This window comes from Lissotriton helveticus (genome assembly GCF_964261635.1).
Source record: "Lissotriton helveticus chromosome 3_1 unlocalized genomic scaffold, aLisHel1.1 SUPER_3_unloc_1, whole genome shotgun sequence".
Lineage (NCBI taxonomy): Eukaryota > Metazoa > Chordata > Amphibia > Caudata > Salamandridae > Lissotriton > Lissotriton helveticus.
This window is the reverse complement of record NW_027611740.1, coordinates 793,429-865,517: the sequence shown is the minus strand read 5'-3', so window position 1 is coordinate 865,517 and position 72,089 is coordinate 793,429.

Here is a 72,089-nt window from a genome sequence, read left to right as displayed (position 1 = left end):
CTTTCTGAAGCATGACGTAATGGGGGGGTGTTATCTCTTTTGTCAAAAATCAGCTGTTTTTGCTTGAACATTAAATGCCTCCAAATGGTATTTAATTCACTTCCCGGGCCCCTGGAAGCATGAAAATCACTTTAAACATGCTAATTTTAGCTCTAAAACTAATAATCCACCTACAAATGTGAATTGACATTCAAAAATAAAACATTTGAAAACGGACCATTTTTCACCTTTCTGGAGCATGACGTAATGGGGGGTGTTATCTCTTTTGTCAAAAATCAGCCGTTTTTGCTTGAACATTAAATGCCTCCAAATGGTATGTAATTCACTTCCCGGGGTGAAGAAACACTTTTTGAGACCTCAGAGTGAGCAAATTGGCCATTTTCATGCACTTTTAACCATTCCACAAATCTTGTGTTTAGAGCCCCTGGAAGCATGAAAATCACTTTAAACATGCTAATTTTAGCTCTAAAACTAATAATCCACCTACAAATGTGAACTGACGTTCAAAAATAAAACATTTGAAAACGGACCATTTTTCACCTTTCTGAAGAATTACGTAATGGGGGGGTGTTATCTCTTTTGTCAAAAATCAGCTGTTTTTGCTTGAACATTAAATGCCTCCAAATGGTATTTAATTCACTTCCCGGGGTGAAGAAACACTTTTTGAGACCTAAGAGTGAGCAAATTGGACATTTTCATGCACTTTTAACCATTCCACAAACTTTGTGTTTAGGGCCACAGGAAGCATGTAAATCACTTTAAACATGCTAATTTTAGCTCTAAAACTTATAATCCACCTACAAATGTGAACTGACATTCAAAAATAAAACATTTGAAAACGGACAATTTTTCACCTTTCTGAAGCATGACGTAATGGGGGGATGTTATCTCTTTTGTCAAAAATCAGTCGTTTTTGCTTGTACATTAAATGCCTCCAAATGGTATTTAATTCACTTCCCGGGCCCCTGGAAGCATGAAAATCACTTTAAACATGCTAATTTTAGCTCTAAAACTAATAATCCACCTACAAATGTGAACTGACCTTCAAAAATAAAACATTTGAAAACGGACCATTTTTCACCTTTCTGAAGCATGACGTAATGGGGGGGTGTTATCTCTTTTGTCAAAAATCAGCCGTTTTTGCTTGAACATTAAATGCCTCCAAATGGTATTTAATTCACTTCCCGGGGTGAAGAAACACTTTTTGAGACCTCAGAGTGAGCAAAATGGCCATTTTCATGCACTTTTAACCATTCCACAAATCTTGTGTTTAGAGCCCCTGGAAGCATGAAAATCACTTTAAACATGCTAATTTTAGCTCTAAAACTAATAATCCACCTACAAATGTGAACTGACGTTCAAAAATAAAACATTTGAAAACAGACCATTTTTCACCTTTCTGAAGAATGACGTAATGGGGGGGGTGTTATCTCTTTTGTCAAAAATCAGCCGTTTTTGCTTGTACATTAAATGCCTCCAAATGGTATTTAATTCACTTCCCGGGCCCCTGGAAGCATGAAAATCACTTTAAACATGCTAATTTTAGCTCTAAAACTAATAATCCACCTACAAATGTGAACTGACGTTCAAAAATAAAACATTTGAGAATTGACCATTTTTCACCTTTCTGAAGAATTACGTAATGGGGGGGGTGTTATCTCTTTTGTCAAAAATCAGCTGTTTTTGCTTGAACATTAAATGCCTCCAAATGGTATTTAATTTACTTCCCGGGGTGAAGAAACACTTTTTGAGACCTCAGAGTGAGCAAATTGGCCATTTTCATGCACTTTTAACCATTCCACAAACCTTGTGTTTAGGGCCACAGAAAGCATGAAAATCACTTTAAACATGCTAATTTTAGCTCTAAAACTAATAATCCACCTACAAATGTGAACTGACATTCAAAAATAAAACATTTGAAAACGGACCATTTTTTACCTTTCTGAAGAATGACGTAATGGGGGGTGTTATCTCTTTTGTCAAAAATCAGCTGTTTTTGCTTGAACATTAAATGCCTCCAAATGGTATTTAATTCACTTCCCGGGCCCCTGGAAGCATGAAAATCACTTTAAACATGCTAATTTTAGCTCTAAAACTAATAATCCACCTACAAATGTGAACTGACGTTCAAAAATAAAACATTTGAAAACGAACCATTTTTCACCTTTCTGAAGAATGGCGTAAGGGGGGGTGTTATCTCTTTTGTCAAAAATCTGCCGTTTTTGCTTGAACATTAAATGCCTCCAAATGGTATTTAATTCACTTCCCGGGGTGAAGAAACACTTTTTGAGACCTCAGAGTGAGCAAATTGGCCATTTTCATGCACTTTTAACCATTCCACAAACCTTGTGTTTAGGGCCACAGGAAGCATGAAAATCACTTTAAACATGCTAATTTTAGCTCTAAAACTAATAATCCACCTACAAATGTGAACTGACGTTCAAAAATAAAACATTTGAAAACGGACCATTTTTTACCTTTCTGAAGAATGACGTAATGGGGGGTGTTATCTCTTTTGTCAAAAATCAGCCGTTTTTGCTTGAACATTAAATGCCTCCAAATGGTATCTAATTCACTTAACGGGCCCCTGGAAGCATGAAAATCACTTTAAACATGCTAATTTTAGCTCTAAAACTAATAATCCACCTACAAATGTGAACTGACATTCAAAAATAAAACATTTGAAAACGGACCATTTTTCACCTTTCTGAAGAATTACGTAATGGGGGGTGTTAACTCTTTTGTCAAAAATCAGCTGTTTTTGCTTGAACATTAAATGCCTCCAAATGGTATTTAATTTACTTCCCGGGGTGAAGAAACACTTTTTGAGACCTCAGAGTGAGCAAATTGGCCATTTTCATGCACTTTTAACCATTCCACAAACCTTGTGTTTAGGGCCACAGAAAGCATGAAAATCACTTTAAACATGCTAATTTTAGCTCTAAAACTAATAATCCACCTACAAATGTGAACTGACATTCAAAAATAAAACATTTGAAAACGGACAATTTTTCACCTTTCTGAAGCATGACGTAATGGGGGGGTGTTATCTCTTTTGTCAAAAATCTGCAGTTTTTGCTTGAACATTAAATGCCTCCAAATGGTATTTAATTCACTTCCCGGGCCCCTGGAAGCATGAAAATCACTTTAAACATGCTAATTTTAGCTCTAAAATTAATAATCCACCTACAAATGTGAACTGACGTTCAAAAATAAAACATTTGAAAACGGACCATTTTTCACCTTTCTGAAGAATGACGTAATGGGGGGTGTTATCTCTTTTGTCAAAAATCAGCTGTTTTTGATTGAACATTAAATGCCTACAAATGGTATTTAATTCACTTCCCGGGGTGAAGAAACTCTTTTTGAGACCTCAGAGTGAGCAAATTGGCCATTTTCATGCACTTTTAACCATTCCACAAATCTTGTGTTTAGAGCCCCTGGAAGCATGAAAATCACTTTAAACATGCTAATTTTAGCTCTAAAACTGATAATCCACCTACAAATGTGAACTGACGTTCAAAAATAAAACATTTGAAAACGGACCATTTTTCACCTTTCTGAAGAATGGCGTAAGGGGGGGTGTTATCTCTTTTGTCAAAAATCAGCCGTTTTTGCTTGAACATTAAATGCCTCCAAATGGTATTTAATTCACTTCCCGGGGTGAAGAAACACTTTTTGAGACCTCAGAGTGAGCAAATTGGCCATTTTCATGCACTTTTAACCATTCCACAAATCTTGTGTTTTGAGCCCCTGGAAGCATGAAAATCACTTTAAACATTCTAATTTTAGCTCTAAAACTAATAATCCACCTACAAATGTGAACTGACGTTCAAAAATAAAACATTTGAAAACGGACCATTTTTCACCTTTCTGAAGAATTACGTAATGGGGGGGTGTTATCTCTTTTGTCAAAAATCAGCTGTTTTTGCTTGAACATTAAATGCCTCCAAATGGTATTTAATTTACTTCCCGGGGTGAAGAAACACTTTTTGAGACCTCAGAGTGAGCAAATTGGCCATTTTCATGCACTTTTAACCATTCCACAAACCTTGTGTTTAGGGCCACAGGAAGCATGAAAATCACTTTAAACATGCTAATTTTAGCTCTAAAACTAATAATCCACCTACAAATGTGAACTGACGTTCAAAAATAAAAAATTTGAAAACGGACCATTTTTCACCTTTCTGAAGCATGACGTAATGGGGGGGGTGTTATCTCTTTTGTCAAAAATCAGCCGTTTTTGCTTGAACATTAAATGCCTCCAAATGGTATTTAATTCACTTACTGGGCCCCTGGAAGCATGAAAATCACTTTAAACATGCTAATTTTAGCTCTAAAACTAACAATCCACCTACAAATGTGAACTGATGTTCAAAAATAAAACATTTGAAAACGGACCATTTTTCACCTTTCTGAAGAATGACGTAATGGGGGGGGTGTTATCTCTTTTGTCAAAAATCTGCCGTTTTTGCTTGAACATTAAATGCCTCCAAATGGTATTTAATTCACTTCCCGGGGTGAAGAAACACTTTTTGAGACCTCAGAGTGAGCAAATTGGCCATTTTCATGCACTTTTAACCATTCCACAAATCTTGTGTTTTGAGCCCCTGGAAGCATGAAAATCACTTTAAACATGCTAATTTTAGCTCTAAAACTAATAATCCACCTACAAATGTGAACTGACGTTCAAAAATAAAACATTTGAAAACGGACCATTTTTCACCTTTCTGAAGAATTACGTAATGGGGGGGTGTTAACTCTTTTGTCAAAAATCAGCTGTTTTTGCTTGAACATTAAATGCCTCCAAATGGTATTTAATTTACTTCCCGGGGTGAAGAAACACTTTTTGAGACCTCAGAGTGAGCAAATTGGCCATTTTCATGCACTTTTAACCATTCCACAAACCTTGTGTTTAGGGCCACAGAAAGCATGAAAATCACTTTAAACATGCTAATTTTAGCTCTAAAACTAATAATCCACCTACAAATGTGAACTGACATTCAAAAATAAAACATTTGAAAACGGACCATTTTTCACCTTTCTGAAGAATGACGTAATGGGGGGTGTTATCTCTTTTGTCAAAAATCAGCCATTTTTGCTTGAACATTAAATGCCTCCAAATGGTATTTAATTCACTTCCCGGGCCCCTGGAAGCATGAAAATCACTTTAAACATGCTAATTTTAGCTCTAAAACTAATAATCCACCTACAAATGTGAACTGACGTTCAAAAATAAAACATTTGAAAACGGACCATTTTTCACCTTTCTGAAGCATGACGTAATGGGTGGGTGTTATCTCTTTTGTCAAAAATCAGCCATTTTTGATTGAACATTAAATGCCTCCAAATGGTATATAATTCACTTCCCGGGGTGAAGAAACACTTTTTGAGACCTCAGAGTGAGCAAATTGGCCATTTTCATGCACTTTTAACCATTCCACAAATCTTGTGTTTAGAGCCCCTGGAAGCATGAAAATCACTTTAAACATGCTAATTTTTTTAGCTCTAAAACGGATGATCCACCTACAAATGTGAACTGACATTCAAAAATAAAACATTTGAAAACGGACAATTTTTCACCTTTCTGAAGCATGACGTAATGGGGGGGTGTTATCTCTTTTGTCAAAAATCAGCTGTTTTTGCTTGAACATTAAATGCCTCCAAATGGTATTTAATTCACTTCCCGGGCCCCTGGAAGCATGAAAATCACTTTAAACATGCTAATTTTAGCTCTAAAACTAATAATCCACCTACAAATGTGAACTGACATTCAAAAATAAAACATTTGAAAACGGACAATTTTTCACCTTTCTGAAGCATGACGTAATGGGGGGGTGTTATCTCTTTTGTCAAAAATCTGCAGTTTTTGCTTGAACATTAAATGCCTCCAAATGGTATTTAATTCACTTCCCGGGCCCCTGGAAGCATGAAAATCACTTTAAACATGCTAATTTTAGCTCTAAAATTAATAATCCACCTACAAATGTGAACTGACGTTAAAAAATAAAACATTTGAAAACGGACCATTTTTCACCTTTCTGAAGAATGACGTAATGGGGGGTGTTATCTCTTTTGTCAAAAATCAGCTGTTTTTGATTGAACATTAAATGCCTACAAATGGTATTTAATTCACTTCCCGGGGTGAAGAAACTCTTTTTGAGACCTCAGAGTGAGCAAATTGGCCATTTTCATGCACTTTTAACCATTCCACAAATCTTGTGTTTAGAGCCCCTGGAAGCATGAAAATCACTTTAAACATGCTAATTTTAGCTCTAAAACTAATAATCCACCTACAAATGTGAACTGACGTTCAAAAATAAAACATTTGAAAACGGACCATTTTTCACCTTTCTGAAGAATGGCGTAAGGGGGGGTGTTATCTCTTTTGTCAAAAATCAGCCGTTTTTGCTTGAACATTAAATGCCTCCAAATGGTATTTAATTCACTTCCCGGGGTGAAGAAACACTTTTTGAGACCTCAGAGTGAGCAAATTGGCCATTTTCATGCACTTTTAACCATTCCACAAATCTTGTGTTTTGAGCCCCTGGAAGCATGAAAATCACTTTAAACATTCTAATTTTAGCTCTAAAACTAATAATCCACCTACAAATGTGAACTGACGTTCAAAAATAAAACATTTGAAAACGGACCATTTTTCACCTTTCTGAAGAATTACGTAATGGGGGGGTGTTATCTCTTTTGTCAAAAATCAGCTGTTTTTGCTTGAACATTAAATGCCTCCAAATGGTATTTAATTTACTTCCCGGGGTGAAGAAACACTTTTTGAGACCTCAGAGTGAGCAAATTGGCCATTTTCATGCACTTTTAACCATTCCACAAACCTTGTGTTTAGGGCCACAGGAAGCATGAAAATCACTTTAAACATGCTAATTTTAGCTCTAAAACTAATAATCCACCTACAAATGTGAACTGACGTTCAAAAATAAAACATTTGAAAACGGACCATTTTTCACCTTTCTGAAGCATGACGTAATGGGGGGGGTGTTATCTCTTTTGTCAAAAATCAGCCGTTTTTGCTTGAACATTAAATGCCTCCAAATGGTATTTAATTCACTTACTGGGCCCCTGGAAGCATGAAAATCACTTTAAACATGCTAATTTTAGCTCTAAAACTAACAATCCACCTACAAATGTGAACTGATGTTCAAAAATAAAACATTTGAAAACGGACCATTTTTCACCTTTCTGAAGAATGACGTAATGGGGGGGGTGTTATCTCTTTTGTCAAAAATCTGCCGTTTTTGCTTGAACATTAAATGCCTCCAAATGGTATTTAATTCACTTCCCGGGGTGAAGAAACACTTTTTGAGACCTCAGAGTGAGCAAATTGGCCATTTTCATGCACTTTTAACCATTCCACAAATCTTGTGTTTTGAGCCCCTGGAAGCATGAAAATCACTTTAAACATGCTAATTTTAGCTCTAAAACTAATAATCCACCTACAAATGTGAACTGACGTTCAAAAATAAAACATTTGAAAACGGACCATTTTTCACCTTTCTGAAGAATTACGTAATGGGGGGGTGTTAACTCTTTTGTCAAAAATCAGCTGTTTTTGCTTGAACATTAAATGCCTCCAAATGGTATTTAATTTACTTCCCGGGGTGAAGAAACACTTTTTGAGACCTCAGAGTGAGCAAATTGGCCATTTTCATGCACTTTTAACCATTCCACAAACCTTGTGTTTAGGGCCACAGAAAGCATGAAAATCACTTTAAACATGCTAATTTTAGCTCTAAAACTAATAATCCACCTACAAATGTGAACTGACATTCAAAAATAAAACATTTGAAAACGGACCATTTTTCACCTTTCTGAAGAATGACGTAATGGGGGGTGTTATCTCTTTTGTCAAAAATCAGCCATTTTTGCTTGAACATTAAATGCCTCCAAATGGTATTTAATTCACTTCCCGGGCCCCTGGAAGCATGAAAATCACTTTAAACATGCTAATTTTAGCTCTAAAACTAATAATCCACCTACAAATGTGAACTGACGTTCAAAAATAAAACATTTGAAAACGGACCATTTTTCACCTTTCTGAAGCATGACGTAATGGGTGGGTGTTATCTCTTTTGTCAAAAATCAGCCATTTTTGATTGAACATTAAATGCCTCCAAATGGTATATAATTCACTTCCCGGGGTGAAGAAACACTTTTTGAGACCTCAGAGTGAGCAAATTGGCCATTTTCATGCACTTTTAACCATTCCACAAATCTTGTGTTTAGAGCCCCTGGAAGCATGAAAATCACTTTAAATATGCTAATTTTAGCTCTAAAACTAATAATCCACCTACAAATGTGAACTGACATTCAAAAATAAAACATTTGAAAACAGACAATTTTTCACCTTTCTGAAGAATTACGTAATGGGGGGGTGTTATCTCTTTTGTCAAAAATCGGCTGTTTTTGATTGAACATTAAATGCCTCCAAATGGTATTTAATACACTTCCCGGGGTGAAGAAACACTTTTTGAGACCTCAGAGTGAGCAAATTGGCCATTTTCATGCACTTTTAACCATTCCACAAATCTTGTGTTTAGAGCCCCTGGAAGCATGAAAATCACTTTAAACATGCTAATTTTTTTAGCTCTAAAACGGATGATCCACCTACAAATGTGAACTGACATTCAAAAATAAAACATTTGAAAACGGACAATTTTTCACCTTTCTGAAGCATGACGTAATGGGGGGGTGTTATCTCTTTTGTCAAAAATCAGCTGTTTTTGCTTGAACATTAAATGCCTCCAAATGGTATTTAATTCACTTCCCGGGCCCCTGGAAGCATGAAAATCACTTTAAACATGCTAATTTTAGCTCTAAAACTAATAATCCACCTACAAATGTGAATTGACATTCAAAAATAAAACATTTGAAAACGGACCATTTTTCACCTTTCTGGAGCATGACGTAATGGGGGGTGTTATCTCTTTTGTCAAAAATCAGCCGTTTTTGCTTGAACATTAAATGCCTCCAAATGGTATGTAATTCACTTCCCGGGGTGAAGAAACACTTTTTGAGACCTCAGAGTGAGCAAATTGGCCATTTTCATGCACTTTTAACCATTCCACAAATCTTGTGTTTAGAGCCCCTGGAAGCATGAAAATCACTTTAAACATGCTAATTTTAGCTCTAAAACTAATAATCCACCTACAAATGTGAACTGACGTTCAAAAATAAAACATTTGAAAACGGACCATTTTTCACCTTTCTGAAGAATTACGTAATGGGGGGGTGTTATCTCTTTTGTCAAAAATCAGCTGTTTTTGCTTGAACATTAAATGCCTCCAAATGGTATTTAATTCACTTCCCGGGGTGAAGAAACACTTTTTGAGACCTAAGAGTGAGCAAATTGGACATTTTCATGCACTTTTAACCATTCCACAAACTTTGTGTTTAGGGCCACAGGAAGCATGTAAATCACTTTAAACATGCTAATTTTAGCTCTAAAACTTATAATCCACCTACAAATGTGAACTGACATTCAAAAATAAAACATTTGAAAACGGACAATTTTTCACCTTTCTGAAGCATGACGTAATGGGGGGATGTTATCTCTTTTGTCAAAAATCAGCCGTTTTTGCTTGTACATTAAATGCCTCCAAATGGTATTTAATTCACTTCCCGGGCCCCTGGAAGCATGAAAATCACTTTAAACATGCTAATTTTAGCTCTAAAACTAATAATCCACCTACAAATGTGAACTGACCTTCAAAAATAAAACATTTGAAAACGGACCATTTTTCACCTTTCTGAAGCATGACGTAATGGGGGGGTGTTATCTCTTTTGTCAAAAATCAGCCGTTTTTGCTTGAACATTAAATGCCTCCAAATGGTATTTAATTCACTTCCCGGGGTGAAGAAACACTTTTTGAGACCTCAGAGTGAGCAAAATGGCCATTTTCATGCACTTTTAACCATTCCACAAATCTTGTGTTTAGAGCCCCTGGAAGCATGAAAATCACTTTAAACATGCTAATTTTAGCTCTAAAACTAATAATCCACCTACAAATGTGAACTGACGTTCAAAAATAAAACATTTGAAAACAGACCATTTTTCACCTTTCTGAAGAATGACGTAATGGGGGGGGTGTTATCTCTTTTGTCAAAAATCAGCCGTTTTTGCTTGTACATTAAATGCCTCCAAATGGTATTTAATTCACTTCCCGGGCCCCTGGAAGCATGAAAATCACTTTAAACATGCTAATGTTAGCTCTAAAACTAATAATCCACCTACAAATGTGAACTGACGTTCAAAAATAAAACATTTGAGAATTGACCATTTTTCACCTTTCTGAAGAATTACGTAATGGGGGGGGGTGTTATCTCTTTTGTCAAAAATCAGCTGTTTTTGCTTGAACATTAAATGCCTCCAAATGGTATTTAATTTACTTCCCGGGGTGAAGAAACACTTTTTGAGACCTCAGAGTGAGCAAATTGGCCATTTTCATGCACTTTTAACCATTCCACAAACCTTGTGTTTAGGGCCACAGAAAGCATGAAAATCACTTTAAACATGCTAATTTTAGCTCTAAAACTAATAATCCACCTACAAATGTGAACTGACATTCAAAAATAAAACATTTGAAAACGGACCATTTTTTACCTTTCTGAAGAATGACGTAATGGGGGGTGTTATCTCTTTTGTCAAAAATCAGCTGTTTTTGCTTGAACATTAAATGCCTCCAAATGGTATTTAATTCACTTCCCGGGCCCCTGGAAGCATGAAAATCACTTTAAACATGCTAATTTTAGCTCTAAAACTAATAATCCACCTACAAATGTGAACTGACGTTCAAAAATAAAACATTTGAAAACGAACCATTTTTCACCTTTCTGAAGAATGGCGTAAGGGGGGGTGTTATCTCTTTTGTCAAAAATCTGCCGTTTTTGCTTGAACATTAAATGCCTCCAAATGGTATTTAATTCACTTCCCGGGGTGAAGAAACACTTTTTGAGACCTCAGAGTGAGCAAATTGGCCATTTTCATGCACTTTTAACCATTCCACAAATCTTGTGTTTTGAGCCCCTGGAAGCATGAAAATCACTTTAAACATGCTAATTTTAGCTCTAAAACTAATAATCCACCTACAAATGTGAACTGACGTTCAAAAATAAAACATTTGAAAACGGACCATTTTTCACCTTTCTGAAGAATTACGTAATGGGGGGGTGTTAACTCTTTTGTCAAAAATCAGCTGTTTTTGCTTGAACATTAAATGCCTCCAAATGGTATTTAATTTACTTCCCGGGGTGAAGAAACACTTTTTGAGACCTCAGAGTGAGCAAATTGGCCATTTTCATGCACTTTTAACCATTCCACAAACCTTGTGTTTAGGGCCACAGAAAGCATGAAAATCACTTTAAACATGCTAATTTTAGCTCTAAAACTAATAATCCACCTACAAATGTGAACTGACATTCAAAAATAAAACATTTGAAAACGGACCATTTTTCACCTTTCTGAAGAATGACGTAATGGGGGGTGTTATCTCTTTTGTCAAAAATCAGCCATTTTTGCTTGAACATTAAATGCCTCCAAATGGTATTTAATTCACTTCCCGGGCCCCTGGAAGCATGAAAATCACTTTAAACATGCTAATTTTAGCTCTAAAACTAATAATCCACCTACAAATGTGAACTGACGTTCAAAAATAAAACATTTGAAAACGGACCATTTTTCACCTTTCTGAAGCATGACGTAATGGGTGGGTGTTATCTCTTTTGTCAAAAATCAGCCATTTTTGATTGAACATTAAATGCCTCCAAATGGTATATAATTCACTTCCCGGGGTGAAGAAACACTTTTTGAGACCTCAGAGTGAGCAAATTGGCCAGTTTCATGCACTTTTAACCATTCCACAAATCTTGTGTTTAGAGCCCCTGGAAGCATGAAAATCACTTTAAATATGCTAATTTTAGCTCTAAAACTAATAATCCACCTACAAATGTGAACTGACATTCAAAAATAAAACATTTGAAAACAGACAATTTTTCACCTTTCTGAAGAATTACGTAATGGGGGGGTGTTATCTCTTTTGTCAAAAATCGGCTGTTTTTGATTGAACATTAAATGCCTCCAAATGGTATTTAATACACTTCCCGGGGTGAAGAAACACTTTTTGAGACCTCAGAGTGAGCAAATTGGCCATTTTCATGCACTTTTAACCATTCCACAAATCTTGTGTTTAGAGCCCCTGGAAGCATGAAAATCACTTTAAACATGCTAATTTTTTTAGCTCTAAAACGGATGATCCACCTACAAATGTGAACTGACATTCAAAAATAAAACATTTGAAAACGGACAATTTTTCACCTTTCTGAAGCATGACGTAATGGGGGGTGTTATCTCTTTTGTCAAAAATCAGCTGTTTTTGCTTGAACATTAAATGCCTCCAAATGGTATTTAATTCACTTCCCGGGCCCCTGGAAGCATGAAAATCACTTTAAACATGCTAATTTTAGCTCTAAAACTAATAATCCACCTACAAATGTGAATTGACATTCAAAAATAAAACATTTGAAAACGGACCATTTTTCACCTTTCTGGAGCATGACGTAATGGGGGGGTGTTATCTCTTTTGTCAAAAATCAGCCGTTTTTGCTTGAACATTAAATGCCTCCAAATGGTATGTAATTCACTTCCCGGGGTGAAGAAACACTTTTTGAGACCTCAGAGTGAGCAAATTGGCCATTTTCATGCACTTTTAACCATTCCACAAATCTTGTGTTTAGAGCCCCTGGAAGCATGAAAATCACTTTAAACATGCTAATTTTAGCTCTAAAACTAATAATCCACCTACAAATGTGAACTGACGTTCAAAAATAAAACATTTGAAAACGGACCATTTTTCACCTTTCTGAAGAATTACGTAATGGGGGGGTGTTATCTCTTTTGTCAAAAATCAGCTGTTTTTGCTTGAACATTAAATGCCTCCAAATGGTATTTAATTCACTTCCCGGGGTGAAGAAACACTTTTTGAGACCTAAGAGTGAGCAAATTGGACATTTTCATGCACTTTTAACCATTCCACAAACTTTGTGTTTAGGGCCACAGGAAGCATGTAAATCACTTTAAACATGCTAATTTTAGCTCTAAAACTTATAATCCACCTACAAATGTGAACTGACATTCAAAAATAAAACATTTGAAAACGGACAATTTTTCACCTTTCTGAAGCATGACGTAATGGGGGGATGTTATCTCTTTTGTCAAAAATCAGCCGTTTTTGCTTGTACATTAAATGCCTCCAAATGGTATTTAATTCACTTCCCGGGCCCCTGGAAGCATGAAAATCACTTTAAACATGCTAATTTTAGCTCTAAAACTAATAATCCACCTACAAATGTGAACTGACCTTCAAAAATAAAACATTTGAAAACGGACCATTTTTCACCTTTCTGAAGCATGACGTAATGGGGGGGTGTTATCTCTTTTGTCAAAAATCAGCCGTTTTTGCTTGAACATTAAATGCCTCCAAATGGTATTTAATTCACTTCCCGGGGTGAAGAAACACTTTTTGAGACCTCAGAGTGAGCAAAATGGCCATTTTCATGCACTTTTAACCATTCCACAAATCTTGTGTTTAGAGCCCCTGGAAGCATGAAAATCACTTTAAACATGCTAATTTTAGCTCTAAAACTAATAATCCACCTACAAATGTGAACTGACGTTCAAAAATAAAACATTTGAAAACAGACCATTTTTCACCTTTCTGAAGAATGACGTAATGGGGGGGGTGTTATCTCTTTTGTCAAAAATCAGCCGTTTTTGCTTGTACATTAAATGCCTCCAAATGGTATTTAATTCACTTCCCGGGCCCCTGGAAGCATGAAAATCACTTTAAACATGCTAATTTTAGCTCTAAAACTAATAATCCACCTACAAATGTGAACTGACGTTCAAAAATAAAACATTTGAGAATTGACCATTTTTCACCTTTCTGAAGAATTACGTAATGGGGGGGGGTGTTATCTCTTTTGTCAAAAATCAGCTGTTTTTGCTTGAACATTAAATGCCTCCAAATGGTATTTAATTTACTTCCCGGGGTGAAGAAACACTTTTTGAGACCTCAGAGTGAGCAAATTGGCCATTTTCATGCACTTTTAACCATTCCACAAACCTTGTGTTTAGGGCCACAGAAAGCATGAAAATCACTTTAAACATGCTAATTTTAGCTCTAAAACTAATAATCCACCTACAAATGTGAACTGACATTCAAAAATAAAACATTTGAAAACGGACCATTTTTTACCTTTCTGAAGAATGACGTAATGGGGGGTGTTATCTCTTTTGTCAAAAATCAGCTGTTTTTGCTTGAACATTAAATGCCTCCAAATGGTATTTAATTCACTTCCCGGGCCCCTGGAAGCATGAAAATCACTTTAAACATGCTAATTTTAGCTCTAAAACTAATAATCCACCTACAAATGTGAACTGACGTTCAAAAATAAAACATTTGAAAACGAACCATTTTTCACCTTTCTGAAGAATGGCGTAAGGGGGGGTGTTATCTCTTTTGTCAAAAATCAGCCGTTTTTCCTTGAACATTAAATGCCTCCAAATGGTATTTAATTCACTTCCCTGGGTGAAGAAACACTTTTTGAGACCTCAGAGTGAGCAAATTGGCCATTTTCATGCACTTTTAACCATTCCACAAACCTTGTGTTTAGGGCCACAGGAAGCATGAAAATCACTTTAAACATGCTAATTTTAGCTCTAAAACTAATAATCCACCTACAAATGTGAACTGACATTCAAAAATAAAACATTTGAAAACGGACAATTTTTCACCTTTCTGAAGCATGACGTAATGGGGGGGGTGTTATCTCTTTTGTCAAAAATCAGCCGTTTTTGCTTGAACATTAAATGCCTCCAAATGGTATTTAATTCACTTACCGAGCCCCTGGAAGCATGAAAATCACTTTAAACATGCTAATTTTAGCTCTAAAACTAAAAATCCACCTACCAATGTGAACTGACGTTCAAAAATAAAACATTTGAAAACGGACCATTTTTTACCTTTCTGAAGAATGACGTAATGGGGGGTGTTATCTCTTTTGTAAAAAATCAGCTGTTTTTGCTTGAACATTAAATGCCCCCAAATGGTATTTAATTCACTTCCCGGGGTGAAGAAACACTTTTTGAGACCTCAGAGTGAGCAAATTGGCCATTTTCATGCACTTTTAACCATTCCACAAATCTTGTGTTTTGAGCCCCTGGAAGCATGAAAATCACTTTAAACATGCTAATTTTAGCTCTAAAACTAATAATCCACCTACAAATGTGAACTGACGTTCAAAAATAAAACATTTGAGAATTGACCATTTTTCACCTTTCTGAAGAATTACGTAATGGGGGGGGTGTTATCTCTTTTGTCAAAAATCAGCTGTTTTTGCTTGAACATTAAATGCCTCCAAATGGTATTTAATTTACTTCCCGGGGTGAAGAAACACTTTTTGAGACCTCAGAGTGAGCAAATTGGCCATTTTCATGCACTTTTAACCATTCCACAAACCTTGTGTTTAGGGCCACAGAAAGCATGAAAATCACTTTAAACATGCTAATTTTAGCTCTAAAACTAATAATCCACCTACAAATGTAAACTGACATTCAAAAATAAAACATTTGAAAACGGACCATTTTTCACCTTTCTGAAGAATGACGTAATGGGGGTGTGTTATCTCTTTTGTCAAAAATCAGCCGTTTTTGCTTGAACATTAAATGCCTCCAAATGGTATTTAATTCACTTCCCGGGCCCCTGGAAGCATGAAAATCACTTTAAACATGCTAATTTTAGCTCTAAAACTAATAATCCACCTACAAATGTGAACTGACGTTCAAAAATAAAACATTTGAAAACGGACCATTTTTTACCTTTCTGAAGAATGACGTAATGGGGGGTGTTATCTCTTTTGTAAAAAATCAGCTGTTTTTGCTTGAACATTAAATGCCTCCAAATGGTATTTAATTCACTTCCCGGGCCCCTGGAAGCATGAAAATCACTTTAAACATGCTAATTTTAGCTCTAAAACTAATAATCCACCTACAAATGTGAATTGACATTCAAAAATAAAACATTTGAAAACGGACCATTTTCACCTTTCTGAAGCATGACGTAATGGGGGGGTGTTATCTCTTTTGTCAAAAATCAGCCGTTTTTGCTTGAACATTAAATGCCTCCAAATGGTATTTAATTCACTTCCCGGGGTGAAGAAACACTTTTTGAGACCTCAGAGTGAGCAAATTGGCCATTTTCATGCACTTTTAACCATTCCACAAATCTTGTGTTTAGAGCCCCTAGAAGCATGAAAATCACTCTAAATATGCTAATTTTAGCTCTAAAACTAATAATCCACCTACAAATGTGAACTGACATTCAAAAATAAAACATTTGAAAACAGACAATTTTTCACCTTTCTGAAGAATTACGTAATGGGGGGCTGTTATCTCTTTTGTCAAAAATCAGCTGTTTTTGCTTGAACATTAAATGCCTCCAAATGGTATTTAATTCACTTCCCGGGGTGAAGAAACACTTTTTGAGACCTCAGAGTGAGCAAATTGGCCATTTTCATGCACTTTTAACCATTCCACAAACCTTGTGTTTAGGGCCACAGGAAGCATGAAAATCTCTTTAAACATGCTAATTTTAGCTCTAAAACTAATAATCCACCTACAAATGTGAACTGACATTCAAAAATAAAACATTTGAAAACGGACAATTTTTCACCTTTCTGAAGCATGACGTAATGGGAGGTGTTATCTCTATTGTCAAAAATCAGCTGTTTTTGATTGAACATTAAATGCCTCCAAATGGTATTTAATTCACTTCCCGGGGTGAAGAAACACTTTTTGAGACCTCAGAGTGAGCAAATTGACCATTTTCATGCACTTTTAACCATTCCACAAATCTTGTGTTTAGAGCCCCTGGAAGCATGAAAATCACTTTAAACATGCTAATTTTTTTAGCTCTAAAACTGATGATCCACCTACAAATGTGAACTGACATTCAAAAATAAAACATTTGAAAACGGACAATTTTTCACCTTTCTGAAGCATCACGTAGTGGGGGGGTGTTATCTCTTTTGTCAAAAATCCGCCGTTTTTGCTTGAACATTAAATGCCTCCAAATTGTATTTAATTCACTTCCCGGGGTGAAGAAACACTTTTTGAGACCTCAGATTGAGCAAATTGGCCATTTTCATGCACTTTTAACCATTCCACAAATCTTGTGTTTAGAGCCCCAGGAAGCATGAAAATCACTTTAAACATGCTAATTTTAGCTCTAAAACTAATAATCCACCTACAAATGTGAACTGACATTCAAAAATAAAACATTTGAAAACGGACAATTTTTCACCTTTCTGAAGAATTACGTAATGGGGGGGTGTTATCTCTTTTGTCAAAAATCAGCTGTTTTTGCTTGAACATTAAATGCCTCCAAATGGTATTTAATTCACTTCCCGGGGTGAAGAAACACTTTTTGAGACCTCAGAGTGAGCAAATTGGCCATTTTCATGCACTTTTAACTATTCCACAAACCTTGTGTTTAGAGCCCCTGGAAGCATGAAAATCACTTTAAACATGCTAATTTTAGCTCTAAAACTAATAATCCACCTACAAATGTGATCCGACATTCAAAAATAAAACATTTGAAAACGGACCATTTTTCACCTTTCTGAAGAATGACGTAATGGGGGGGGTGTTATCTCTTTTGTCAAAAATCAGCTGTTTTTGATTGAACATTAAATGCTTACAAATGGTATTTAATTCACTTCCCGGGGTGAAGAAACACTTTTTGAGACCTCAGAGTGAGCAAATTGGCCATTTTCATGCACTTTTAACCATTCCACAAATCTTGTGTTTAGAGCCCCTGGAAGCATGAAAATCACTTTAAACATGCTAATTTTAGCTCTAAAACTAATAATCCACCTACAAATGTGAACTGACGTTCAAAAATAAAACATTTGAAAACGGACCATTTTTCACCTTTCTGAAGCATCACGTAGTGGGGGGGTGTTATCTCTTTTGTCAAAAATCCGCCGTTTTTGCTTGAACATTAAATGCCTCCAAATTGTATTTAATTCACTTCCCGGGGTGAAGAAACACTTTTTGAGACCTCAGATTGAGCAAATTGGCCATTTTCATGCACTTTTAACCATTCCACAAATCTTGTGTTTAGAGCCCCAGGAAGCATGAAAATCACTTTAAACATGCTAATTTTAGCTCTAAAACTAATAATCCACCTACAAATGTGAACTGACATTCAAAAATAAAACATTTGAAAACGGACAATTTTTCACCTTTCTGAAGAATTACGTAATGGGGGGGTGTTATCTCTTTTGTCAAAAATCAGCTGTTTTTGCTTGAACATTAAATGCCTCCAAATGGTATTTAATTCACTTCCCGGGGTGAAGAAACACTTTTTGAGACCTCAGAGTGAGCAAATTGGCCATTTTCATGCACTTTTAACTATTCCACAAACCTTGTGTTTAGAGCCCCTGGAAGCATGAAAATCACTTTAAACATGCTAATTTTAGCTCTAAAACTAATAATCCACCTACAAATGTGATCCGACATTCAAAAATAAAACATTTGAAAACGGACCATTTTTCACCTTTCTGAAGAATGACGTAATGGGGGGGTGTTATCTCTTTTGTCAAAAATCAGCTGTTTTTGATTGAACATTAAATGCCTACAAATGGTATTTAATTCACTTCCTGGGGTGAAGAAACACTTTTTGAGACCTCAGAGTGAGCAAATTGGCCATTTTCATGCACTTTTAACCATTCCACAAATCTTGTGTTTAGAGCCCCTGGAAGCATGAAAATCACTTTAAACATGCTAATTTTAGCTCTAAAACTAATATTCCACCTACAAATGTGAACTGACGTTCAAAAATAAAACATTTGAAAACGGACCATTTTTCACCTTTCTGAAGAATGACGTAATGGGGGGGTGTTATCTCTTTTGTCAAAAATCAGCCGTTTTTGCTTGAACATTAAATGCCTCTAAATGGTATTTAATTCACTTCCCGGGGTGAAGAAACACTTTTTGAGACCTCAGAGTGAGCAAATTGGCCATTTTCATGCACTTTTAACCATTCCACAAATCTTGTGTTTAGAGCCCCTGGAAGCATGAAAATCACTTTAAATATGCAAATTTTAGCTCTAAAACTAATAATCCACCTACAAATGTGAACTGACATTCAAAAATAAAACATTTGAAAACAGACAATTTTTCACCTTTCTGAAGCATGACGTAATGGGAGGTGTTATCTCTTTTGTCAAAAATCTGCTGTTTTTGATTGAACATTAAATGCCTCCAAATGGTATTTAATTCACTTCCCGGGGTGAAGAAACACTTTTTGAGACCTCAGAGTGAGCAAATTGGCCATTTTCATGCACTTTTAACCATTCCACAAATCTTGTGTTTAGAGCCCCTGGAAGCATGAAAATCACTTTAAACATGCTAATTTTTTTAGCTCTAAAACTGATGATCCACCTACAAATGTGAACTGACATTCAAAAATAAAACATTTGAAAACAGACAATTTTTCACCTTTCTGAAGAATTACGTAATGGGGGGCTGTTATCTCTTTTGTCAAAAATCAGCTGTTTTTGCTTGAACATTAAATGCCTCCAAATGGTATTTAATTCACTTCCCGGGGTGAAGAAACACTTTTTGAGACCTCAGAGTGAGCAAATTGGCCATTTTCATGCACTTTTAACCATTCCACAAACCTTGTGTTTAGGGCCACAGGAAGCATGAAAATCTCTTTAAACATGCTAATTTTAGCTCTAAAACTAATAATCCACCTACAAATGTGAACTGACATTCAAAAATAAAACATTTGAAAACGGACAATTTTTCACCTTTCTGAAGCATGACGTAATGGGAGGTGTTATCTCTATTGTCAAAAATCAGCTGTTTTTGATTGAACATTAAATGCCTCCAAATGGTATTTAATTCACTTCCCGGGGTGAAGAAACACTTTTTGAGACCTCAGAGTGAGCAAATTGACCATTTTCATGCACTTTTAACCATTCCACAAATCTTGTGTTTAGAGCCCCTGGAAGCATGAAAATCACTTTAAACATGCTAATTTTTTTAGCTCTAAAACTGATGATCCACCTACAAATGTGAACTGACATTCAAAAATAAAACATTTGAAAACGGACAATTTTTCACCTTTCTGAAGCATCACGTAGTGGGGGGGTGTTATCTCTTTTGTCAAAAATCCGCCGTTTTTGCTTGAACATTAAATGCCTCCAAATTGTATTTAATTCACTTCCCGGGGTGAAGAAACACTTTTTGAGACCTCAGATTGAGCAAATTGGCCATTTTCATGCACTTTTAACCATTCCACAAATCTTGTGTTTAGAGCCCCAGGAAGCATGAAAATCACTTTAAACATGCTAATTTTAGCTCTAAAACTAATAATCCACCTACAAATGTGAACTGACATTCAAAAATAAAACATTTGAAAACGGACAATTTTTCACCTTTCTGAAGAATTACGTAATGGGGGGGGTGTTATCTCTTTTGTCAAAAATCAGCTGTTTTTGCTTGAACATTAAATGCCTCCAAATGGTATTTAATTCACTTCCCGGGGTGAAGAAACACTTTTTGAGACCTCAGAGTGAGCAAATTGGCCATTTTCATGCACTTTTAACTATTCCACAAACCTTGTGTTTAGAGCCCCTGGAAGCATGAAAATCACTTTAAACATGCTAATTTTAGCTCTAAAACTAATAATCCACCTACAAATGTGAACCGACATTCAAAAATAAAACATTTGAAAACGGACCATTTTTCACCTTTCTGAAGAATGACGTAATGGGGGGGTGTTATCTCTTTTGTCAAAAATCAGCTGTTTTTGATTGAACATTAAATGCCTACAAATGGTATTTAATTCACTTCCCGGGGTGAAGAAACACTTTTTGAGACCTCAGAGTGAGCAAATTGGCCATTTTCATGCACTTTTAACCATTCCACAAATCTTGTGTTTAGAGCCCCTGGAAGCATGAAAATCACTTTAAACATGCTAATTTTAGCTCTAAAACTAATAATCCACCTACAAATGTGAACTGACGTTCAAAAATAAAACATTTGAAAACGGACCATTTTTTACCTTTCTGAAGAATGACGTAATGGGGGGTGTTATCTCTTTTGTCAAAAATCAGCCGTTTTTGCTTGAACATTAAATGCCTCCAAATGGTATCTAATTCACTTAACGGGCCCCTGGAAGCATGAAAATCACTTTAAACATGCTAATTTTAGCTCTAAAACTAATAATCCACCTACAAATGTGAACTGACATTCAAAAATAAAACATTTGAAAACGGACCATTTTTCACCTTTCTGAAGAATTACGTAATGGGGGGTGTTAACTCTTTTGTCAAAAATCAGCTGTTTTTGCTTGAACATTAAATGCCTCCAAATGGTATTTAATTTACTTCCCGGGGTGAAGAAACACTTTTTGAGACCTCAGAGTGAGCAAATTGGCCATTTTCATGCACTTTTAACCATTCCACAAACCTTGTGTTTAGGGCCACAGAAAGCATGAAAATCACTTTAAACATGCTAATTTTAGCTCTAAAACTAATAATCCACCTACAAATGTGAACTGACATTCAAAAATAAAACATTTGAAAACGGACAATTTTTCACCTTTCTGAAGCATGACGTAATGGGGGGGTGTTATCTCTTTTGTCAAAAATCTGCAGTTTTTGCTTGAACATTAAATGCCTCCAAATGGTATTTAATTCACTTCCCGGGCCCCTGGAAGCATGAAAATCACTTTAAACATGCTAATTTTAGCTCTAAAATTAATAATCCACCTACAAATGTGAACTGACGTTCAAAAATAAAACATTTGAAAACGGACCATTTTTCACCTTTCTGAAGAATGACGTAATGGGGGGTGTTATCTCTTTTGTCAAAAATCAGCTGTTTTTGATTGAACATTAAATGCCTACAAATGGTATTTAATTCACTTCCCGGGGTGAAGAAACTCTTTTTGAGACCTCAGAGTGAGCAAATTGGCCATTTTCATGCACTTTTAACCATTCCACAAATCTTGTGTTTAGAGCCCCTGGAAGCATGAAAATCACTTTAAACATGCTAATTTTAGCTCTAAAACTAATAATCCACCTACAAATGTGAACTGACGTTCAAAAATAAAACATTTGAAAACGGACCATTTTTCACCTTTCTGAAGAATGGCGTAAGGGGGGGTGTTATCTCTTTTGTCAAAAATCAGCCGTTTTTGCTTGAACATTAAATGCCTCCAAATGGTATTTAATTCACTTCCCGGGGTGAAGAAACACTTTTTGAGACCTCAGAGTGAGCAAATTGGCCATTTTCATGCACTTTTAACCATTCCACAAATCTTGTGTTTTGAGCCCCTGGAAGCATGAAAATCACTTTAAACATTCTAATTTTAGCTCTAAAACTAATAATCCACCTACAAATGTGAACTGACGTTCAAAAATAAAACATTTGAAAACGGACCATTTTTCACCTTTCTGAAGAATTACGTAATGGGGGGGTGTTATCTCTTTTGTCAAAAATCAGCTGTTTTTGCTTGAACATTAAATGCCTCCAAATGGTATTTAATTTACTTCCCGGGGTGAAGAAACACTTTTTGAGACCTCAGAGTGAGCAAATTGGCCATTTTCATGCACTTTTAACCATTCCACAAACCTTGTGTTTAGGGCCACAGGAAGCATGAAAATCACTTTAAACATGCTAATTTTAGCTCTAAAACTAATAATCCACCTACAAATGTGAACTGACGTTCAAAAATAAAACATTTGAAAACGGACCATTTTTCACCTTTCTGAAGCATGACGTAATGGGGGGGGTGTTATCTCTTTTGTCAAAAATCAGCCGTTTTTGCTTGAACATTAAATGCCTCCAAATGGTATTTAATTCACTTACTGGGCCCCTGGAAGCATGAAAATCACTTTAAACATGCTAATTTTAGCTCTAAAACTAACAATCCACCTACAAATGTGAACTGATGTTCAAAAATAAAACATTTGAAAACGGACCATTTTTCACCTTTCTGAAGAATGACGTAATGGGGGGGGTGTTATCTCTTTTGTCAAAAATCTGCCGTTTTTGCTTGAACATTAAATGCCTCCAAATGGTATTTAATTCACTTCCCGGGGTGAAGAAACACTTTTTGAGACCTCAGAGTGAGCAAATTGGCCATTTTCATGCACTTTTAACCATTCCACAAATCTTGTGTTTTGAGCCCCTGGAAGCATGAAAATCACTTTAAACATGCTAATTTTAGCTCTAAAACTAATAATCCACCTACAAATGTGAACTGACGTTCAAAAATAAAACATTTGAAAACGGACCATTTTTCACCTTTCTGAAGAATTACGTAATGGGGGGGTGTTAACTCTTTTGTCAAAAATCAGCTGTTTTTGCTTGAACATTAAATGCCTCCAAATGGTATTTAATTTACTTCCCGGGGTGAAGAAACACTTTTTGAGACCTCAGAGTGAGCAAATTGGCCATTTTCATGCACTTTTAACCATTCCACAAACCTTGTGTTTAGGGCCACAGAAAGCATGAAAATCACTTTAAACATGCTAATTTTAGCTCTAAAACTAATAATCCACCTACAAATGTGAACTGACATTCAAAAATAAAACATTTGAAAACGGACCATTTTTCACCTTTCTGAAGAATGACGTAATGGGGGGTGTTATCTCTTTTGTCAAAAATCAGCCGTTTTTGCTTGAACATTAAATGCCTCCAAATGGTATTTAATTCACTTCCCGGGCCCCTGGAAGCATGAAAATCACTTTAAACATGCTAATTTTAGCTCTAAAACTAATAATCCACCTACAAATGTGAACTGACGTTCAAAAATAAAACATTTGAAAACGGACCATTTTTCACCTTTCTGAAGCATGACGTAATGGGTGGGTGTTATCTCTTTTGTCAAAAATCAGCCATTTTTGATTGAACATTAAATGCCTCCAAATGGTATATAATTCACTTCCCGGGGTGAAGAAACACTTTTTGAGACCTCAGAGTGAGCAAATTGGCCATTTTCATGCACTTTTAACCATTCCACAAATCTTGTGTTTAGAGCCCCTGGAAGCATGAAAATCACTTTAAATATGCTAATTTTAGCTCTAAAACTAATAATCCACCTACAAATGTGAACTGACATTCAAAAATAAAACATTTGAAAACAGACAATTTTTCACCTTTCTGAAGAATTACGTAATGGGGGGGTGTTATCTCTTTTGTCAAAAATCGGCTGTTTTTGATTGAACATTAAATGCCTCCAAATGGTATTTAATACACTTCCCGGGGTGAAGAAACACTTTTTGAGACCTCAGAGTGAGCAAATTGGCCATTTTCATGCACTTTTAACCATTCCACAAATCTTGTGTTTAGAGCCCCTGGAAGCATGAAAATCACTTTAAACATGCTAATTTTTTTAGCTCTAAAACGGATGATCCACCTACAAATGTGAACTGACATTCAAAAATAAAACATTTGAAAACGGACAATTTTTTACCTTTCTGAAGCATGACGTAATGGGGGGGTGTTATCTCTTTTGTCAAAAATCAGCTGTTTTTGCTTGAACATTAAATGCCTCCAAATGGTATTTAATTCACTTCCCGGGCCCCTGGAAGCATGAAAATCACTTTAAACATGCTAATTTTAGCTCTAAAACTAATAATCCACCTACAAATGTGAATTGACATTCAAAAATAAAACATTTGAAAACGGACCATTTTTCACCTTTCTGGAGCATGACGTAATGGGGGGGTGTTATCTCTTTTGTCAAAAATCAGCCGTTTTTGCTTGAACATTAAATGCCTGCAAATGGTATGTAATTCACTTCCCGGGGTGAAGAAACACTTTTTGAGACCTCAGAGTGAGCAAATTGGCCATTTTCATGCACTTTTAACCATTCCACAAATCTTGTGTTTAGAGCCCCTGGAAGCATGAAAATCACTTTAAACATGCTAATTTTAGCTCTAAAACTAATAATCCACCTACAAATGTGAACTGACGTTCAAAAATAAAACATTTGAAAACGGACCATTTTTCACCTTTCTGAAGAATTACGTAATGGGGGGGTGTTATCTCTTTTGTCAAAAATCAGCTGTTTTTGCTTGAACATTAAATGCCTCCAAATGGTATTTAATTCACTTCCCGGGGTGAAGAAACACTTTTTGAGACCTAAGAGTGAGCAAATTGGACATTTTCATGCACTTTTAACCATTCCACAAACTTTGTGTTTAGGGCCACAGGAAGCATGTAAATCACTTTAAACATGCTAATTTTAGCTCTAAAACTTATAATCCACCTACAAATGTGAACTGACATTCAAAAATAAAACATTTGAAAACGGACAATTTTTCACCTTTCTGAAGCATGACGTAATGGGGGGATGTTATCTCTTTTGTCAAAAATCAGCCGTTTTTGCTTGTACATTAAATGCCTCCAAATGGTATTTAATTCACTTCCCGGGCCCCTGGAAGCATGAAAATCACTTTAAACATGCTAATTTTAGCTCTAAAACTAATAATCCACCTACAAATGTGAACTGACCTTCAAAAATAAAACATTTGAAAACGGACCATTTTTCACCTTTCTGAAGCATGACGTAATGGGGGGGTGTTATCTCTTTTGTCAAAAATCAGCCGTTTTTGCTTGAACATTAAATGCCTCCAAATGGTATTTAATTCACTTCCCGGGGTGAAGAAACACTTTTTGAGACCTCAGAGTGAGCAAAATGGCCATTTTCATGCACTTTTAACCATTCCACAAATCTTGTGTTTAGAGCCCCTGGAAGCATGAAAATCACTTTAAACATGCTAATTTTAGCTCTAAAACTAATAATCCACCTACAAATGTGAACTGACGTTCAAAAATAAAACATTTGAAAACAGACCATTTTTCACCTTTCTGAAGAATGACGTAATGGGGGGGGTGTTATCTCTTTTGTCAAAAATCAGCTGTTTTTGATTGAACATTAAATGCCTACAAATGGTATTTAATTCACTTCCCGGGGTGAAGAAACACTTTTTGAGACCTCAGAGTGAGCAAATTGGCAATTTTCATGCACTTTTAACCATTCCACAAATCTTGTGTTAAGAGCCCCTGGAAGCATGAAAATCACTTTAAACATGCTAATTTTAGCTCTAAAACTAATAATCCACCTACAAATGTGAACTGACCTTCAAAAATAAAACATTTGAAAACAGACCATTTTTCACCTTTCTGAAGCATGACTTAATGGGGGGGTGTTATCTCTTTTGTCAAAAATCAGCCGTTTTTGCTTGAACATTAAATGCCTCCAAATGGTATTTAATTCACTTCCCGGGCCCCTGGAAGCATGAAAATCACTTTAAACATGCTAATTTTAGCTCTAAAACTAATAATCCACCTACAAATGTGAACTGACGTTCAAAAATAAAACATTTGAAAACGGACCATTTTTCACCTTTCTGAAGCATGACGTAATGGGTGGGTGTTATCTCTTTTGTCAAAAATCAGCCGTTTTTGCTTGAACATTAAATGCCTCCAAATGGTATATAATTCACTTCCCGGGGTGAAGAAACACTTTTTGAGACCTCAGAGTGAGCAAATTGGCCATTTTCATGCACTTTTAACCATTCCACAAATCTTGTGTTTAGAGCCCCTGGAAGCATGAAAATCACTTTAAATATGCTAATTTTAGCTCTAAAACTAATAATCCACCTACAAATGTGAACTGACATTCAAAAATAAAACATTTGAAAACAGACAATTTTTCACCTTTCTGAAGAATTACGTAATGGGGGGGTGTTATCTCTTTTGTCAAAAATCGGCTGTTTTTTATTGAACATTAAATGCCTCCAAATGGTATTTAATTCACTTCCCGGGGTGAAGAAACACTTTTTGAGACCTCAGAGTGAGCAAATTGGCCATTTTCATGCACTTTTAACCATTCCACAAATCTTGTGTTTAGAGCCCCTGGAAGCATGAAAATCACTTTAAACATGCTAATTTTTTTAGCTCTAAAACTGATGATCCACCTACAAATGTGAACTGACATTCAAAAATAAAACATTTGAAAACTGACAATTTTTCACCTTTCTGAAGCATGACGTAATGGGGGGTGTTATCTCTTTTGTCAAAAATCAGCTGTTTTTGCTTGAACATTAAATGCCTCCAAATGGTATTTAATTCACTTCCCGGGCCCCTGGAAGCATGAAAATCACTTTAAACATGCTAATTTTAGCTCTAAAACTAATAATCCACCTACAAATGTGAATTGACATTCAAAAATAAAACATTTGAAAACGGACCATTTTTCACCTTTCTGAAGCATGACGTAATGGGGGGATGTTATCTCTTTTGTCAAAAATCAGCCGTTTTTGCTTGAACATTAAATGCCTCCAAATGGTATGTAATTCACTTCCCGGGGTGAAGAAACACTTTTTGAGACCTCAGAGTGAGCAAATTGGCCATTTTCATGCACTTTTAACCATTCCACAAACTTTGTGTTTAGGGCCACAGGAAGCATGTAAATCACTTTAAACATGCTAATTTTAGCTCTAAAACTTATAATCCACCTACAAATGTGAACTGACATTCAAAAATAAAACATTTGAAAACGGACAATTTTTCACCTTTCTGAAGCATGACGTAATGGGGGGATGTTATCTCTTTTGTCAAAAATCAGCCGTTTTTGCTTGTACATTAAATGCCTCCAAATGGTATTTAATTCACTTCCCGGGCCCCTGGAAGCATGAAAATCACTTTAAACATGCTAATTTTAGCTCTAAAACTAATAATGCACCTACAAATATGAATTGAACTTCAAAAATAAAACGTTTGAAAACTGACCATTTTTCACCTTTCTGAAGCATGACGTAATGGGGGGGTGTTATCTCTTTTGTCAAAAATCAGCCGTTTTTGCTTGAACATGAAATGCCTCCAAATGGTATTTAATTCACTTCCCGGGGTGAAGAAACACTTTTTGAGACCTCAGAGTGAGCAAAATGGCCATTTTCATGCACTTTTAACCATTCCACAAATCTTGTGTTTAGAGCCCCTGGAAGCATGAAAATCACTTTAAACATGCTAATTTTAGCTCTAAAACTAATAATCCACCTACAAATGTGAACTGACGTTCAAAAATAAAACATTTGAAAACGGACCATTTTTCACCTTTCTGAAGAATGACGTAATGGGGGGGGTGTTATCTCTTTTGTCAAAAATCTGCTGTTTTTGATTGAACATTAAATGCCTACAAATGGTATTTAATTCACTTCCCGGGGTGAAGAAACACTTTTTGAGACCTCAGAGTGAGCAAATTGGCAATTTTCATGCACTTTTAACCATTCCACAAATCTTGTGTTAAGAGCACCTGGAAGCATGAAAATCACTTTAAACATGCTAATTTTAGCTCTAAAACTAATAATCCACCTACAAATGTGAACTGACGTTCAAAAATAAAACATTTGAAAACGGACCATTTTTCACCTTTCTGAAGAATGACGTAATGGTGGGGTGTTATCTCTTTTGTCAAAAATCAGCCATTTTTGCTTGAACATTAAATGCCTCCAAATGGTATTTAATTCACTTCCCGGGGTGAAGAAACACTTTTTGAGACCTCAGAGTGAGCAAATTGGCCATTTTCATGCACTTTTAACCATTCCACAAACTTTGTGTTTAGGGCCACAGGAAGCATGTAAATCACTTTAAACATGCTAATTTTAGCTCTAAAACTTATAATCCACCTACAAATGTGAACTGACATTCAAAAATAAAACATTTGAAAACGGACAATTTTTCACCTTTCTGAAGCATGACGTAATGGGGGGATGTTATCTCTTTTGTCAAAAATCAGCCGTTTTTGCTTGTACATTAAATGCCTCCAAATGGTATTTAATTCACTTCCCGGGCCCCTGGAAGCATGAAAATCACTTTAAACATGCTAATTTTAGCTCTGAAACTAATAATCCACCGACAAATGTGAACTGACCTTCAAAAATAAAACATTTGAAAATGGACCATTTTTCACCTTTCTGAAGCATGACGTAATGGGGGGTGTTATCTCTTTTGTCAAAAATCAGCCGTTTTTGCTTGAACATTAAATGCCTCCAAATGGTATTTAATTCACTTACCGGGGTGAAGAAACACTTTTTGAGACCTCAGAGTGAGCAAAATGGCCATTTTCATGCACTTTTAACCATTCCACAAATCTTGTGTTTAGAGCCCCTGGAAGCATGAAAATCACTTTAAACATGCTAATTTTAGCTCTAAAACTAATAATCCACCTACAAATGTGAACTGACATTCAAAAATAAAACATTTGAAAACAGACAATTTTTCACCTTTCTGAAGAAATACGTAATGGGGGGTGTTATCTCTTTTGTCAAAAATCAGCTGTTTTTGCTTGAACATTAAATGCCTCCAAATGGTATTTAATTCACTTCCCGGGGTGAAGAAACACTTTTTGAGACCTCAGAGTGAGCAAATTGGCCATTTTCATGCACTTTTAACCATTCCACAAACCTTGTGTTTAGGGCCACAGAAAGCATGAAAATCACTTTAAACATGCTAATTTTAGCTCTAAAACTAATAATCCACCTACAAATGTGAACTGACATTCAAAAATAAAACATTTGAAAACGGACCATTTTTTACCTTTCTGAAGAATGACGTAATGGGGGGTGTTATCTCTTTTGTCAAAAATCAGCTGTTTTTGCTTGAACATTAAATGCCTCCAAATGGTATTTAATTCACTTCCCGGGCCCCTGGAAGCATGAAAATCACTTTAAACATGCTAATTTTAGCTCTAAAACTAATAATCCACCTACAAATGTGAACTGACGTTCAAAAATAAAACATTTGAAAACGAACCATTTTTCACCTTTCTGAAGAATGGCGTAAGGGGGGGTGTTATCTCTTTTGTCAAAAATCAGCCGTTTTTCCTTGAACATTAAATGCCTCCAAATGGTATTTAATTCACTTCCCTGGGTGAAGAAACACTTTTTGAGACCTCAGAGTGAGCAAATTGGCCATTTTCATGCACTTTTAACCATTCCACAAACCTTGTGTTTAGGGCCACAGGAAGCATGAAAATCACTTTAAACATGCTAATTTTAGCTCTAAAACTAATAATCCACCTACAAATGTGAACTGACATTCAAAAATAAAACATTTGAAAACGGACAATTTTTCACCTTTCTGAAGAATGACGTAATGGGGGGGTGTTATCTCTTTTGTCAAAAATCAGCCGTTTTTGCTTGAACATTAAATGCCTCCAAATGGTATTTAATTCACTTACCGGGCCCCTGGAAGCATGAAAATCACTTTAAACATGCTAATTTTAGCTCTAAAACTAATAATCCACCTACAAATGTGAACTGACGTTCAAAAATAAAACATTTGAAAACGGACCATTTTTCACCTTTCTGAAGAATGACGTAATGGGGGGGTGTTATCTCTTTTGTCAAAAATCTGCCGTTTTTGCTTGAACATTAAATGCCTACAAATGGTATTTAATTCACTTCCCGGGGTGAAGAAACACTTTTTGAGACCTCAGAGTGAGCAAATTGGCAATTTTCATGCACTTTTAACCATTCCACAAATCTTGTGTTAAGAGCCCCTGGAAGCATGAAAATCACTTTAAACATTCTAATTTTAGCTCTAAAACGAATAATCCACCTACAAATGTGAACTGACGTTCAAAAATAAAACATTTGAAAACGGACCATTTTTCACCTTTCTGAAGAATGACGTAATGGGGGGGTGTTATCTCTTTTGTCAAAAATCAGCAATTTTTGCTTGAACATTAAATGCCTCCAAATGGTATTTAATTCACTTCCCGGGGTGAAGAAACACTTTTTGAGACCTCAGAGTGAGCAAATTGGCCATTTTCATGCACTTTTAACCATTCCACAAATCTTGTGTTTAGAGCACCTGGAAGCATGAAAATCACATTAAATATGCTAATTTTAGCTCTAAAACTAATAATCCACCTACAAATGTGAACTGACATTCAAAAATAAAACATTTGAAAACAGACAATTTTTCACCTTTCTGAAGCATGACGTAATGGGGGGATGTTATCTCTTTTGTCAAAAATCAGCCGTTTTTGCTTGTACATTAAATGCCTCCAAATGGTATTTAATTCACTTCCCGGGCCCCTGGAAGCATGAAAATCACTTTAAACATGCTAATTTTAGCTCTAAAACTAATAATCCACCTACAAATGTGAACTGACCTTCAAAAATAAAACATTTGAAAACGGACCATTTTTCACCTTTCTGAAGCATGACGTAATGGGGGGGTGTTATCTCTTTTGTCAAAAATCAGCCGTTTTTGCTTGAACATTAAATGCCTCCAAATGGTATTTAATTCACTTCCCGGGGTGAAGAAACACTTTTTGAGACCTCAGAGTGAGCAAAATGGCCATTTTCATGCACTTTTAACCATTCCACAAATCTTGTGTTTAGAGCCCCTGGAAGCATGAAAATCACTTTAAACATGCTAATTTTAGCTCTAAAACTAATAATCCACCTACAAATGTGAACTGACCTTCAAAAATAAAACATTTGAAAACGGACCATTTTTCACCTTTCTGAAGCATGACGTAATGGGGGGGTGTTATCTCTTTTGTCAAAAATCAGCCGTTTTTGCTTGAACATTAAATGCCTCCAAATGGTATTTAATTCACTTCCCGGGGTGAAGAAACACTTTTTGAGACCTCAGAGTGAGCAAAATGGCCATTTTCATGCACTTTTAACCATTCCACAAACCTTGTGTTTAGGGCCACAGAAAGCATGAAAATCACTTTAAACATGCTAATTTTAGCTCTAAAACTAATAATCCACCTACAAATGTGAACTGACATTCAAAAATAAAACATTTGAAAACGGACCATTTTTTACCTTTCTGAAGAATGACGTAATGGGGGGTGTTATCTCTTTTGTCAAAAATCAGCTGTTTTTGCTTGAACATTAAATGCCTCCAAATGGTATTTAATTCACTTCCCGGGCCCCTGGAAGCATGAAAATCACTTTAAACATGCTAATTTTAGCTCTAAAACTAATAATCCACCTACAAATGTGAACTGACGTTCAAAAATAAAACATTTGAAAACGAACCATTTTTCACCTTTCTGAAGAATGGCGTAAGTGGGGGTGTTATCTCTTTTGTCAAAAATCAGCCGTTTTTCCTTGAACATTAAATGCCTCCAAATGGTATTTAATTCACTTCCCTGGGTGAAGAAACACTTTTTGAGACCTCAGAGTGAGCAAATTGGCCATTTTCATGCACTTTTAACCATTCCACAAACCTTGTGTTTAGGGCCACAGGAAGCATGAAAATCACTTTAAACATGCTAATTTTAGCTCTAAAACTAATAATCCACCTACAAATGTGAACTGACATTCAAAAATAAAACATTTGAAAACGGACCATTTTTTACCTTTCTGAAGAATGACGTAATGGGGGGTGTTATCTCTTTTGTCAAAAATCAGCTGTTTTTGCTTGAACATTAAATGCCTCCAAATGGTATTTAATTCACTTCCCGGGCCCCTGGAAGCATGAAAATCACTTTAAACATGCTAATTTTAGCTCTAAAACTAATAATCCACCTACAAATGTGAACTGACGTTCAAAAATAAAACATTTGAAAACGAACCATTTTTCACCTTTCTGAAGAATGGCGTAAGGGGGGGTGTTATCTCTTTTGTCAAAAATCAGCCGTTTTTCCTTGAACATTAAATGCCTCCAAATGGTATTTAATTCACTTCCCTGGGTGAAGAAACACTTTTTGAGACCTCAGAGTGAGCAAATTGGCCATTTTCATGCACTTTTAACCATTCCACAAACCTTGTGTTTAGGGCCACAGGAAGCATGAAAATCACTTTAAACATGCTAATTTTAGCTCTAAAACTAATAATCCACCTACAAATGTGAACTGACATTCAAAAATAAAACATTTGAAAACGGACAAATTTTCACCTTTCTGAAGAATGACGTAATGGGGGGGTGTTATCTCTTTTGTCAAAAATCAGCCGTTTTTGCTTGAACATTAAATGCCTCCAAATGGTATTTAATTCACTTACCGGGCCCCTGGAAGCATGAAAATCACTTTAAACATGCTAATTTTAGCTCTAAAACTAATAATCCACCTACAAATGTGAACTGACGTTCAAAAATAAAACATTTGAAAACGGACCATTTTTCACCTTTCTGAAGAATGACGTAATGGGGGGGTGTTATCTCTTTTGTCAAAAATCTGCCGTTTTTGCTTGAACATTAAATGCCTACAAATGGTATTTAATTCACTTCCCGGGGTGAAGAAACACTTTTTGAGACCTCAGAGTGAGCAAATTGGCAATTTTCATGCACTTTTAACCATTCCACAAATCTTGTGTTAAGAGCCCCTGGAAGCATGAAAATCACTTTAAACATGCTAATTTTAGCTCTAAAACGAATAATCCACCTACAAATGTGAACTGACGTTCAAAAATAAAACATTTGAAAACGGACCATTTTTCACCTTTCTGAAGAATGACGTAATGGGGGGGGTGTTATCTCTTTTGTCAAAAATCAGCAATTTTTGCTTGAACATTAAATGCCTCCAAATGGTATTTAATTCACTTCCCGGGGTGAAGAAACACTTTTTGAGACCTCAGAGTGAGCAAATTGGCCATTTTCATGCACTTTTAACCATTCCACAAATCTTGTGTTTAGAGCACCTGGAAGCATGAAAATCACATTAAATATGCTAATTTTAGCTCTAAAACTAATAATCCACCTACAAATGTGAACTGACATTCAAAAATAAAACATTTGAAAACAGACAATTTTTCACCTTTCTGAAGAATTACGTAATGGGGGGTGTTATCTCTTTTGTCAAAAATCAGCTGTTTTTGCTTGAACATTAAATGCCTCCAAATGGTATTTAATTCACTTCCCGGGGTGAAGAAACACTTTTTGAGACCTCAGAGTGAGCAAATTGGCCATTTTCATGCACTTTTAACCATTCCACAAACCTTGTGTTTAGGGCCACAGAAAGCATGAAAATCACTTTAAACATGCTAATTTTAGCTCTAAAACTAATAATCCACCTACAAATGTGAACTGACATTCAAAAATAAAACATTTGAAAACGGACCATTTTTTACCTTTCTGAAGAATGACGTAATGGGGGGTGTTATCTCTTTTGTCAAAAATCAGCTGTTTTTGCTTGAACATTAAATGCCTCCAAATGGTATTTAATTCACTTCCCGGGCCCCTGGAAGCATGAAAATCACTTTAAACATGCTAATTTTAGCTCTAAAACTAATAATCCACCTACAAATGTGAACTGACGTTCAAAAATAAAACATTTGAAAACGAACCATTTTTCACCTTTCTGAAGAATGGCGTAAGTGGGGGTGTTATCTCTTTTGTCAAAAATCAGCCGTTTTTCCTTGAACATTAAATGCCTCCAAATGGTATTTAATTCACTTCCCTGGGTGAAGAAACACTTTTTGAGACCTCAGAGTGAGCAAATTGGCCATTTTCATGCACTTTTAACCATTCCACAAACCTTGTGTTTAGGGCCACAGGAAGCATGAAAATCACTTTAAACATGCTAATTTTAGCTCTAAAACTAATAATCCACCTACAAATGTGAACTGACATTCAAAAATAAAACATTTGAAAACGGACAATTTTTCACCTTTCTGAAGAATGACGTAATGGGGGGGTGTTATCTCTTTTGTCAAAAATCAGCCGTTTTTGCTTGAACATTAAATGCCTCCAAATGGTATTTAATTCACTTACCGGGCCCCTGGAAGCATGAAAATCACTTTAAACATGCTAATTTTAGCTCTAAAACTAATAATCCACCTACAAATGTGAACTGACGTTCAAAAATAAAACATTTGAAAACGGACCATTTTTCACCTTTCTGAAGAATGACGTAATGGGGGGGTGTTATCTCTTTTGTCAAAAATCTGCCGTTTTTGCTTGAACATTAAATGCCCCCAAATGGTATTTAATTCACTTCCCGGGGTGAAGAAACACTTTTTGAGACCTCAGAGTGAGCAAATTGGCCATTTTCATGCACTTTTAACCATTCCACAAATCTTGTGTTTTGAGCCCCTGGAAGCATGAAAATCACTTTAAACATGCTAATTTTAGCTCTAAAACTAATAATCCACCTACAAATGTGAACTGACGTTCAAAAATAAAACATTTGAGAATTGACCATTTTTCACCTTTCTGAAGAATTACGTAATGGGGGGGTGTTATCTCTTTTGTCAAAAATCAGCTGTTTTTGCTTGAACATTAAATGCCTCCAAATGGTATTTAATTTACTTCCCGGGGTGAAGAAACACTTTTTGAGACCTCAGAGTGAGCAAATTGGCCATTTTCATGCACTTTTAACCATTCCACAAACCTTGTGTTTAGGGCCACAGAAAGCATGAAAATCACTTTAAACATGCTAATTTTAGCTCTAAAACTAATAATCCACCTACAAATGTAAACTGACATTCAAAAATAAAACTTTTGAAAACGGACCATTTTTCACCTTTCTGAAGAATGACGTAATGGGGGTGTGTTATCTCTTTTGTCAAAAATCAGCCGTTTTTGCTTGAACATTAAATGCCTCCAAATGGTATTTAATTCACTTCCCGGGCCCCTGGAAGCATGAAAATCACTTTAAACATGCTAATTTTAGCTCTAAAACTAATAATCCACCTACAAATGTGAACTGACGTTCAAAAATAAAACATTTGAGAATTGACCATTTTTCACCTTTCTGAAGAATTACGTAATGGGGGGTGTTATCTCTTTTGTCAAAAATCAGCTGTTTTTGCTTGAACATTAAATGCCTCCAAATGGTATTTAATTTACTTCCCGGGGTGAAGAAACACTTTTTGAGACCTCAGAGTGAGCAAATTGGCCATTTTCATGCACTTTTAACCATTCCACAAACCTTGTGTTTAGGGCCACAGAAAGCATGAAAATCACTTTAAACATGCTAATTTTAGCTCTAAAACTAATAATCCACCTACAAATGTGAACTGACATTCAAAAATAAAACATTTGAAAACGGACCATTTTTCACCTTTCTGAAGAATTACGTAATTGGGGTTGTGTTATCTCTTTTGTCAAAAATCAGCTGTTTTTGCTTGAACATTAAATGCCTCCAAATGGTATTTAATTCACTTCCCGGGCCCCTGGAAGCATGAAAATCACTTTAAACATGCTAATTCTAGCTCTAAAACTAATAATCCACCTACAAATGTGAACTGACGTTCAAAAATAAAACATTTGAAAACGGACCATTTTTCACCTTTCTGAAGAATTACGTAATTGGGGTTGTGTTATCTCTTTTGTCAAAAATCAGCTGTTTTTGCTTGAACATTAAATGCCTCCAAATGGTATTTAATTCACTTCCCAGGGTGAAGAAACACTTTTTAAGACCTAAGAGTGAGCAAATTGGACATTTTCATGCACTTTTAACCATTCCACAAACTTTGTGTTTAGGGCCACAGGAAGCATGTAAATCACTTTAAACATGCTAATTTTAGCTCTAAAACTTATAATCCACCTACAAATGTGAACTGACATTCAAAAATAAAACATTTGAAAACGGACAATTTTTCACCTTTCTGAAGAATGACGTAATGGGGGGATGTTATCTATTTTGTCAAAAATCAGCCGTTTTTGCTTGTACATTAAATGCCTCCAAATGGTATTTAATTCACTTCCCGGGCCCCTGGAAGCATGAAAATCACTTTAAACATGCTAATTTTAGCTCTAAAACTAATAATCCACTGACAAATGTGAACTGACCTTCAAAAATAAAACATTTGAAAACGGACCATTTTTCACCTTTCTGAAGCATGACGTAATGGGGGGGTGTTATCTCTTTTGTCAAAAATCAGCCGTTTTTGCTTGAACATTAAATGCCTCCAAATGGTATTTAATTCACTTCCCGGGGTGAAGAAACACTTTTTGAGACCTCAGAGTGAGCAAAATGGCCATTTTCATGCACTTTTAACCATTCCACAAATCTTGTGTTTAGAGCCCCTGGAAGCATGAAAATCACTTTAAACATGCTAATTTTAGCTCTAAAACCAATAATCCACCTACAAATGTGAACTGACGTTCAAAAATAAAACATTTGAAAACGGACCATTTTTCACCTTTCTGAAGAATGACGTAATGGGGGGGGTGTTATCTCTTTTGTCAAAAATCAGCTGTTTTTGATTGAACATTAAATGCCTCCAAATGGTATTTAATTCACTTCCCGGGGTGAAGAAACACTTTTTGAGACCTCAGAGTGAGCAAATTGGCCATTTTCATGCACTTTTAACCATTCCACAAATCTTGTGTTTAGAGCCCCTGGAAGCATGAAAATCACATTAAATATGCTAATTTTAGCTCTAAAACTAATAATCCACCTACAAATGTGAACTGACATTCAAAAATAAAACATTTGAAAACAGACAATTTTTCACCTTTCTGAAGAATTACGTAATGGGGGGGTGTTATCTCTTTTGTCAAAAATCAGCTGTTTTTGCTTGAACATTAAATGCCTCCAAATGGTATTTAATTCACTTCCCGGGGTGAAGAAACACTTTTTGAGACCTCAGAGTGAGCAAATTGGCCATTTTCATGCACTTTTAACCATTCCACAAACCTTGTGTTTAGGGCCACAGGAAGCATGAAAATCACTTTAAACATGCTAATTTTAGCTCTAAAACTAATAATCCACCTACAAATGTGAACTGACATTCAAAAATAAAACATTTGAAAACGGACCATTTTTTACCTTTCTGAAGAATGACGTAATGGGGGGTGTTATCTCTTTTGTCAAAAATCAGCTGTTTTTGCTTGAACATTAAATGCCTCCAAATGGTATTTAATTCACTTCCCGGGCCCCTGGAAGCATGAAAATCACTTTAAACATGCTAATTTTAGCTCTAAAACTAATAATCCACCTACAAATGTGAACTGACGTTCAAAAATAAAACATTTGAAAACGAACCATTTTTCACCTTTCTGAAGAATGGCGTAAGGGGGGGTGTTATCTCTTTTGTCAAAAATCAGCCGTTTTTCCTTGAACATTAAATGCCTCCAAATGGTATTTAATTCACTTCCCTGGGTGAAGAAACACTTTTTGAGACCTCAGAGTGAGCAAATTGGCCATTTTCATGCACTTTTAACCATTCCACAAACCTTGTGTTTAGGGCCACAGGAAGCATGAAAATCACTTTAAACATGCTAATTTTAGCTCTAAAACTAATAATCCACCTACAAATGTGAACTGACATTCAAAAATAAAACATTTGAAAACGGACAATTTTTCACCTTTCTGAAGAATGACGTAATGGGGGGGTGTTATCTCTTTTGTCAAAAATCAGCCGTTTTTGCTTGAACATTAAATGCCTCCAAATGGTATTTAATTCACTTCCCGGGGTGAAGAAACACTTTTTGAGACCTCAGAGTGAGCAAATTGGCCATTTTCATGCACTTTTAACCATTCCACAAACCTTGTGTTTAGGGCCACAGAAAGCATGAAAATCACTTTAAACATGCTAATTTTAGCTCTAAAACTAATAATCCACCTACAAATGTGAACTGACATTCAAAAATAAAACATTTGAAAACGGACCATTTTTTACCTTTCTGAAGAATGACGTAATGGGGGGTGTTATCTCTTTTGTCAAAAATCAGCTGTTTTTGCTTGAACATTAAATGCCTCCAAATGGTATTTAATTCACTTCCCGGGCCCCTGGAAGCATGAAAATCACTTTAAACATGCTAATTTTAGCTCTAAAACTAATAATCCACCTACAAATGTGAACTGACGTTCAAAAATAAAACATTTGAAAACGAACCATTTTTCACCTTTCTGAAGAATGGCGTAAGGGGGGGTGTTATCTCTTTTGTCAAAAATCAGCCGTTTTTCCTTGAACATTAAATGCCTCCAAATGGTATTTAATTCACTTCCCTGGGTGAAGAAACACTTTTTGAGACCTCAGAGTGAGCAAATTGGCCATTTTCATGCACTTTTAACCATTCCACAAACCTTGTGTTTAGGGCCACAGGAAGCATGAAAATCACTTTAAACATGCTAATTTTAGCTCTAAAACTAATAATCCACCTACAAATGTGAACTGACATTCAAAAATAAAACATTTGAAAACGGACAATTTTTCACCTTTCTGAAGAATGACGTAATGGGGGGGTGTTATCTCTTTTGTCAAAAATCAGCCGTTTTTGCTTGAACATTAAATGCCTCCAAATGGTATTTAATTCACTTACCGGCCCCTGGAAGCATGAAAATCACTTTAAACATGCTAATTTTAGCTCTAAAACTAATAATCCACCTACAAATGTGAACTGACGTTCAAAAATAAAACATTTGAAAACGGACCATTTTTCACCTTTCTGAAGAATGACGTAATGGGGGGGTGTTATCTCTTTTGTCAAAAATCTGCCGTTTTTGCTTGAACATTAAATGCCCCCAAATGGTATTTAATTCACTTCCCGGGGTGAAGAAACACTTTTTGAGACCTCAGAGTGAGCAAATTGGCCATTTTCATGCACTTTTAACCATTCCACAAATCTTGTGTTTTGAGCCCCTGGAAGCATGAAAATCACTTTAAACATGCTAATTTTAGCTCTAAAACTAATAATCCACCTACAAATGTGAACTGACGTTCAAAAATAAAACATTTGAGAATTGACCATTTTTCACCTTTCTGAAGAATTACGTAATGGGGGGGGTGTTATCTCTTTTGTCAAAAATCAGCTGTTTTTGCTTGAACATTAAATGCCTCCAAATGGTATTTAATTTACTTCCCGGGGTGAAGAAACACTTTTTGAGACCTCAGAGTGAGCAAATTGGCCATTTTCATGCACTTTTAACCATTCCACAAACCTTGTGTTTAGGGCCACAGAAAGCATGAAAATCACTTTAAACATGCTAATTTTAGCTCTAAAACTAATAATCCACCTACAAATGTAAACTGACATTCAAAAATAAAACATTTGAAAACGGACCATTTTTCACCTTTCTGAAGAATGACGTAATGGGGGTGTGTTATCTCTTTTGTCAAAAATCTGCCGTTTTTGCTTGAACATTAAATGCCTCCAAATGGTATTTAATTCACTTCCCGGGCCCCTGGAAGCATGAAAATCACTTTAAACATGCTAATTTTAAATCTAAAACTAATAATCCACCTACAAATGTGAACTGACGTTCAAAAATAAAACATTTGAGAATTGACCATTTTTCACCTTTCTGAAGAATTATGTAATGGGGGGGGTGTTATCTCTTTTGTCAAAAATCAGCTGTTTTTGCTTGAACATTAAATGCCTCCAAATGGTATTTAATTTACTTCCCGGGGTGAAGAAACACTTTTTGAGACCTCAGAGTGAGCAAATTGGCCATTTTCATGCACTTTTAACCATTCCACAAACCTTGTGTTTAGGGCCACAGAAAGCATGAAAATCACTTTAAACATGCTAATTTTAGCTCTAAAACTAATAATCCACCTACAAATGTGAACTGACATTCAAAAATAAAACATTTGAAAACGGACAATTTTTCACCTTTCTGAAGCATGACGTAATGGGGGGGTGTTATCTCTTTTGTCAAAAATCAGCCGTTTTTGCTTGAACATTAAATGCCTCCAAATGGTATTTAATTCACTTACCGAGCCCCTGGAAGCATGAAAATCACTTTAAACATGCTAATTTTAGCTCTAAAACTAATAATCCACCTACAAATGTGAACTGACGTTCAAAAATAAAACATTTGAAAACGGACCATTTTTCACCTTTCTGAAGAATGACGTAATGGGGGGTGTTATCTCTTTTGTCAAAAATCTGCCGTTTTTGCTTGAACATTAAATGCCCCCAAATGGTATTTAATTCACTTCCCGGGGTGAAGAAACACTTTTTGAGACCTCAGAGTGAGCAAATTGGCCATTTTCATGCACTTTTAACCATTCCACAAATCTTGTGTTTTGAGCCCCTGGAAGCATGAAAATCACTTTAAACATGCTAATTTTAGCTCTAAAACTAATAATCCACCTACAAATGTGAACTGACGTTCAAAAATAAAACATTTGAGAATTGACCATTTTTCACCTTTCTGAAGAATTACGTAATGGGGGGGTGTTATCTCTTTTGTCAAAAATCAGCTGTTTTTGCTTGAACATTAAATGCCTCCAAATGGTATTTAATTTACTTCCCGGGGTGAAGAAACACTTTTTGAGACCTCAGAGTGAGCAAATTGGCCATTTTCATGCACTTTTAACCATTCCACAAACCTTGTGTTTAGGGCCACAGAAAGCATGAAAATCACTTTAAACATGCTAATTTTTGCTCTAAAACTAATAATCCACCTACAAATGTAAACTGACATTAAAAAATAAAACATTTGAAAACGGACCATTTTTCACCTTTCTGAAGAATGACGTAATGGGGGTGTGTTATCTCTTTTGTAAAAAATCAGCCGTTTTTGCTTGAACATTAAATGCCTCCAAATGGTATTTAATTCACTTCCCGGGCCCCTGGAAGCATGAAAATCACTTTAAACATGCTAATTTTAGCTCTAAAACTAATAATCCACCTACAAATGTGAACTGACGTTCAAAAATAAAACATTTGAAAACGGACCATTTTTCACCTTTCTGAAGAATTACGTAATGGGGGGGGTGTTATCTCTTTTGTCAAAAATCAGCCATTTTTGCTTGAACATTAAATGCCTCCAAATGGTATTTAATTCACTTCCCGGGGTGAAGAAACACTTTTTGAGACCTCAGAGTGAGCAAATTGGCCATTTTCATGCACTTTTACCCATTCCACAAATCTTGTGTTTAGAGCCCCTGGAAGCATGAAAATCACTTTAAATATGCTAATTTTAGCTCTAAAACTAATAATCCACCTACAAATGTGAACTGACATTCAAAAATAAAACATTTGAAAACAGACAATTTTTCACCTTTCTGAAGAATTACGTAATGGGGGGGTGTTATCTCTTTTGTCAAAAATCAACTGTTTTTGCTTGAACATTAAATGCCTCCAAATGGTATTTAATTCACTTCCCGGGGTGAAGAAACACTTTTTGAGACCTCAGAGTGAGCAAATTGGCCATTTTCATGCACTTTTAACCATTCCACAAACCTTGTGTTTAGGGCCACAGAAAGCATGAAAATCACTTTAAACATGCTAATTTTAGCTCTAAAACTAATAATCCACCTACAAATGTGAACTGACATTCAAAAATAAAACATTTGAAAACGGACCATTTTTTACCTTTCTGAAGAATGACGTAATGGGGGGTGTTATCTCTTTTGTCAAAAATCAGCTGTTTTTGCTTGAACATTAAATGCCTCCAAATGGTATTTAATTCACTTCCCGGGCCCCTGGAAGCATGAAAATCACTTTAAACATGCTAATTTTAGCTCTAAAACTAATAATCCACCGACAAATGTGAACTGACCTTCAAAAATAAAACATTTGAAAACGGACCATTTTTCACCTTTCTGAAGCATGACGTAATGGGGGGGTGTTATCTCTTTTGTCAAAAATCAGCCGTTTTTGCTTGAACATTAAATGCCTCCAAATGGTATTTAATTCACTTCCCGGGGTGAAGAAACACTTTTTGAGACCTCAGAGTGAGCAAAATGGCCATTTTCATGCACTTTTAACCATTCCACAAATCTTGTGTTTAGAGCCCCTGGAAGCATGAAAATCACTTTAAACATGCTAATTTTAGCTCTAAAACTAATAATCCACCTACAAATGTGAACTGACGTTCAAAAATAAAACATTTGAAAACGGACCATTTTTCACCTTTCTGAAGAATGACGTAATGGGGGGGGTGTTATCTCTTTTGTCAAAAATCAGCTGTTTTTGATTGAACATTAAATGCCTACAAATGGTATTTAATTCACTTCCCGGGGTGAAGAAACACTTTTTGAGACCTCAGAGTGAGCAAATTGGCCATTTTCATGCACTTTTAACCATTCCACAAATCTTGTGTTAAGAGCCCCTGGAAGCATGAAAATCACTTTAAACATGCAAATTTTAGCTCTAAAACGAATAATCCACCTACAAATGTGAACTGACGTTCAAAAATAAAACATTTGAAAACGGACCATTTTTCACCTTTCTGAAGAATGACGTAATGGGGGGGTGTTATCTCTTTTGTCAAAAATCAGCAATTTTTGCTTGAACATTAAATGCCTCCAAATGGTATTTAATTCACTTCCCGGGGTGAAGAAACACTTTTTGAGACCTCAGAGTGAGCAAATTGGCCATTTTCATGCACTTTTAACCATTCCACAAATCTTGTGTTTAGAGCCCCTGGAAGCATGAAAATCACATTAAATATGCTAATCTTAGCTCTAAAACTAATAATCCACCTACAAATGTGAACTGACATTCAAAAATAAAACATTTGAAAACAGACAATTTTTCACCTTTCTGAAGAATTACGTAATGGGGGGGTGTTATCTCTTTTGTCAAATATCAGCTGTTTTTGCTTGAACATTAAATGCCTCCAAATGGTATTTAATTCACTTCCCGGGCTGAAGAAACACTTTTTGAGACCTCAGAGTGAGCAAATTGGCCATTTTCATGCACTTTTAACCATTCCACAAACCTTGTGTTTAGGGCCACAGAAAGCATGAAAATCACTTTAAACATGCTAATTTTAGCTCTAAAACTAATAATCCACCTACAAATGTGAACTGACATTCAAAAATAAAACATTTGAAAACGGACCATTTTTTACCTTTCTGAAGAATGACGTAATGGGGGGTGTTATCTCTTTTGTCAAAAATCAGCTGTTTTTGCTTGAACATTAAATGCCTCCAAATGGTATTTAATTCACTTCCCGGGCCCCTGGAAGCATGAAAATCACTTTAAACATGCTAATTTTAGCTCTAAAACTAATAATCCACCTACAAATGTGAACTGACGTTCAAAAATAAAACATTTGAGAATTGACCATTTTTCACCTTTCTGAAGAATTATGTAATGGGGGGGGGGTGTTATCTCTTTTGTCAAAAATCAGCTGTTTTTGCTTGAACATTAAATGCCTCCAAATGGTATTTAATTTACTTCCCGGGGTGAAGAAACACTTTTTGAGACCTCAGAGTGAGCAAATTGGCCATTTTCATGCACTTTTAACCATTCCACAAATCTTGTGTTTAGAGCCCCTAGAAGCATGAAAATCACTCTAAATATGCTAATTTTAGCTCTAAAACTAATAATCCACCTACAAATGTGAACTGACATTCAAAAATAAAACATTTGAAAACAGACAATTTTTCACCTTTCTGAAGAATTACGTAATGGGGGGCTGTTATCTCTTTTGTCAAAAATCAGCTGTTTTTGCTTGAACATTAAATGCCCCCAAATGGTATTTAATTCACTTCCCGGGGTGAAGAAACACTTTTTGAGACCTCAGAGTGAGCAAATTGGCCATTTTCATGCACTTTTAACCATTCCACAAATCTTGTGTTTTGAGCCCCTGGAAGCATGAAAATCGCTTTAAACATGCTAATTTTAGCTCTAAAACTAATAATCCACCTACAAATGTGAACTGACGTTCAAAAATAAAACATTTGAGAATTGACCATTTTTCACCTTTCTGAAGAATTACGTAATGGGGGGGGTGTTATCTCTTTTGTCAAAAATCAGCTGTTTTTGCTTGAACATTAAATGCCTCCAAATGGTATTTAATTTACTTCCCGGGGTGAAGAAACACTTTTTGAGACCTCAGAGTGAGCAAATTGGCCATTTTCATGCACTTTTAACCATTCCACAAACCTTGTGTTTAGGGCCACAGAAAGCATGAAAATCACTTTAAACATGCTAATTTTTGCTCTAAAACTAATAATCCACCTACAAATGTAAACTGACATTAAAAAATAAAACATTTGAAAACGGACCATTTTTCACCTTTCTGAAGAATGACGTAATGGGGGTGTGTTATCTCTTTTGTAAAAAATCAGCCGTTTTTGCTTGAACATTAAATGCCTCCAAATGGTATTTAATTCACTTCCCGGGCCCCTGGAAGCATGAAAATCACTTTAAACATGCTAATTTTAGCTCTAAAACTAATAATCCACCTACAAATGTGAACTGACGTTCAAAAATAAAACATTTGAAAACGGACCATTTTTCACCTTTCTGAAGAATGACGTAATGGGGGGTGTTATCTCTTTTGTCAAAAATCAGCTGTTTTTGCTTGAACATTAAATGCCTCCAAATGGTATTTAATTCACTTCCCGGGCCCCTGGAAGCATGAAAATCACTTTAAACATGCTAATTTTAGCTCTAAAACTAATAATCCACCGACAAATGTGAACTGACCTTCAAAAATAAAACATTTGAAAACGGACCATTTTTCACCTTTCTGAAGCATGACGTAATGGGGGGGTGTTATCTCTTTTGTCAAAAATCAGCCGTTTTTGCTTGAACATTAAATGCCTCCAAATGGTATTTAATTCACTTCCCGGGGTGAAGAAACACTTTTTGAGACCTCAGAGTGAGCAAAATGGCCATTTTCATGCACTTTTAACCATTCCACAAATCTTGTGTTTAGAGCCCCTGGAAGCATGAAAATCACTTTAAACATGCTAATTTTAGCTCTAAAACTAATAATCCACCTACAAATGTGAACTGACGTTCAAAAATAAAACATTTGAAAACGGACCATTTTTCACCTTTCTGAAGAATGACGTAATGGGGGGGGTGTTATCTCTTTTGTCAAAAATCAGCTGTTTTTGATTGAACATTAAATGCCTACAAATGGTATTTAATTCACTTCCCGGGGTGAAGAAACACTTTTTGAGACCTCAGAGTGAGCAAATTGGCCATTTTCATGCACTTTTAACCATTCCACAAATCTTGTGTTAAGAGCCCCTGGAAGCATGAAAATCACTTTAAACATGCAAATTTTAGCTCTAAAACGAATAATCCACCTACAAATGTGAACTGACGTTCAAAAATAAAACATTTGAAAACGGACCATTTTTCACCTTTCTGAAGAATGACGTAATGGGGGGGTGTTATCTCTTTTGTCAAAAATCAGCAATTTTTGCTTGAACATTAAATGCCTCCAAATGGTATTTAATTCACTTCCCGGGGTGAAGAAACACTTTTTGAGACCTCAGAGTGAGCAAATTGGCCATTTTCATGCACTTTTAACCATTCCACAAATCTTGTGTTTAGAGCCCCTGGAAGCATGAAAATCACATTAAATATGCTAATCTTAGCTCTAAAACTAATAATCCACCTACAAATGTGAACTGACATTCAAAAATAAAACATTTGAAAACAGACAATTTTTCACCTTTCTGAAGAATTACGTAATGGGGGGGTGTTATCTCTTTTGTCAAATATCAGCTGTTTTTGCTTGAACATTAAATGCCTCCAAATGGTATTTAATTCACTTCCCGGGCTGAAGAAACACTTTTTGAGACCTCAGAGTGAGCAAATTGGCCATTTTCATGCACTTTTAACCATTCCACAAACCTTGTGTTTAGGGCCACAGAAAGCATGAAAATCACTTTAAACATGCTAATTTTAGCTCTAAAACTAATAATCCACCTACAAATGTGAACTGACATTCAAAAATAAAACATTTGAAAACGGACCATTTTTTACCTTTCTGAAGAATGACGTAATGGGGGGTGTTATCTCTTTTGTCAAAAATCAGCTGTTTTTGCTTGAACATTAAATGCCTCCAAATGGTATTTAATTCACTTCCCGGGCCCCTGGAAGCATGAAAATCACTTTAAACATGCTAATTTTAGCTCTAAAACTAATAATCCACCTACAAATGTGAACTGACGTTCAAAAACAAAACATTTGAAAACGAACCATTTTTCACCTTTCTGAAGAATGGCGTAAGGGGGGGTGTTATCTCTTTTGTCAAAAATCAGCCGTTTTTCCTTGAACATTAAATGCCTCCAAATGGTATTTAATTCACTTCCCTGGGCGAAGAAACACTTTTTGAGACCTCAGAGAGAGCAAATTGGCCATTTTAATGCACTTTTAACCATTCCACAAACCTTGTGTTTAGGGCCACAGGAAGCATGAAAATCACTTTAAACATGCTAATTTTAGCTCTAAAACTAATAATCCACCTACAAATGTGAACTGACATTCAAAAATAAAACATTTGAAAACGGACAATTTTTCACCTTTCTGAAGCATGACGTAATGGGGGGGTGTTATCTCTTTTGTCAAAAATCAGCCGTTTTTGCTTGAACATTAAATGCCTCCAAATGGTATTTAATTCACTTACCGGGTCCCTGGAAGCATGAAAATCACTTTAAACATGCTAATTTTAGCTCTAAAACTAATAATCCACCTACAAATGTGAACTGACGTTCAAAAATAAAACATTTGAAAACGGACCATTTTTCACCTTTCTGAAGAATGACGTAATGGGGGGGTGTTATCTCTTTTGTCAAAAATCTGCCGTTTTTGCTTGAACATTAAATGCCCCCAAATGGTATTTAATTCACTTCCAGGGGTGAAGAAACACTTTTTGAGACCTCAGAGTGAGCAAATTGGCCATTTTCATGCACTTTTAACCATTTTACAAATCTTGTGTTTTGAGCCCCTGGAAGCATGAAAATCACTTTAAACATGCTAATTTTAGCTCTAAAACTAATAATCCACCTACAAATGTGAACTGACGTTCAAAAATAAAACATTTGAGAATTGACCATTTTTCACCTTTCTGAAGAATTACGTAATGGGGGGGTGTTATCTCTTTTGTCAAAAATCAGCTGTTTTTGCTTGAACATTAAATGCCTCCAAATGGTATTTAATTTACTTCCCGGGGTGAAGAAACACTTTTTGAGACCTCAGAGTGAGCAAATTGGCCATTTTCATGCACTTTTAACCATTCCACAAACCTTGTGTTTAGGGCCACAGAAAGCATGAAAATCACTTTAAACATGCTAATTTTAGCTCTAAAACTAATAATCCACCTACAAATGTAAACTGACATTCAAAAATAAAACATTTGAAAACGGACCATTTTTCACCTTTCTGAAGAATGACGTAATGGGGGTGTGTTATCTCTTTTGTCAAAAATCAGCCGTTTTTGCTTGAACATTAAATGCCTCCAAATGGTATTTAATTCACTTCCCGGGCCCCTGGAAGCATGAAAATCACTTTAAACATGCTAATTTTAGCTCTAAAACTAATAATCCACCTACAAATGTGAACTGACGTTCAAAAATAAAACATTTGAGAATTGACCATTTTTCACCTTTCTGAAGAATTACGTAATGGGGGGGGTGTTATCTCTTTTGTCAAAAATCAGCTGTTTTTGCTTGAACATTAAATGCCTCCAAATGGTATTTAATTTACTTCCCGGGGTGAAGAAACACTTTTTGAGACCTCAGAGTGAGCAAATTGGCCATTTTCATGCACTTTTAACCATTCCACAAACCTTGTGTTTAGGGCCACAGAAAGCATGAAAATCACTTTAAACATGCTAATTTTAGCTCTAAAACTAATAATCCACCTACAAATGTGAACTGACATTCAAAAATAAAACATTTGAAAACGGACCATTTTTTACCTTTCTGAAGAATGACGTAATGGGGGGTGTTATCTCTTTTGTCAAAAATCAGCTGTTTTTGCTTGAACATTAAATGCCTCCAAATGGTATTTAATTCACTTCCCGGGCCCCTGGAAGCATGAAAATCACTTTAAACATGCTAATGTTAGCTCTAAAACTAATAATCCACCTACAAATGTGAACTGACGTTCAAAATTAAAACATTTGAAAACGAACCATTTTTCACCTTTCTGAAGAATGGCGTAAGGGGGGGGTGTTATCTCTTTTGTCAAAAATCAGCCGTTTTTCCTTGAACATTAAATGCCTCCAAATGGTATTTAATTCACTTCCCTGGGTGAAGAAACACTTTTTGAGACCTCAGAGTGAGCAAATTGGCCATTTTCATGCACTTTTAACCATTCCACAAACCTTGTGTTTAGGGCCACAGGAAGCATGAAAATCACTTTAAACATGCTAATTTTAGCTCTAAAACTAATAATCCACCCACAAATGTGAACTGACATTCAAAAATAAAAACATTTGAAAACGGACAATTTTTCACCTTTATGAAGCATGACGTAATGGGGGGGGGTTATCTCTTTTGTCAAAAATCAGCCGTTTTTGCTTGAACATTAAATGCCTCCAAATGGTATTTAATTCACTTACCGAGCCCCTGGAAGCATGAAAATCACTTTAAACATGCTAATTTTAGCTCTAAAACTAATAATCCACCTACAAATGTGAACTGACGTTCAAAAATAAAACATTTGAGAATTGACCATTTTTCACCTTTCTGAAGAATTACGTAATGGGGGGGGGTGTTATCTCTTTTGTCAAAAATCAGCTGTTTTTGCTTGAACATTAAATGCCTCCAAATGGTATTTAATTTACTTCCCGGGGTGAAGAAACACTTTTTGAGACCTCAGAGTGAGCAAATTGGCCATTTTCATGCACTTTTAACCATTCCACAAACCTTGTGTTTAGGGCCACAGAAAGCATGAAAATCACTTTAAACATGCTAATTTTAGCTCTAAAACTAATAATCCACCTACAAATGTAAACTGACATTCAAAAATAAAACATTTGAAAACGGACCATTTTTCACCTTTCTGAAGAATGACGTAATGGGGGTGTGTTATCTCTTTTGTCAAAAATCAGCCGTTTTTGCTTGAACATTAAATGCCTCCAAATGGTATTTAATTCACTTCCCGGGCCCCTGGAAGCATGAAAATCACTTTAAACATGCTAATTTTAGCTCTAAAACTAATAATCCACCTACAAATGTGAACTGACGTTCAAAAATAAAACATTTGAAAACGGACCATTTTTCACCTTTCTGAAGAATGACGTAATGGGGGGGTGTTATCTCTTTTGTCAAAAATCAGCCATTTTTGCTTGAACATTAAATGCCTCCAAATGGTATTTAATTCACTTCCCGGGGTGAAGAAACACTTTTTGAGACCTCAGAGTGAGCAAATTGGCCATTTTCATGCACTTTTAACCATTCCACAAATCTTGTGTTTAGAGCCCCTGGAAGCATGAAAATCACTTTAAATATGCTAATTTTAGCTCTAAAACTAATAATCCACCTACAAATGTGAACTGACATTCAAAAATAAAACATTTGAAAACAGACAATTTTTCACCTTTCTGAAGAATTACGTAATGGGGGGGTGTTATCTCTTTTGTCAAAAATCAGCTGTTTTTGCTTGAACATTAAATGCCTCCAAATGGTATTTAATTCACTTCCCGGGGTGAAGAAACACTTTTTGAGACCTCAGAGTGAGCAAATTGGCCATTTTCATGCACTTTTAACCATTCCACAAACCTTGTGTTTAGGGCCACAGAAAGCATGAAAATCACTTTAAACATGCTAATTTTAGCTCTAAAACTAATAATCCACCTACAAATGTGAACTGACATTCAAAAATAAAACATTTGAAAACGGACCATTTTTTACCTTTCTGAAGAATGACGTAATGGGGGGTGTTATCTCTTTTGTCAAAAATCAGCTGTTTTTGCTTGAACATTAAATGCCTCCAAATGGTATTTAATTCACTTCCCGGGCCCCTGGAAGCATGAAAATCACTTTAAACATGCTAATTTTAGCTCTAAAACTAATAATCCACCTACAAATGTGAACTGACGTTCAAAAATAAAACATTTGAAAACGGACCATTTTTCACCTTTCTGAAGAATGACGTAATGGGGGGGTGTTATCTCTTTTGTCAAAAATCAGCCATTTTTGCTTGAACATTAAATGCCTCCAAATGGTATTTAATTCACTTCCCGGGGTGAAGAAACACTTTTTGAGACCTCAGAGTGAGCAAATTGGCCATTTTCATGCACTTTTAACCATTCCACAAATCTTGTGTTTAGAGCCCCTGGAAGCATGAAAATCACTTTAAATATGCTAATTTTAGCTCTAAAACTAATAATCCACCTACAAATGTGAACTGACATTCAAAAATAAAACATTTGAAAACAGACAATTTTTCACCTTTCTGAAGAATTACGTAATGGGGGGGTGTTATCTCTTTTGTCAAAAATCAGCTGTTTTTGCTTGAACATTAAATGCCTCCAAATGGTATTTAATTCACTTCCCGGGGTGAAGTAACACTTTTTGAGACCACAGAGTGAGCAAATTGGCCATTTTCATGCACTTTTAACCATTCCACAAATCTTGTGTTAAGAGCCCCTGGAAGCATGAAAATCACTTTAAACATGCTAATTTTAGCTCTAAAACTAATAATCCACCTACAAATGTGAACTGACGTTCAAAAATAAAACATTTGAAAACGAACCATTTTTCACCTTTCTGAAGAATGGCGTAAGGGGGGGTGTTATCTCTTTTGTCAAAAATCAGCCGTTTTTCCTTGAACATTAAATGCCTCCAAATGGTATTTAATTCACTTCCCTGGGTGAAGAAACACTTTTTGAGACCTCAGAGTGAGCAAATTGGCCATTTTCATGCACTTTTAACCATTCCACAAACCTTGTGTTTAGGGCCACAGGAAGCATGAAAATCACTTTAAACATGCTAATTTTAGCTCTAAAACTAATAATCCACCTACAAATGTGAACTGACATTCAAAAATAAAACATTTGAAAACGGACAATTTTTCACCTTTCTGAAGCATGACGTAATGGGGGGGTGTTATCTCTTTTGTCAAAAATCAGCCGTTTTTGCTTGAACATTAAATGCCTCCAAATGGTATTTAATTCACTTACCGGGCCCCTGGAAGCATGAAAATCACTTTAAACATGCTCATTTTAGCTCTAAAACTAATAATCCACCTACAAATGTGAACTGACGTTCAAAAATAAAACATTTGAAAACGGACCATTTTTCACCTTTCTGAAGAATGACGTAATGGGGGGTGTTATCTCTTTTGTCAAAAATCTGCCGTTTTTGCTTGAACATTAAATGCCCCCAAATGGTATTTAATTCACTTCCCGGGGTGAAGAAACACTTTTTGAGACCTCAGAGTGAGCAAATTGGCCATTTCATGCACTTTTAACCATTCCACAAATCTTGTGTTTTGAGCCCCTGGAAGCATGAAAATCACTTTAAACATGCTAATTTTAGCTCTAAAACTAATAATCCACCTACAAATGTGAACTGACGTTCAAAAATAAAACATTTGAAAACGGACCATTTTTCACCTTTCTGAAGAATTACGTAATGGGGGGGGTGTTATCTCTTTTGTCAAAAATCAGCTGTTTTTGCTTGAACATTAAATGCCTCCAAATGGTATTTAATTCACTTCCCGGGGTGAAGAAACACTTTTTGAGACCTCAGAGTGAGCAAATTGGCCATTTTCATGCACTTTTAACCATTCCACAAACCTTGTGTTTAGGGCCACAGAAAGCATGAAAATCACTTTAAACATGCTAATTTTAGCTCTAAAACTAATAATCCACCTACAAATGTGAACTGACATTCAAAAATAAAACATTTGAAAACGGACCATTTTTTACCTTTCTGAAGAATGACGTAATGGGGGGTGTTATCTCTTTTGTCAAAAATCAGCTGTTTTTGCTTGAACATTAAATGCCTCCAAATGGTATTTAATTCACTTCCCGGGCCCCTGGAAGCATGAAAATCACTTTAAACATGCTAATTTTAGCTCTAAAACTAATAATCCACCTACAAATGTGAATTGACATTCAAAAATAAAACATTTGAAAACGGACCATTTTTCACCTTTCTGAAGCATGACGTAATGGGGGGGTGTTATCGCTTGTGTCAAAAATCTGCCGTTTTTGCTTGAACATTAAATGCCTCCAAATGGTATTTAATTCACTTCCCGGGGTGAAGTAACACTTTTTGAGACCACAGAGTGAGCAAATTGGCCATTTTCATGCACTTTTAACCATTCCACAAATCTTGTGTTAAGAGCCCCTGGAAGCATGAAAATCACTTTAAACATGCTAATTTTAGCTCTAAAACTAATAATCCACCTACAAATGTGAACTGACGTTCAAAAATAAAACATTTGAAAACGAACCATTTTTCACCTTTCTGAAGAATGGCGTAAGGGGGGGTGTTATCTCTTTTGTCAAAAATCAGCCGTTTTTCCTTGAACATTAAATGCCTCCAAATGGTATTTAATTCACTTCCCTGGGTGAAGAAACACTTTTTGAGACCTCAGAGTGAGCAAATTGGCCATTTTCATGCACTTTTAACCATTCCACAAACCTTGTGTTTAGGGCCACAGGAAGCATGAAAATCACTTTAAACATGCTAATTTTAGCTCTAAAACTAATAATCCACCTACAAATGTGAACTGACATTCAAAAATAAAACATTTGAAAACGGACAATTTTTCACCTTTCTGAAGTATGACGTAATGGGGGGGTGTTATCTCTTTTGTCAAAAATCAGCCGTTTTTGCTTGAACATTAAATGCCTCCAAATGGTATTTAATTCACTTACCGGGCCCCTGGAAGCATGAAAATCACTTTAAACATGCTCATTTTAGCTCTAAAACTAATAATCCACCTACAAATGTGAACTGACGTTCAAAAATAAAACATTTGAAAACGGACCATTTTTCACCTTTCTGAAGAATGACGTAATGGGGGGGTGTTATCTCTTTTGTCAAAAATCTGCCGTTTTTGCTTGAACATTAAATGCCCCCAAATGGTATTTAATTCACTTCCCGGGGTGAAGAAACACTTTTTGAGACCTCAGAGTGAGCAAATTGGCCATTTCATGCACTTTTAACCATTCCACAAATCTTGTGTTTTGAGCCCCTGGAAGCATGAAAATCACTTTAAACATGCTAATTTTAGCTCTAAAACTAATAATCCACCTACAAATGTGAACTGACGTTCAAAAATAAAACATTTGAAAACGGACCATTTTTCACCTTTCTGAAGAATGACGTAATGGGGGGGTGTTATCTCTTTTGTCAAAAATCAGCTGTTTTTGCTTGAACATTAAATGCCTCCAAATGGTATTTAATTTACTTCCCGGGGTGAAGAAACACTTTTTGAGACCTCAGAGTGAGCAAATTGGCCATTTTCATGCACTTTTAACCATTCCACAAACCTTGTGTTTAGGGCCACAGAAAGCATGAAAATCACTTTAAACATGCTAATTTTAGCTCTAAAACTAATAATCCACCTACAAATGTGAACTGACATTCACAAATAAAACATTTGAAAACGGACCATTTTTCACCTTTCTGAAGAATGACGTAATGGGGGGGTGTTATCTCTTTTGTCAAAAATCAGCCGTTTTTGCTTGAACATTAAATGCCTCCAAATGGTATATAATTCACTTCCCGGGGTGAAGAAACACTTTTTGAGACCTCAGAGTGAGCAAATTGGCCATTTTCATGCACTTTTAACCATTCCACAAATCTTGTGTTTAGAGCCCCTGGAAGCATGAAAATCACTTTAAATATGCTAATTTTAGCCCTAAAACTAATAATCCACCTACAAATGTGAACTGAAATTCAAAAATAAAACATTTGAAAACAGACAATTTTTCACCTTTCTGAAGAATTACGTAATGGGGGGGTGTTATCTCTTTTGTCAAAAACCGGCTGTTTTTGATTGAACATTAAATGCCTCCAAATGGTATTTAATTCACTTCCCGGGGTGAAGAAACACTTTTTGAGACCTCAGAGTGAGCAAATTGGCCATTTTCATGCACTTTTAACCATTCCACAAATCTTGTGTTTAGAGCCCCTGGAAGCATGAAAATCACTTTAAACATGCTAATTTTTTTAGCTCTAAAACTGATGATCCACCTACAAATGTGAACTGACATTCAAAAATAAAACATTTTAAAACGGACAATTTTTCACCTTTCTGAAGCATGACGTAATGGGGGGGTGTTATCTCTTTTGTCAAACATCAGCTGTTTTTGCTTGAACATTAAATGCCTCCAAATGGTATTTAATTCACTTCCCGGGCCCCTGGAAGCATGAAAATCACTTTCAACATGCTAATTTTAGCTCTAAAACTAATAATCCACCTACAAATGTGAACTGACGTTCAAAAATAAAACATTTGAAAACGGACCATTTTTCACCTTTCTGAAGAATGACGTAATGGGGGGGTGTTATCTCTTTTGTCAAAAATCAGCCATTTTTGCTTGAACATTAAATGCCTCCAAATGGTATTTAATTCACTTCCCGGGGTGAAGAAACACTTTTTGAGACCTCAGAGTGAGCAAATTGGCCATTTTCATGCACTTTTAACCATTCCACAAATCTTATGTTTAGAGCCCCTGGAAGCATGAAAATCACTTTAAATATGCTAATTTTAGCTCTAAAACTAATAATCCACCTACAAATGTGAACTGACATTCAAAAATAAAACATTGAAAACAGACAATTTTTCACCTTTCTGAAGAATTACGTAATGGGGGGGTGTTATCTCTTTTGTCAAAAATCAGCTGTTTTTGCTTGAACATTAAATGCCTCCAAATGGTATTTAATTCACTTCCCGGGGTGAAGGAACACTTTTTGAGACCTCAGAGTGAGCAAATTGGCCATTTTCATGCACTTTTAACCATTCCACAAACCTTGTGTTTAGGGCCACAGAAAGCATGAAAATCACTTTAAACATGCTAATTTTAGCTCTAAAACTAATAATCCACCTACAAATGTGAACTGAAATTCAAAAATGAAACATTTGAAAACAGACAATTTTTCACCTTTCTGAAGAATTACGTAATGGGGGGGTGTTATCTCTTTTGTCAAAAACCGGCTGTTTTTGATTGAACATTAAATGCCTCCAAATGGTATTTAATTCACTTCCCGGGGTGAAGAAACACTTTTTGAGACCTCAGAGTGAGCAAATTGGCCATTTTCATGCACTTTTAACCATTCCACAAATCTTGTGTTTAGAGCCCCTGGAAGCATGAAAATCACTTTAAACATGCTAATTTTTTTAGCTCTAAAACTGATGATCCACCTACAAATGTGAACTGACATTCAAAAATAAAACATTTTAAAACGGACAATTTTTCACCTTTCTGAAGCATGACGTAATGGGGGGGTGTTATCTCTTTTGTCAAACATCAGCTGTTTTTGCTTGAACATTAAATGCCTCCAAATGGTATTTCATTCACTTCCCGGGCCCCTGGAAGCATGAAAATCACTTTAAACATGCTAATTTTAGCTCTAAAACTAATAATCCACCTACAAATTTGAATTGACATTCAAAAATAAAACATTTGAAAACGGACCATTTTTCACCTTTCTGAAGCATGACGTAATGGGGGGGTGTTATCTCTTTTGTCAAAAATCAGCCGTTTTTGCTTGAACATTAAATGCCTCCAAATGGTATGTAATTCACTTCCCGGGGTGAAGAAACACTTTTTGAGACCTCAGAGTGAGCAAATTGGCCATTTTCATGCACTTTTAACCATTCCACAAATCTTGTGTTTAGAGCCCCTGGAAGCATGAAAATCACTTTAAACATGCTAATTTTAGCTCTAAAACTAATAATCCACCTACAAATGTGAACTGACGTTCAAAAATAAAACATTTGAAAACGGACCATTTTTCACCTTTCTGAAGAATTACGTAATGGGGGGGTGTTATCTCTTTTGTCAAAAATCAGCCGTTTTTGCTTGAACATTAAATGCCTCCAAATGGTATTTAATTCACTTCCCGGGGTGAAGAAACACTTTTTGAGACCTCAGAGTGAGCAAAATGGCCATTTTCATGCACTTTTAACCATTCCACAAACCTTGTGTTTAGGGCCACAGGAAGCATGAAAATCACTTTAAACATGCTAATTGTAGCTCTAAAACTAATAATCCACCTACAAATGTGAACTGACATTCAAAAATAAAACATTTGAAAACGGACAATTTTTCACCTTTCTGAAGCATGACGTAATGGGGGGGTGTTATCTCTTTTGTCAAAAATCCGCCGTTTTTGCTTGAACATTAAATGCCTCCAAATGGTATTTAATTCACTTCCCGGGGTAAAGAAACACTTTTTGAGACCTCAGAGTGAGCAAATTGGCCATTTTCTTGCACTTTTAACCATTCCACAAACCTTGTGTTTAGGGCCACAGGAAGCATGAAAATCACTTTAAACATGCTAATTTTAGCTCTAAAACTAATAATCCACCTACAAATGTGAACTGACATTCAAAAATAAAACATTTGAAAACGGACAATTTTTCACCTTTCTGAAGCATGACGTAATGGGAGGTGTTATCTCTTTTGTCAAAAATCAGCTGTTTTTGATTGAACAATAAATGCCTCCAAATGGTATTTAATTCACTTCCCGGGGTGAAGAAACACTTTTTGAGACCTCAGAGTGAGCAAATTGGCCATTTTCATGCACTTTTAACCATTCCACAAATCTTGTGTTTAGAGCCCATGGAAGCATGAAAATCACTTTAAACATGCTAATTTTTTTAGCTCTAAAACTGATGATCCACCTACAAATGTGAACTGACATTCAAAAATAAAACATTTGAAAACTGACAATTTTTCACCTTTCTGAAGCATCACGTAATGGGGGGGTGTTATCTCTTTTGTCAAAAATCCGCCGTTTTTGCTTGAACATTAAATGCCTCCAAATTGTATTTAATTCACTTCCCGGGATGAAGAAACACTTTTTGAGACCTCAGAGGTAGCAAATTGGCCATTTTCATGCACTTTTAACCATTCCACAAATCTTGTGTTTAGAGCCCCTGGAAGCATGAAAATCACTTTAAACATGCTAATTTTAGCTCTAAAACTAATAATCCACCTACAAATGTGAACTGACGTTCAAAAATAAAACATTTTAAAACGGACCATTTTTTACCTTTCTGAAGAATGACGTAATGGAGGGTGTTATCTCTTTTGTCAAAAATCAGCTGTTTTTGCTTGAACATTAAATGCCTCCAAATGGTATTTAATTCACTTCCCGGGCCCCTGGAAGCATGAAAAACCACTTTAAAAATGCTAATTTTAGCTCTAAAACTAATAATCCACCTACAAATGTGAATTGACATTCAAAAATAAAACATTTGAAAACGGACCATTTTTCACCTTTCTGAAGCATGACGTAATGGGGGGGTGTTATCTCTTTTGTCAAAAATCTGCCATTTTTGCTTGAACATTAAATGCCTACAAATGGTATTTAATTCACTTCCCGGGCCCCTGGAAGCATGAAAATCACTTTAAACATGCTAATTTTAGCTCTAAAACTAATAATCCACCTACAAATGTGAACTGACGTTCAAAAATAAAACATTTGAAAACGGACCATTTTTCACCTTTCTGAAGCATGACGTAATGGGGGGGTGTTATCTCTTTTGTAAAAAATCAGCCGTTTTTGCTTGAACATTAAATGCCTCCAAATGGTATTTAATTCACTTCCCGGGCCCCTGGAAGCATGAAAATCACTTTAAACATGCTAATTTTAGCTCTAAAACTAATAATCCACCTACAAATGTGAACTGACGTTCAAAAATAAAACATTTGAAAACGGACCATTTTTCACCTTTCTGAAGCATGACGTAATGGGGGGGTGTTATCTCTTTTGTAAAAAATCAGCCGTTTTTGCTTGAACATTAAATGCCTCCAAATGGTATTTAATTCACTTCCCGGGCCCCTGGAAGCATGAAAATCACTTTAAACATGCTAATTTTAGCTCTAAAACTAATAATCCACCTACAAATGTGAATTGACATTCAAAAATAAAACATTTGAAAACGGACCATTTTTCACCTTTCTGAAGCATGACGTAATGGGGGGGGTGTTATCTCTTTTGTCAAAAATCAGCCGTTTTTGCTTGAACATTAAATGCCTACAAATGGTATTTAATTCACTTCCCGGGCCCCTGGAAGCATGAAAATCACTTTAAACATGCTAATTTTAGCTCTAAAACTAATAATCCACCTACAAATGTGAACTGACGTTCAAAAATAAAACATTTGAAAACGGACCATTTTTCACCTTTCTGAAGAATGACGTAATGGAGGGTGTTATCTCTTTTGTCAAAAATCAGCTGTTTTTGCTTGAACATTAAATGCCTCCAAATGGTATTTAATTCACTTCCCGGGCCCCTGGAAGCATGAAAATCACTTTAAACATGCTAATTTTAGCTCTAAAACTAATAATCCACCTACAAATGTGAACTGACGTTCTAAAATAAAACATTTGAAAACGGACCATTTTTCACCTTTCTGAAGCATGACGTAATGGGGGGGTGTTATCTCTTTTGTAAAAAATCAGCCGTTTTTGCTTGAACATTAAATGCCTCCAAATGGTATTTAATTCACTTCCCGGGCCCCTGGAAGCATGAAAATCACTTTAAACATGCTAATTTTAGCTCTAAAACTAATAATCCACCTACAAATGTGAATTGACATTCAAAAATAAAACATTTGAAAACGGACCATTTTTCACCTTTCTGAAGCATGACGTAATGGGGGGGGTGTTATCTCTTTTGTCAAAAATCAGCCGTTTTTGCTTGAACATTAAATGCCTACAAATGGTATTTAATTCACTTCCCGGGCCCCTGGAAGCATGAAAATCACTTTAAACATGCTAATTTTAGCTCTAAAACTAATAATCCACCTACAAATGTGAACTGACGTTCAAAAATAAAACATTTGAAAACGGACCATTTTTCACCTTTCTGAAGAATGACGTAATGGGGGGTGTTATCTCTTTTGTCAAAAATCAGCTGTTTTTGCTTGAACATTAAATGCCTCCAAATGGTATTTAATTCACTTCCCGGGGTGAAGAAACACTTTTTGAGACCTCAGAGTGAGCAAATTGGCCATTTTCATGCACTTTTAACCATTCCACAAACCTTGTGTTTAGAGCCCCTGGAAGCATGAAAATCACTTTAAACATGCTAATTTTAGCACTAAAACTAATAATCCACCTACAAATGTGAACTGACGTTCAAAAATAAAACATTTGTAAACGGACCATTTTTCACCTTTCTGAAGAATGACGTAATGGGGGGGTGTTATCTCTTTTGTCAAAAATCAGCCGTTTTTGCTTGAACATTAAATGCCTCCAAATGGTATTTAATTCACTTCCCGGGGTGAAGAAACACTTTTTGAGACCTCAGAGTGAGCAAAATGGCCATTTTCATGCACTTTTAACCATTCCACAAACCTTGTGTTTAGGGCCACAGGAAGCATGAAAATCACTTTAAACATGCTAATTGTAGCTCTAAAACTAATAATCCACCTACAAATGTGAACTGACATTCAAAAATAAAACATTTGAAAACGGACAATTTTTCACCTTTCTGAAGCATGACGTAATGGGGGGGTGTTATCTCTTTTGTCAAAAATCCGCCGTTTTTGCTTGAACATTAAATGCCTCCAAATGGTATTTAATTCACTTCCCGGGGTAAAGAAACACTTTTTGAGACCTCAGAGTGAGCAAATTGGCCATTTTCTTGCACTTTTAACCATTCCACAAACCTTGTGTTTAGGGCCACAGGAAGCATGAAAATCACTTTAAACATGCTAATTTTAGCTCTAAAACTAATAATCCACCTACAAATGTGAACTGACATTCAAAAATAAAACATTTGAAAACGGACAATTTTTCACCTTTCTGAAGCATGACGTAATGGGAGGTGTTATCTCTTTTGTCAAAAATCAGCTGTTTTTGATTGAACAATAAATGCCTCCAAATGGTATTTAATTCACTTCCCGGGGTGAAGAAACACTTTTTGAGACCTCAGAGTGAGCAAATTGGCCATTTTCATGCACTTTTAACCATTCCACAAATCTTGTGTTTAGAGCCCATGGAAGCATGAAAATCACTTTAAACATGCTAATTTTTTTAGCTCTAAAACTGATGATCCACCTACAAATGTGAACTGACATTCAAAAATAAAACATTTGAAAACTGACAATTTTTCACCTTTCTGAAGCATCACGTAATGGGGGGGTGTTATCTCTTTTGTCAAAAATCCGCCGTTTTTGCTTGAACATTAAATGCCTCCAAATTGTATTTAATTCACTTCCCGGGATGAAGAAACACTTTTTGAGACCTCAGAGGTAGCAAATTGGCCATTTTCATGCACTTTTAACCATTCCACAAATCTTGTGTTTAGAGCCCCTGGAAGCATGAAAATCACTTTAAACATGCTAATTTTAGCTCTAAAACTAATAATCCACCTACAAATGTGAACTGACGTTCAAAAATAAAACATTTTAAAACGGACCATTTTTTACCTTTCTGAAGAATGACGTAATGGAGGGTGTTATCTCTTTTGTCAAAAATCAGCTGTTTTTGCTTGAACATTAAATGCCTCCAAATGGTATTTAATTCACTTCCCGGGCCCCTGGAAGCATGAAAAACCACTTTAAAAATGCTAATTTTAGCTCTAAAACTAATAATCCACCTACAAATGTGAATTGACATTCAAAAATAAAACATTTGAAAACGGACCATTTTTCACCTTTCTGAAGCATGACGTAATGGGGGGGTGTTATCTCTTTTGTCAAAAATCTGCCATTTTTGCTTGAACATTAAATGCCTACAAATGGTATTTAATTCACTTCCCGGGCCCCTGGAAGCATGAAAATCACTTTAAACATGCTAATTTTAGCTCTAAAACTAATAATCCACCTACAAATGTGAACTGACGTTCAAAAATAAAACATTTGAAAACGGACCATTTTTCACCTTTCTGAAGCATGACGTAATGGGGGGGTGTTATCTCTTTTGTAAAAAATCAGCCGTTTTTGCTTGAACATTAAATGCCTCCAAATGGTATTTAATTCACTTCCCGGGCCCCTGGAAGCATGAAAATCACTTTAAACATGCTAATTTTAGCTCTAAAACTAATAATCCACCTACAAATGTGAACTGACGTTCAAAAATAAAACATTTGAAAACGGACCATTTTTCACCTTTCTGAAGCATGACGTAATGGGGGGGTGTTATCTCTTTTGTAAAAAATCAGCCGTTTTTGCTTGAACATTAAATGCCTCCAAATGGTATTTAATTCACTTCCCGGGCCCCTGGAAGCATGAAAATCACTTTAAACATGCTAATTTTAGCTCTAAAACTAATAATCCACCTACAAATGTGAATTGACATTCAAAAATAAAACATTTGAAAACGGACCATTTTTCACCTTTCTGAAGCATGACGTAATGGGGGGGGTGTTATCTCTTTTGTCAAAAATCAGCCGTTTTTGCTTGAACATTAAATGCCTACAAATGGTATTTAATTCACTTCCCGGGCCCCTGGAAGCATGAAAATCACTTTAAACATGCTAATTTTAGCTCTAAAACTAATAATCCACCTACAAATGTGAACTGACGTTCAAAAATAAAACATTTGAAAACGGACCATTTTTCACCTTTCTGAAGAATGACGTAATGGAGGGTGTTATCTCTTTTGTCAAAAATCAGCTGTTTTTGCTTGAACATTAAATGCCTCCAAATGGTATTTAATTCACTTCCCGGGCCCCTGGAAGCATGAAAATCACTTTAAACATGCTAATTTTAGCTCTAAAACTAATAATCCACCTACAAATGTGAACTGACGTTCTAAAATAAAACATTTGAAAACGGACCATTTTTCACCTTTCTGAAGCATGACGTAATGGGGGGGTGTTATCTCTTTTGTAAAAAATCAGCCGTTTTTGCTTGAACATTAAATGCCTCCAAATGGTATTTAATTCACTTCCCGGGCCCCTGGAAGCATGAAAATCACTTTAAACATGCTAATTTTAGCTCTAAAACTAATAATCCACCTACAAATGTGAATTGACATTCAAAAATAAAACATTTGAAAACGGACCATTTTTCACCTTTCTGAAGCATGACGTAATGGGGGGGGTGTTATCTCTTTTGTCAAAAATCAGCCGTTTTTGCTTGAACATTAAATGCCTACAAATGGTATTTAATTCACTTCCCGGGCCCCTGGAAGCATGAAAATCACTTTAAACATGCTAATTTTAGCTCTAAAACTAATAATCCACCTACAAATGTGAACTGACGTTCAAAAATAAAACATTTGAAAACGGACCATTTTTCACCTTTCTGAAGAATGACGTAATGGGGGGTGTTATCTCTTTTGTCAAAAATCAGCTGTTTTTGCTTGAACATTAAATGCCTCCAAATGGTATTTAATTCACTTCCCGGGGTGAAGAAACACTTTTTGAGACCTCAGAGTGAGCAAATTGGCCATTTTCATGCACTTTTAACCATTCCACAAACCTTGTGTTTAGAGCCCCTGGAAGCATGAAAATCACTTTAAACATGCTAATTTTAGCACTAAAACTAATAATCCACCTACAAATGTGAACTGACGTTCAAAAATAAAACATTTGTAAACGGACCATTTTTCACCTTTCTGAAGAATGACGTAATGGGGGGGTGTTATCTCTTTTGTCAAAAATCAGCCGTTTTTGCTTGAACATTAAATGCCTCCAAATGGTATTTAATTCACTTCCCGGGGTGAAGAAACACTTTTTGAGACCTCAGAGTGAGCAAATTGGCCATTTTCATGCACTTTTAACCATTCCACAAATCTTGTGTTTAGACCCCCTGGAAGCATGAAAATCACTTTAAATATGCTAATTTTAGCTCTAAAACTAATAATCCACCTACAAATGTGAACTGACATTCAAAAATAAAACATTTGAAAACGGACAATTTTTCACCTTTCTGAAGAATTACGTAATGGGGGGTGTTATCTCTTTTGTCAAAAATCAGCTGTTTTTGCTTGAACATTAAATGCCTCCAAATGGTATTTAATTCACTTCCCGGGGTGAAGAAACACTTTTTGAGACCTCAGAGTGAGCAAATTGGCCATTTTCATGCACTTTTAACCATTCCACAAACCTTGTGTTTAGGGCCACAGGAAGCATGAAAATCACTTTAAACATGCTAATTTTAGCTCTAAAACTAATAATCCACCTACAAATGTGAACTGACATTCAAAAATAAAACATTTGAAAACGGACAATTTTTCACCTTTCTGAAGCATGACGTAATGGGGGGGTGTTATCTCTTTTGTCAAAAATCCGCCGTTTTTGCTTGAACATTAAATGCCTCCAAATGGTATTTAATTCACTTCCCGGGGTAAAGAAACACTTTTTGAGACCTCAGAGTGAGCAAATTGGCCATTTTCATGCACTTTTAACCATTCCACAAACCTTGTGTTTAGGGCCACAGGAAGCATGAAAATCACTTTAAACATGCTAATTTTAGCTCTAAAACTAATAATCCACCTACAAATGTGAACTGACATTCAAAAATAAAACATTTGAAAACGGACAATTTTTCACCTTTCTGAAGCATGACTTAATGGGAGGTGTTATCTCTTTTGTCAAAAATCAGCTGATTTTGATTAAACATTAAATGCCTCCAAATGGTATTTAATTCACTTCCCGGGGTGAAGAAACACTTTTTGAGACCTCAGAGTGAGCAAATTGGCCATTTTCATGCACTTTTAACCATTCCACAAATCTTGTGTTTAGAGCCCATGGAAGCATGAAAATCACTTTAAACATGCTAATTTTTTTAGCTCTAAAACTGATGATCCACCTACAAATGTGAACTGACATTCAAAAATAAAACATTTGTAAACGGACAATTTTTCACCTTTCTGAAGCATCACGTAATGGGGGGGTGTTATCTCTTTTGTCAAAAATCCGCCGTTTTTGCTTGAACATTAAATGCCTCCAAATTGTATTTAATTCACTTCCCGGGGTGAAGAAACACTTTTTGAGACCTCAGAGTGAGCAAATTGGCCATTTTCATGCACTTTTAACCATTCCACAAATCTTGTGTTTAGAGCCCCTGGAAGCATGAAAATCACTTTAAACATGCTAATTTTAGCTCTAAAACTAATAATCCACCTACAAATGTGAACTGACGTTCAAAAATAAAACATTTGAAAACGGACCATTTTTCACCTTTCTGAAGAATGACGTAATGGAGGGTGTTATCTCTTTTGTAAAAAATCAGCTGTTTTTGCTTGAACATTAAATGCCTCCAAATGGTATTTAATTCACTTCCCGGGCCCCTGGAAGCATGAAAATCACTTTAAACATGCTAATTTTAGCTCTAAAACTAATAATCCACCTACAAATGTGAATTGACATTCAAAAATAAAACATTTGAAAACGGACCATTTTTCACCTTTCTGAAGCATGACATAATGGGGGGGTGTTATCTCTTTTGTCAAAAATCTGCCGTTTTTGCTTGAACATTAAATGCCTACAAATGGTATTTAATTCACTTCCTGGGCCCCTGGAAGCATGAAAATCACTTTAAACATGCTAATTTTAGCTCTAAAACTAATAATCCACCTACAAATGTGAACTGACGTTCTAAAATAAAACATTTGAAAACGGACCATTTTTCACCTTTCTGAAGCATGACGTAATGGGGGGGTGTTATCTCTTTTGTAAAAAATCAGCCGTTTTTGCTTGAACATTAAATGCCTCCAAATGGTATTTAATTCACTTCCCGGGCCCCTGGAAGCATGAAAATCACTTTAAACATGCTAATTTTAGCTCTAAAACTAATAATCCACCTACAAATGTGAATTGACATTCAAAAATAAAACATTTGAAAACGGACCATTTTTCACCTTTCTGAAGCATGACGTAATGGGGGGGTGTTATCTCTTTTGTCAAAAATCAGCCGTTTTTGCTTGAACATTAAATGCCTACAAATGGTATTTAATTCACTTCCCGGGCCCCTGGAAGCATGAAAATCACTTTAAACATGCTAATTTTAGCTCTAAAACTAATAATCCACCTACAAATGTGAACTGACGTTCAAAAATAAAACATTTGAAAACGGACCATTTTTCACCTTTCTGAAGCATGACGTAATGGGGGGGTGTTATCTCTTTTGTAAAAAATCAGCCGTTTTTGCTTGAACATTAAATGCCTCCAAATGGTATTTAATTCACTTCCTGGGCCCCTGGAAGCATGAAAATCACTTTAAACATGCTAATTTTAGCTCTAAAACTAATAATCCACCTACAAATGTGAATTGACATTCAAAAATAAAACATTTGAAAACGGACCATTTTTCACCTTTCTGAAGCATGACGTAATGGGGGGGTGTTATCTCTTTTGTCAAAAATCAGCCGTTTTTGCTTGAACATTAAATGCCTACAAATGGTATTTAATTCACTTCCCGGGCCCCTGGAAGCATGAAAATCACTTTAAACATGCTAATTTTAGCTCTAAAACTAATAATCCACCTACAAATGTGAACTGACGTTCAAAAATAAAACATTTGAAACCGGACCATTTTTCACCTTTCTGAAGAATGACGTAATGGGGGGTGTTATCTCTTTTGTCAAAAATCAGCTGTTTTTGATTGAACATTAAATGCCTCCAAATGGTATTTAATTCACTTCCCGGGGTGAAGAAACACTTTTTGAGACCTCAGAGTGAGCAAATTGGTCATTTTCATGCACTTTTAACCATTCCACAAATCTTGTGTTTAGAGCCCCTGGAAGCATGAAAATCACTTTAAACATGCTAATTTTAGCACTAAAACTAATAATCCACCTACAAATGTGAACTGACGTTCAAAAATAAAACATTTGTAAACGGACCATTTTTCACCTTTCTGAAGAATGACGTAATGGGGGGGTGTTATCTCTTTTGTCAAAAATCAGCCGTTTTTGCTTGAACATTAAATGCCTCCAAATGGTATTTAATTCACTTCCCGGGGTGAAGAAACACTTTTTGAGACCTCAGAGTGAGCAAATTGGCCATTTTCATGCACTTTTAACCATTCCACAAATCTTGAGTTTAGACCCCCTGGAAGCATGAAAATCACTTTAAATATGCTAATTTTAGCTCTAAAACTAATAATCCACCTACAAATGTGAACTGACATTCAAAAATAAAACATTTGAAAACAGACAATTTTTCACCTTTCTGAAGAATTACGTAATGGGGGGGTGTTATCTCTTTTGTCAAAAATCAGCTGTTTTTGCTTGAACATTAAATGCCTCCAAATGGTATTTAATACACTTCCCGGGGTGAAGAAACACTTTTTGAGACCTCAGAGTGAGCAAATTGGCCATTTTCATGCACTTTTAACCATTCCACAAACCTTGTGTTTAGGGCCACAGGAAGCATGAAAATCACTTTAAACATGCTAATTTTAGCTCTAAAACTAATAATCCACCTACAAATGTGAACTGACATTCAAAAATAAAACATTTGAAAACGGACAATTTTTCACCTTTCTGAAGCATGACGTAATGGGGGGGTGTTATCTCTTTTGTCAAAAATCCGCCGTTTTTGCTTGAACATTAAATGCCTCCAAATGGTATTTAATTCACTTCCCGGGGTAAAGAAACACTTTTTGAGACCTCAGAGTGAGCAAATTGGCCATTTTCATGCACTTTTAACCATTCCACAAATCTTGTGTTTAGAGCCCCTGGAAGCATGAAAATCACTTTAAACATGCTAATTTTAGCTCTAAAACTAATAATTCACCTACAAATGTGAACTGACGTTCAAAAATAAAACATTTGAAAACGGACCATTTTTCACCTTTCTGAAGAATGACGTAATGGGGGGGTGTTTTCTCTTTTGTCAAAAATCAGCCGTTTTTGCTTGAACATTAAATGCCTCCAAATGGTATTTAATTCACTTCCCGGGGTGAAGAAACACTTTTTGAGACCTCAGAGTGAGCAAATTGGCCATTTTCATGCACTTTTAACCATTCCACAAATCTTGTGTTTAGACCCCCTGGAAGCATGAAAATCACTTTAAATATGCTAATTTTAGCTCTAAAACTAATTATCCACCTACAAATGTGAACTGACATTCAAAAATAAAACATTTGAAAACGGACAATTTTTCACCTTTCTGAAGAATTACGTAATGGGGGGTGTTATCTCTTTTGTCAAAAATCAGCTGTTTTTGCTTGAACATTAAATGCCTCCAAATGGTATTTAATTCACTTCCCGGGGTGAAGAAACACTTTTTGAGACCTCAGAGTGAGCAAATTGGCCATTTTCATGCACTTTTAACCATTCCACAAACCTTGTGTTTAGGGCCACAGGAAGCATGAAAATCACTTTAAACATGCTAATTTTAGCTCTAAAACTAATAATCCACCTACAAATGTGAACTGACATTCAAAAATAAAACATTTGAAAACGGACAATTTTTCACCTTTCTGAAGCATGACGTAATGGGGGGGTGTTATCTCTTTTGTCAAAAATCCGCCGTTTTTGCTTGAACATTAAATGCCTCCAAATGGTATTTAATTCACTTCCCGGGGTAAAGAAACACTTTTTGAGACCTCAGAGTGAGCAAATTGGCCATTTTCTTGCACTTTTAACCATTCCACAAACCTTGTGTTTAGGGCCACAGGAAGCATGAAAATCACTTTAAACATGCTAATTTTAGCTCTAAAACTAATAATCCACCTACAAATGTGAACTGACATTCAAAAATAAAACATTTGAAAACGGACAATTTTTCACCTTTCTGAAGCATGACGTAATGGGAGGTGTTATCTCTTTTGTCAAAAATCAGCTGTTTTTGATTGAACATTAAATGCCTCCAAATGGTATTTAATTCACTTCCCGGGGTGAAGAAACACTTTTTGAGACCTCAGAGTGAGAAAATTGGCCATTTTCATGCACTTTTAACCATTCCACAAATCTTGTGTTTAGAGCCCATGGAAGCATGAAAATCACTTTAAACATGCTAATTTTTTTAGCTCTAAAACTGATGATCCACCTACAAATGTGAACTGACATTCAAAAATAAAACATTTGAAAACTGACAATTTTTCACCTTTCTGAAGCATCACGTAATGGGGGGGTGTTATCTCTTTTGTCAAAAATCCGCCGTTTTTGCTTGAACATTAAATGCCTCCAAATTGTATTTAATTCACTTCCCGGGGTGAAGAAACACTTTTTGAGACCTCAGAGGTAGCAAATTGGCCATTTTCATGCACTTTTAACCATTCCACAAACCTTGTGTTTAGGGCCACAGGAAGCATGAAAATCACTTTAAACATGCTAATTTTAGCTCTAAAACTAATAATCCACCTACAAATGTGAACTGACATTCAAAAATAAAACATTTGAAAACGGACAATTTTTCACCTTTCTGAAGCATGACGTAATGGGAGGTGTTATCTCTTTTGTCAAAAATCAGCTGTTTTTGATTGAACATTAAATGCCTCCAAATGGTATTTAATTCACTTCCCGGGGTAAAGAAACACTTTTTGAGACCTCAGAGTGAGCAAATTGGCCATTTTCTTGCACTTTTAACCATTCCACAAATCTTGTGTTTAGGGCCCCTGGAAGCATGAAAATCACTTTAAACATGCTAATTTTAGCTCTAAAACTAATAATCCACCTACAAATGTGAACTGACGTTCAAAAATAAAACATTTGAAAACGGACCATTTTTCACCTTTCTGAAGAATGACGTAATGGGGGGGTGTTATCTCTTTTGTCAAAAATCAGCTGTTTTTGCTTGAACATTAAATGCCTACAAATGGTATTTAATTCACTTCCCGGGGTGAAGAAACACTTTTTGAGACCTCAGAGTGAGCAAATTGGCCTTTTTCATGTACTTTTAACCATTCCACAAATCTTGTGTTTAGAGCCCCTGGAAGCATGAAAATCACTTTAAACATGCTAATTTTAGCTCTAAAACTAATAATCCACCTACAAATGTGAACTGACGTTCAAAAATAAAACATTTGAAAACGGACCATTTTTCACCTTTCTGAAGCATGACGTAATGGGGGGGTGTTATCTCTTTTGTCAAAAATCAGCTGTTTTTGCTTGAACATTAAATGCCTCCAAATGGTATTTAATTCACTTCCCGGGCCCCTGGAAGCATGAAAATCACTTTAAACATGCAAATTTTAGCTCTAAAACTAATAATCCACCTACAAATGTGAACTGACGTTTAAAAATAAAACATTTGAAAACAGACCAATTTTCACCTTTCTGAAGAATGACGTAATGGGGCGGAGTTATCTCTTTTGTCAAAAATCAGCTGTTTTTGCTTGAACATTAAATGCCTCCAAAAGGTATTTAATTTTCTTCCCGGGCCCCTGGAAGCATGAAAATCACTTTAACATGCTAATTTTAGCTCTAAAACTGATGATCCACCTACAAATGTGAACTTACGTTCAAAAATAAAACATTTGAAAACGGACCATTTTTCACCTTTCTGAAGAATGACGTAATGGGGGGGGTGTTATCTCTTTTGTCAAAAATCAGCTGTTTTTGCTTGAACATTAAATGCCTCCAAATGGTATTTAATTCACTTCCCGGGGTGAAGAAACACTTTTTGAGACCTCAGAGTGAGCAAATTGTCCATTTTCATGCACTTTTAACCATTCCACAAATCTTGTGTTTAGAGCCCCTGGAAGCATGAAAATCACTTTAAACATGCTAATTTTAGCTCTAAAACTAATAATCCACCTACAAATGTGAACTGACGTTCAAAAATGAAACATTTGAAAACGGACCATTTTTTACCTTTATGAAGAATGACGTAATGGGGGGGTGTTATCTCTTTTGTCAAAAATCAGCTGTTTTTGCTTGAACATTAAATGCCTCCAAATGGTATTTAATTCACTTCCCGGGCCCCTGGAAGCATGAAAATCACTTTAAACATGCTAATTTTAGCTCTAAAACTAATAATGCACCGACAAATGTGAACTGACGTTCAAAAATAAAACATTTAAAAAAGGACTATTTTTCACCTTTCTGAAGAATGACGTATGGGGGGGTGTTATCTCTTTTGTCAAAAATCAGCTGTTTTTGCTTGAACATTAAATGCCTCCAAATGGTATTTAATTCCCTTCCCGGGCCCCTCGAAGCATGAAAATCACTTTAAACATGCTAATTTTAGCTCTAAAACTAATAATGCACCTACAAATGTGAACTGACGTTCAAAAATAAAACATTTGAAAACGGACCATTTTTCACCTTTCTGAACAATGATGTAATGGGGGGGTGTTATCTCTTTTGTCAAAAATCTGCTGTTTTTGCTTGAACATTAAATGCCTCCAAATGGTATTTAATTCACTTCCTGGGCCCCTGGAAGCATGAAAATCACTTTAAACATGCTAATTTTAGCTCTAAAACTAATAATCCACCTACAAATGTGAACTGACGTTCAAAAATAAAACATTTGAAAACGGACCATTTTTCACCTTTCTGAAGAATGACGTAATGGGGGGGTGTTATCTCTTTTGTCAAAAATCAGCTGTTTTTGATTGAACATTAAATGCCTCCAAATGGTATTTAATTCACTTCCCGGGGTGAAGAAACACTTTTTGAGACCTCAGAGTGAGCAAATTGGCCATTTTCATGCACTTTTAACCATTCCACAAATCTTGTGTTTAGAGCCCCTGGACGCATGAAAATCACTTTAAACATGCTAATTTTAGCTCTAAAATGAATAATCCACCTACAAATGTGAACTGACGTTCAAAAATAAAACATTTGAAAATGGACCATTTTTCACCTTTCTGAAGAATCACGTAATGGGGGGGTGTTATCTCTTTTGTCAAAAATCAGATGTTTTTGCTTGAACATTAAATGCCTCCAAATGGTATTTAATTCACTTCCCGGGGTGAAGAAACACTTTTTGAGACCTCAGAGTGAGCAAATTGGCCTTTTTCATGTACTTTTAACAATTCCACAAATCTTGTGTTTAGGGCCCCTGGAAGCAAGAAAATCACTTTAAACATGCTAATTTTAGCTCTAAAACTAATAATCCACCTACAAATGTGAACTGACGTTCAAAAATAAAACATTTGAAAACGAACCATTTTTCACCTTTCTGAAGCATGACGTAATGGGGGGGTGTTATCTCTTTAGTCAAAAATCACCTGTTTTTGCTTGAACATTAAATGCCTCCAAATGGTATTTAATTCACTTCCCGGGGTGAAGAAACACTTTTTGAGACCTCAGAGTGAGCAAACTGGCCATTTTCATGCACTTTTAACCATTCCACAAATCTTGTGT